This window comes from Trachypithecus francoisi, unplaced genomic scaffold, assembly GCF_009764315.1.
Source record: "Trachypithecus francoisi isolate TF-2019V2 unplaced genomic scaffold, Tfra_2.0 Lachesis_group8, whole genome shotgun sequence".
NCBI lineage: Eukaryota > Metazoa > Chordata > Mammalia > Primates > Cercopithecidae > Trachypithecus > Trachypithecus francoisi.
The window spans coordinates 16,589,081-16,661,169 of NW_022681473.1; the positions used below are offsets into that span (position 1 = coordinate 16,589,081).

General features: G+C 38.8%; 6 protein-coding genes across 6 annotated transcripts; all 6 read left to right on the plus strand.

Annotated features, from left to right (window-relative positions):
- The first annotated feature begins 8,006 nt into the window (after positions 1 to 8,006).
- LOC117080658 (olfactory receptor 4A47) lies at positions 8,007 to 9,058 on the plus strand. The gene has a single exon (XM_033205868.1). It carries the CDS (start codon positions 8,077 to 8,079, stop codon positions 9,004 to 9,006), a length of 930 nt encoding a protein of 309 aa, XP_033061759.1. The 5' UTR covers positions 8,007 to 8,076; the 3' UTR covers positions 9,007 to 9,058.
- Positions 9,059 to 23,063: 14,005 nt separating this feature from the next.
- On the plus strand, positions 23,064 to 24,013 carry LOC117080925 (olfactory receptor 4A8). Its single transcript, XM_033206373.1, has one exon. The coding sequence runs from the start codon at positions 23,111 to 23,113 to the stop codon at positions 24,011 to 24,013; it is 903 nt and encodes a 300-aa protein (XP_033062264.1). The 5' UTR covers positions 23,064 to 23,110.
- An 11,967-nt stretch (positions 24,014 to 35,980) lies between these two features.
- Positions 35,981 to 37,254, plus strand: LOC117080926 (olfactory receptor 4A8-like). Its single transcript, XM_033206374.1, has one exon. The coding sequence runs from the start codon at positions 36,203 to 36,205 to the stop codon at positions 36,995 to 36,997; it is 795 nt and encodes a 264-aa protein (XP_033062265.1). The 5' UTR covers positions 35,981 to 36,202; the 3' UTR covers positions 36,998 to 37,254.
- A 4,863-nt stretch (positions 37,255 to 42,117) lies between these two features.
- LOC117080923 (olfactory receptor 4A16-like) lies at positions 42,118 to 43,868 on the plus strand. The gene has a single exon (XM_033206372.1). The coding sequence runs from the start codon at positions 42,268 to 42,270 to the stop codon at positions 43,252 to 43,254; it is 987 nt and encodes a 328-aa protein (XP_033062263.1). The 5' UTR covers positions 42,118 to 42,267; the 3' UTR covers positions 43,255 to 43,868.
- A 6,891-nt stretch (positions 43,869 to 50,759) lies between these two features.
- LOC117080734 (olfactory receptor 4C6-like) lies at positions 50,760 to 51,672 on the plus strand. Its single transcript, XM_033205964.1, is given in 3 exon segments — positions 50,760 to 50,973; positions 50,976 to 51,158; positions 51,161 to 51,672. Coding segments are annotated over 3 exon segments (909 nt in total).
- Positions 51,673 to 61,508: 9,836 nt separating this feature from the next.
- LOC117080800 (olfactory receptor 4C45-like) lies at positions 61,509 to 64,652 on the plus strand. The gene is given in 2 exon segments (XM_033206095.1): positions 61,509 to 61,601; positions 63,547 to 64,652. A coding segment is annotated over 1 exon segment (930 nt). The 5' UTR covers positions 61,509 to 61,601; positions 63,547 to 63,579; the 3' UTR covers positions 64,510 to 64,652.
- The last annotated feature ends 7,437 nt before the right edge of the window (positions 64,653 to 72,089 follow it).

The window sequence follows — 72,089 nt, forward strand, 5'->3', positions numbered from 1 at the left end:
TAGGCTCTAATAAAACCCCAGCAAGTTAGGATGTGGCTAACAATAGGTTCTTCTGAGGGCAGGCCTTGTTAAGAAGAACAGAATACTGTGGATATTTAAAAATGTTTTTTTCCATCTCCAGGAAGATGAATTTATCACTTATTTCCCTACTTTGCCGTAGCAATTATTTTCCTTTTATCTAATACTTGATTTTTTTCCCATTGGATAAATTTTTTTAAAATGTTATTTAACATATGGACAGGACTTTTTCTAACATTTTCTATGAGTATCAGGTAGAGATCATGAAGTTAAAACTCACGAAAGTGTGCGAGACCCCCCGCCCTGTCCCGCCCTGCCAGACCTGGACTAGTTCCCCTAGAGTTTTTATCTTTCAGGCTTCTCCACATTAAGAAATTCATCAGTTAAGTTCAAGGTTTTACTACCTACATCTACCCTCCTTGCCACTGGCTCCTGTGGGGTTTCTGCTTGTGGGTTTCTGCTCAGGGAGGGTGCAATTCTCTCTATCTGCCTGTCTTATCTCTGCAATTTTGAGGACAGCGGTTTGTGCTGTGAGCTCACTTCTATGATGGATTTAAGATGAATTGTTGATATTTTAGTCTGTTCAGCTTTTTACTTATTGTTAGGGTAGAGTGGTGACTTCTAAGCTCTTTACATGCTAGACTAGAAGTCCCCCTTCTTACTTTTATTTAAAAAGAACTTTAAATGAAATACAAATTCCTTACCAAGATCTATACTGCCCTGCAGGGCTTGGCTTTTGTCCGTCTCTTCAACCTCAGTTTGTTCTGTCTGTTCTCTTTTCCATTTCCTTTCAGGAACTAAGACCTTCCATTGACTTGCACTTGCTCAGCTCTTTAAATATTGGAGCTTTGCAGATGTAACAATACTTCCCATGGAGCAATGTTTCTTTGTTTTTTTTTTTTTTTTTTTTTTGAGACGGAGTCTCGCTCTGTCGCCCAGGCTGGAGTGCAGTGGCCGGATCTCAGCTCACTGCAAGCTCCGCCTCCCGGGTTTACGCCATTCTCTGGCCTCAGCCTCCCGAGTAGCTGGGACCACAGGCGCCCGCCATCTCGCCCGGCTAATTTTTTTTTGTATTTTTTTAGTAGAGACGGGGTTTCACCGTGTTAGCCAGGATGGTCTCGATCTCCTGACCTCGTGATCCGCCCATCTCGGCCTCCCAAAGTGCTGGGATTACAGGCTTGAGCCACCGCGCCCGGCCGCAATGTTTCATCCTTTGACCTCAGCTAAGTGTCACCATTTAAAAAGACCTCTGATTGCCTTCTTTACAGTAATATCCAACTCTTATTTTTCATCACAATACTCAGTATTTTAAATACTGATCATAGATTATAATTTATTAAATTGTTCTCCTGACTTTCTTAGAAGACATACAGTTAATGTAGGCAGGACTTTTATGCTGTTTTTTTTTTTTTTTTCTGTTTCATTAACTATTGTATCTTAAGCTTATGGTATAGAACTTGGCATGAAAAATATGCTCATAACAATTTTTTAGTATAATAAATACATGGATAAATCATTATTACAATAAATAAAATATTTTAAAAACATATCCAGACCTACACTTTGAGGCAGAAAAAATGGAGTATTAGATAAAAGTAAAAAAAATTGCTATTGCAAAGTAGGGAAAATGTGATAAATTTATCTTCTTAGGGACAAGTGACTGGGCTAATATTTTATTCTTGATTGGCAATCCTACTATAATGGTTGTGAAGCTATTTTTTTCTCCCTGGTTACATCTTTCTGACCCTAGTTATGTGATTGATCTAACAATATCTCTACATGCAAATGTTCTTTAAAAATATGTGGAAAGTCCCAGTGAACTTAATTAAGCAGGAATCAGTCTTGGACAGAATCCAGTTCCAGGACTCCAAGATTTATGTGCTTATAATGTATAAAATCTTCAATCATATTTGCCCCTGTCAGGTAGAAGATGCTATCCTTTTAAGGGCTAATTCTTTCAGAAGATGTTTTGTTAAGATGTTTTGTTTACATTGTGTTGTGGCTTCACAGCATTGGAGCTTCTAAATCCAACTGGGCTCTGGGTAGGTTTCCCAGCGGAAGTGATACTTTCGATGAGTTTAAAGGAGAAGGCTTACCACATGATATAAAAAAGGCACAAGAATTTCCTCTCCAAATTTCAAGCATGAATGCTTGGCCATAAGAAGACAAGAGAGTGAGATGAGCTAAACATTGAAATTACTAGAAAAGAAGTTATGAGAGAAAAATTTCCCTCTTAAAAAGGCTAGTTGCTGTCTTCTTATGTAGACACGGGATTTGTTTGTATTTTTAATAAATTATCCTAACACGAAAAGTTTTAATTTTTCTGTTTGCACCATGGAATTTCTTTAAGATAGTTCTACAATGCAAGTCATAATTTTCTGAAATACTTAGAAACTCTGAAGAAAATGGACAGACATGGCCATATGATATCAAATATATCCTGAAAGAATGATACAACTTTTTGCCTTCTCTGTGCATATTGAAGAGAGACTTCCAGCTTTTTAAGAGTGAGGTAAAATTGTTTTCAAATCATAAATAAGCTTCCCAAAAGTAAGATTTTAACAGGTGATAGTGAAACCAAGCTTTGCAGATGTGTGAATTTTTTTACTACATAGGAAATTATATCACTTGATTTTATAAGAATTGAAATGTTGAAAAACTTTCGCTGTTGCAAAGTTGCTGGTTAGGTTTTATATGATACTTGTCATGAGTATATTTAAAAAATAGAAAAGTTAAGTCAGCAACCGTGATATATCCTAAAAAGTTATGCCTCCACCTAGAGAGGTAGGAGACTCATGTTGAAAAGGTGATTTCTCAGATGGCATCAAGACTTCGGTCCTCTGATAACATGACCCCTGGCATAGATCCTGAGATGAATTGAGTTAGTGGATGCTCGGTGATGCCTGGGAGTCTATCTTATTTGATCGGTATGACACAATGTATGTGTTCAATTAACACTTGTTGGTTGAATGAATAAATGAAAGATTGAACTTATAATATACATTTCTATAATATTTACCACTAATTTAGAGGTAAACTGCTTATAATTACTGAGATGGGCATCTGCAAAAGAATAGATAGAACTAAAAAGATGCAAAAGCGTTTTGAATATTTGAGGAGTGGTAAAAAGCCTTGAGCAGGTAAACATAGAAAATTGTAGGAAATTAGCTGAATAAGTTTCCTGGAGCCCAGTCACCTAAGATCTTGTAGGCCAAGGTAGGGATATTGGATTTTACTGAGTATATAATATAAATATCCTGTGGGGGTTGTGATCAAAGGAGTAATAGGATCTGAATAATATAAGAACAAAAAAAGGATCATTTGGGCTGCTTCAGGAACACAGATTGTCGCATGCCAAAAGGAAAGTAGGTAGACCTGGCTATTGCAGTAGACCAGGAAAGAATGGGGTGTAGTGAGAATGATCAAGTTTGTAATATATTATAGAGGAAGAGTCAACAGGACTTATTAAGTATATAAATAAACAATGTGAGAAGAATAAGGGGTGAAGGACGCTGTTAAAATTTGGTCTGAACAATAACACAAAGGGAGTACCATTTCACTAGTTAGATAGAGAAAACCTAGGTATGAATAGATATATTCTGAAAAATTAAAAACTTGCTTTTATACATCCTAAATTGAGGTCTATTTGGAGGCATCAATTAGATAGCTGCAGATATGAGTTTAAAAATTAGGGGAGAAATGGAGTAAAGACATACAATTTTAGAGTGCTTCAGAATTTACAAGTTACGGAAAGGAGAAATATTCAAGTAAAGACACTAAGAAGAAGGTTTTGGTGGGTCTGTAAGATCTCTGGAACTGTGACAGTTATGGACCATAAATTGTGTTGTATGACAATTACTGTTTCATTGTGTTCCCCCAACAAATTCATATTTTGGGGCCCTAACTCTTAGTACTTCAGAATATAACCCTATTTGAGGTGGGTCTTTGCAGAGGTACACAAGTTAAAATAAGATGATTAAGGTGGACCCTAATCCAATATGATTGATGTCCTTAATAGAAGGGGAAATTTGAATACAGACTTGTATACAAGGAGTATGCTGTATGAACATATAGATGGTTATCTATAAACCAAGGACAGAGCCTGGAAAGATCTCCTTCCCTTATAGTCTTCTGTAGGAACCAACACTGTTAATATGTTAATTTTGAATTTCTAAGATCTAGAACTAGAAGACGATACATTTCTATTGTTTAAGGCACCCAGTTTGTACTACTTTGTTGCAGCTGTTCTAGCAAAATAATACAGCTTTTGGTACTGGGAGTGGGGTACTGCTGCAATAAATACCTCAAAATGTGGAAGTGGCTTTGCAACTGGTAATGGGTAGACACTTGCAGAGTTTGAGAGTGCATTATAGAAGGAGCCTGGATTGCCTTGAAGATACTATGGGTAGAAATATGGACATTGAAAAGTGATTCTGGTGAAGGCTCAAAAAGGAAAGAGGGAAACTGAGGAGAAAACATCTGTTGTCTTAGAGAATACATATTTCATCATGAGCTGAATGCTGCTAGAAATATGAATGTTAAGGTGCTTGTAGTTAAGGTCACAAATGGAAATTAGGAACATGTTATTGGAAAGCAGAGGAAAAGCATCATTATTATAAGGTAGTGGCCCTAGTAAATAATACAAAGAAATTTGGTCTATAGCCTTGCACACATAATGCATTCTACCCACTATGAATATATATATTACCTGAAGTGAGTCTTCAGTGTGATACTTCAGTGAGTTTATATATGGCATATCTTTTCATGGAATTCCCTTTTCCAGCCTCTTCTCTCACTTCTTTAAACTCCTCATAAGTATCACTTCTGCTGGGAAACCTACCCAGAGTCCAGTTGGATTTAGAAGTTCCAATGCTGTGAAGCCATAGCACAATGTAAATTATTTATAATCACACTTGCTAAATTGGTTTTTGTCTGACCCCTTTATTGTGCAATTCTGACAGTACATTGAAGATTAACAACCAAATTGGCAATAAATAAATCTAACAGCTATTTATATAATGAAATAATTTTCTATATGGACCTTTGTTTAAATGGCTTGTATACCAGAATCATCTTTGACATACAGTATTTACTTGGCCCTTAGTTTTAGATATTATATTCTTTTCTCTTCACCATTGAAAGGGTAAAATCATCTTATGTTTGTGTTATTTCTCTGTTGAAGTCATCTTTTGACCCAGAGGTTTCTCAAAGCACTTTCACCTCTGCATTTCTGAGGGTTAGACTAAAGGGTTTAACGTAGGAGTTATCATGGCATAAAACACAGCCACTGCTTTTTTGATTGGGGAAGGGTCACTGGGCACAGATACACAAGTATACAGACACAAAAGAATTAGATGACCACGGTGGTGTGAGAGACACAGGTAGAGAGAGCTTTGCATCTTTCCTCCAAGCTGTGAGATTTCAAAGTATATAGGATAGCACTTAAGAAATCATCAAGAGGATGATGTTCATCAGGCAGTTGAACCCACCATTGGCAGCAACAAAGAGACCAAGTATATCAGTAGTACCCATGCAGAGGAGTTTCAACGAAGTGTTTAAGTTACACATGAATGAGCTATTCACATTGTGAGGATGGGAGTATAGAAAGGAAGTCAGACTGGGGAGAGGATCTAAACTGTGCCTGGATAAAGCTTCCAGCGCATGCCATTCCAGCAAGATGGCCACACCTATACTGAGTCATGATTTTCGTGCATTGCAGATGGTCACATAGCAGCCATGGACCATCCCCATCAGTGAAATAATCTCAGCAGCACCAAAAGATGTTCAGCAAAGACTTCCAGATACTTTATCCATATTGATACAAGCACTGTACAACACATGCTCACATATTTTTTAACTCATTAGGTACTCAAAAAAACTCAGTAAATTTGTGATAATTTCATTTATAATTATGACACAGAGTAGTGATTAGCATTTGATATCTTACAGCAAGTGTTAGAAAAACATTATTTACTGGTTTAGATATTTCTCATAAAATGATTGTCTATCATCTATCTAATCATCATCAACATCATCTATCATTATCTAAATTATTTTCTAAAACCAGAGTGTTATAGACACTTTGAGAAAAAGGAAGCATTTTCTACATGCATATTAAACATATGGTTTATGTAAAAGCCCAGTAAATAAGGCTTTTAGTTTTCACAGCATATAAAATAAGGTTGTTGATCAGACACATTTATAAGTCAACTAGCTTAATGGAGATTTCCTCAGGGGAAATTCAATATCATTGAGAAGAAAATGTAGAAAGTTTTTGGCCAGTATTTATACAATACTTGTCACGAATAGATTAAAATAGAGTTATTATCTATCTTATCACCGCAGGAGGCATAATTCTGTTTGGAAAAATGGGTGACTGATGGTGAAAAGGTGATTCCTTGGTTCGGACTAGTATTTCTCCTCTGGTAATTACTCCTGGCCTAGACCCTAAACCTGAATGAGTTTGTGAACATTCTGTGATGGCTGGGAGTCTACTTTATTTGAAAGGCATAACACAATGTAGGTGTCATATAAACATTTTTCAGTTGAATAAAAGATTAAACTTACAATACATATTTCCACAATACTGACCGTTATTTTAGGAGTAAATGGCTTCTAATCTCTGAAATAGGTGTCTATAAAAAATAGATGAAATTAAGGATATGGAAAAGCACATTGTATATTTGATGAATATCAAAACTGTCTGGAGCAGGATAAAGGTAGACAATTGTAAGGGATGGATTTGGGGAGGTAGCCTGGATCCAGGTCATCTAGGGTCTTTTTTTTTTTTTTTTTTTTTTTTTGAGACGGAGTCTTGCTCTGTCGCCCAGGCTGGAGTGCAGTGGCTCGATCTGGGCTCACTGCAAGCTCCACCTCCTGGGTTCACGCCATTCTCCTGCCTCAGTCTCCCAAATAGCTGGGACTATAGGTGCCTGCCACCATGCCCGGCTAATTTGTTTGTTTGTTTGTTTTAGTAGAGACGGGTTTTCACCATGTTAGCCAGGATGGTCTCGATCTCCTGACCTCGTGATCCATCCACCTCGGCCTCCCAAAGTGCTGGGATTACAGGCATGAGCCACCGCACCCGGCCTTTAGGTCATCTAGGCTCTTGTAGGTCAAGGTAGAAATATTACATTTTATTGAGTGTGGAATTGAAATCCACCGTGGGGTTTTTGGGTAGAAGAGTGGTGTAATATTAACAAGATTTTCAAAATTTCATTTGGGCTACTTCACGAAGGAACATTATTAGGGTCAAAATATGAGTAGAGAGACTTTGCAGGAGGCTATTAGAGTAGGCCAGGGGGTAACAAGATGGTAGTGAGAAGGATCCAATTGGGATATTTTGAAGGTAGAGTTAAGAGGGTTTGAAAAAAATATATTGATAAATAATATGAAAGAAATAGAGAAGTGAAGTAGATTATCCAATTTTCAGTTTAAACAATAACGTAGGTAGTAACATTTAATGTAATGAAAATAAGAAATAGGTTAATCTGGAAAATTAAAAATGGATATCATTTGAACATGTCAGTTGGTTGTCACCTACAAAAGATCCATTCATAATTAGTTCTTCTCACTTTGAAAATGTAAGTTACCTAAAGTGGTTTCTCGAGTATTGTACATCTGTGCATTTATACAGGATGCATCGTTATGTGGAATTCCCTTCCCATCCTCTCTTGTAGTTAATTATCACCTTTCCTTTATAGCTCAGCTGAGACACTGCTTCCTCTGAAAAGTCTTTCCTGATCCTAGTTTGATTTAGTGTTTTAGCACTGTGAACCCTAAGAATAACATCAATATATTTATTATGACACCTATTTAATTGGTATTTAACTTATTCCCTTTGGTATTTGATTTACCAAATCACTGAGAGTACAAAACTGTGTCTTTTTCAACTTGGCAATTCCAAAGTCTATGACAGATTTGACATAGATACTGCATACATATTTTTAATAGAATGAGTAAATAAAATATTAAAATCATAATGCATTTAAAGTTTTACCCCCTTGTTTTATAGGTAAACTGCTTCTATGATCTGAAGTCAGCAGCTATAAACCATAGATGGAGCCAAGGAACAATGTGACTTACTTTGTCCTCTTGGGCTTCACACAGAATCCAAAGGAGCAGAAAGTACTTTTTGTTCTGTTCTTGTTCTTCTACATTTTGACCATGGTGGGCAACCTGCTCATTGTAGTGACTGTCACTGTCAGTGAGACCCTGGGCTCACCAATGTATTTCTTTCTTGCTGGCTTGTCATTTATAGATATCATTTATTCTTCATCCATTTCCCCCAGATTGATTTCAGACTTGTTCTTTGGGAATAATTCCATATCCTTCCAATCTTGCATGGCCCAGCTCTTTACAGAGCACCTTTTTGGTGGATCAGAGGTCTTTCTCCTGTTGGTGATGGCCTATGACCGCTATGTGGCCATCTGTAAGCCCTTGCATTATTTGGTTATCATGAGACAATGGGTGTGTGTTGTGCTGCTGGTAGTGTCCTGGGTTGGAGGATTTCTGCACTCAGTATTTCAACTTAGCATTATTTATGGGCTCCCATTCTGTGGCCCCAATGTCATTGATCATTTTTTCTGTGATATGCACCCTTTATTGAAACTGGTCTGTACTGACACCCATGTTATTGGCCTTTTAGTGGTGGCCAATGGAGGACTGGCTTGCACTATTGTGTTTCTACTCTTACTCATCTCTTATGGTGTCATCTTGCACTCTCTCAAGAACCTTAGTCAGAAAGGGAGGCGAAAAGCCCTCTCAACCTGCAGTTCCCACATCACTGTGGTTGTCTTCTTCTTTGTTCCCTGTATTTTTATGTATGCTAGACCTGCTAGGACCTTCCCCATTGACAAATCAGTGAGTGTGTTCTATACAGTCATAACTCCAATGCTGAACCCCTTAATCTACACTCTGAGAAATTCTGAGATGACAAGTGCTATGAAGAAGCTCTGGAGAAGAGACCCCATATCAAGTAGTACATAAGTGAGTTACCCACCATGAACAGAGTCATTTGACTTTACAGCCTGTTTCTTTGGGACCCAGGAGTGTTCTTATATCTGATGCATCTTCCCTTTCTTCAAAGCATTTACAATTATGATTAAAGAAAGAACTATATGATTGTGTTATTAATAACAGTTTATCTCCCTGCTAGCATGTAAGATCTATAATGTCTTGTTTTCCATTTTATCTGTAAGGACGTAATGCATAAAGCAAGGAGTCAATGATATGTAGTGAATTAGTTAAGAAATTTTAGAGTTACATTGATTTGTAATCAAGTTATGCATGTATCTTTTTGCCTTTATTTCTGAGACTTAATTTCATTTTTAGTTAGATTCTTGTCATTTAAGTTCATTCTTATTATACTATTTAAAATAGTTAATGGTATATTTCATACTAATGCAATCCTTTTCATCCAATTTAACTTGTACTATATGCATATTTTTAGTGTAATACTTCTGCCTTTTAAAATAAAAATTGAATACAAAATAAATAATCATAAATAGTAAAAATGGAAACCATACAAAATAATATAAAATGAGAAATAAATCTCTTGTCCATCTCTGAGTGCAATCTCCTAGTTCTCTTTGTCAGAGGAAGTCACTATTATCTGTTTCTTAAGATGTTTCAAGTAATAATCTTTGAAAATGTAAATATATTTAAATATATATGTGTGTTTTTCTCTATGTATAGAAGTTTGCTACTACACATAGAAGGGAGCTAGGGCCTAGGATGTGGGCCGCATAATTCTTCCCAGTCCCCTATCCTATTGTGGCCGGTTAGTATCCAGGATGCAAGACAAAGTCCTCTTGACTCTTCACGATTCACTCTCCTCTCCTCAAGCAGAAGGAAGGAGTCACTTTTGTTGCTGCAAGCTGCGCTGCCTGGGGTCCGGGGATGGGTGGCACAAGCACTCCCTTGGCAGCCCTGGCTGGTGTCTCCCTAGGTCGTGTGCCACCCTATTGCACTGGCTCTAAGTCTAAAATTTGTTAATTACTTGTATCCTTGAATTCTTAATCTATTGGAGTCAGAATTTTTACTGATACATTCTGATAAACTTTTTCTGTATCAAAGATGCATATATGTTCATACCATTCCTTGACATTTGCTATAAATATATACCTTACTATGTTATTGATGCTACAATTATGGATGTTTTTATACAAATGTTTTATCTTAACTTTTTTACTTCTTAATTTTTTTTGTCATATCACTCCTCAGTAAATTCCATTTCCCTCTAGTGACTTTATACATTTTAGCACCTTATTTTATTTACTTATTTTTCTTTTTAGCTTTTGTTTTAGAATCAGGAGGCACACGTGCAGGTTTGTTACAAAGGTATATTGCATGATGCTGAGGTTTGGAGTATGATCGCATCCCCACCCAGATAGCGAGCGTGATACCCAGTAGGTAGTTTTTGAGCCCTTGCTCGCCTCTCCCTCTCCTGCCTCTAGTCGTCCCCATTAAAAAAATAACTTTACGGCCGGGCGCGGTGGCTCAAGCCTGTAATCCCAGCACTTTGGGAGGCCGAGACGGGCGAATCATGAGGTCAGGAGATCGAGACCATCCTGGCTAACACAGTGAAACCCCGTCTCTACTAAAAATACAAAAACTAGCCGGGCGAGGTGGCGGGCGCCTGTAGTCCCAGCTACTCGGGAGGCTGAGGCAGGAGAATGGCGTAAACCCGGGAGGCGGAGCTTGCAGTGAGCTGAGATCCGGCCACTGCACTCCAGTCCGGGCAACAGAGTGAGACTCCGCCTCAAAAAAAAAAAAAATAACTTTACAAAAACATTTGTTTTCGAGCCAATGGAAAATTTATTTTTCTTTTTCATAATAAAATATTGAAGTCTAGTTTTCCTAAACAGGTAAAATAATCTGCCAATGTAATCCATTAATTATTTTCAATAGTAATTTGGAACTTCTCCTTTTAGTATGTCAAATTCTTTACATCTACAAGGTTCAATCTTGGGACATTTCTTTTTATTTCTTTTCTTTTTTTTTTTTTTTTTTTTACCAACACACTATCCCAGTGGTCAAGGATTTTAAATATTTATTTATACTTAATAGAGACAGTCTCCCCTAATTACTAATCTTTTTCAGCTTTCTTGCAATTTCTAAATATTTATTTTTCCTAATAAACCTTAGGGCTGTTTTGTAAAGCTTTTCATAAAATTATATTTAGGGTTTCATGACCCTACTTGTTTATTTTGAGGAAAATGTATATTATAACATCTTGTTTTCCTACCTAGAATAAGACACCTATTGTGAAGTCTTGATTGATAAATCTCAATCAGAAAGTGGGCAAAGGACATGCACAGACACTTTTCAAAACACGACATACATGCTGTCAACAAGCATATGAAAAAAGGTCAATATTAGTGATCATTAGAGAAATGCAAATCAAAACCACAGTGAGATACCATCTCATACCAGTCAGAATGGCTATTATTAAAAAGTAAAAAAATTACAGGTGCTGGAGAGGTTGCAGAGAAAAAGGGAATGCTTACACAATGTTGATTGGGGTGTAAATTAGTTCACCCATTGTGGAAAACCATGTGGTGATTCCTCAAAGACCTAAAAATAGAGCTACTATTTGACCCAGCAACCTCATTACTGGTTATATACCCAAAATAATAAAAATCATTCTAACATAAAGACACATGCATGCACATGCCCATTGCAGCACTATTAATTGCAAAGACATGGAATTAACATAATGGCCCATCATTGGTAGATTGGATAAAGAAAATGTGGTACATACACAGCATGGAATACTATTCAGCCATAAAAAAGAACAAGACCATGTCCTTTGCAGAAACATGGATGGAGCCAGAGGTCATTATCCTTAGCAAACTGACACAGGAATGGAAAACCAAACACCACATGTTCTCTTCTAAGTGGGAGCTAAATGATGAGAACACAAGAACACATAGAGAGGAACAACAGACACGATGGAGGGTGGGAGTGTGAGAGGATCACAGAAATACTGATGGGTACTAGGCTTAATACCTGGGTTGAGGAAATAATCCATACAACAAACCTCTGTGTCAGACTTCTAAAATGACAAACCTCCATGACACCCCCATAACAAACCTTCACATGTACCACTGAACTTAAAGGTTAAAAAAGGTGTAAATGTCTTCATAGTCTATATACACCTTACTTTTTGATTTGTTCATTTAAAAAGGGAATCCTCTTATTTATATTTGATTAATATTTTCAACGAGCTGACAAAAGAGGACTCGGTATCTTTTCCTGGCATTTCCTGGCACAATCTTTAAAGCCACGGGCATGGGTCTGTATTCAGACACACATAGGCTTGTATCTGACCATATATGGGTTTGAATGTCATAGTATAGGAGTCTGTATTTGTGTAATTGGATCTGTATCCCGCAGCACGTATGACCATATATAGGTGTGTATCCAATGACACTTGGGTCTGTATCTAACTGAACACAATGTCTGTGTATGAACACACAGGTCTGTATGTGAAAACACAAAAATCAGTATTTGCTTACTTTTATGATTGTATTTATGTAAGTTTTGCATATGATATCACCCTGTCCTGTGTCTGTCTACACATGGGGCTATATCTTGTCATATACTGAGCTGTACTGGACCACACGTGTGTTTATATCTGCCCATATATTTAGGGTTTTGGGAATATATTTCGGGCCATTAACAGGTCTTTATCTAAGACATATGGGTTGTAGTATTATAGATATATGCTTGTTAGGAGGTAGTGTAAAGACTAATTGTATAACTGTCAAAAAGTTTTAAAACACAATTGTAAAATTATATACTTCCACAAGGGGCATATGAGAGTTCCAGTTATTCTGCATCCTCAGTAACATTTGGATTGGTTTTAGTTTGCATTTCCTGGATGACTAAAGATGTTGAGCATATAATTCTTGGCTGGTCTGCTGAACATTAAAAAAAATCATGTGGCTTGTCTTGACTTGTAAAACTTCTTTATACATTCTAGATACAAGTTCTTACTCAGACATATGTATTGCAAGCACACCCACAGTGTATGGCTCACTTTTTCATATCATTAACAGTTTTTATGAGCCAAAGTTTTTATTTTGATGAAGTTCTACTTAACAATTGTTTTTAGCCAAGGTCTTTCAGATGGAATATCAACAAAGAAAGTTCAGACTTAATCTGCACTAAAGACCAACTGGATATAGTAAGTATTAATAAGTATTTACAGAACATTTCATCCAGTGGCTGCCGGATACATTGTCTTTTCCTCAGCACAGAAATCATTCTCAAGGATATACTGTATGTTAGGTTACAAAACAAGTCCAAAAACATTTTTAAAATTTGCAATAATATCAAGTATCTTCTCTGACCACAATGAAATAAAACTAGAAATTAATAATGAGAAATTTTGGAAACTATACTAGTACATGGAAATTAAACAAAATGCTCCTGAATGATCAGTAGGGTCCCTAAAGAAATTAAGAAGAAAATTGATAAATTTCTTGAAAAAAAAAAACAACGGAAACAAATATACCAAAATCTATCAAATACTGAGAAAGCATTACTGAGATGGAAGTTTATAAGTGCTTACACCAAAAAAACCCTTCAAATAAGCAAACAAAGCATCTTTTTTTTTTTTGAGACGGAGTCTCGCAGCATCGCCCGGGCTGGAGTGCAGTGGCGGGATCTCAGCTCACTGCAAGCTCCGCCTCCCGGGTTTACGCCATTCTCCTGCCTCAGCCTCCCGAGTAGCTGGGACTACAGGCGCCCGCCACCTCGCCCGGCTAGTTTTTTGTATTTTTTAGTAGAGACGGGGTTTCACCATGTTAGCCAGGATGGTCTCGATCTCCTGACCTCGTGATCCGCCCGTCTCGGCCTCCCAAAGTGCTGGGATTACAGGCTTGAGCCACCGCGCCCGGCCCAAACAAAGCATCTTAAAGGAGTAGAAAAGCAAGAGGAAATAAAACCAAAAATTAGAGGAAAAGAAATGATAAGGATCAGAGCAGAAATAAATAAATAAAAATACAAAATATTAATGAAACGAAAGATTGGTTTTTTGAAAAGTTAAACAAAATTGATAGAACTTTAGCCAGAGTGACTAAGGAAAAAGATCCAAATGAATAAAATCAGAAATGAAAAAGGAGACATTAAAATTGATACTGCAAAAATTCAAAGGATCACTAGTGGCTACTACGAACAATTATATGCAATAAATTGGAAAATCTATAAGAAGTGGACAAATTCCTAGATGCAAATAACCTACCAAGATTGAATGAGGAAGAAATCCAAAACCTGAGCTGATTGAAGTCATAAAAAGTCTCCAAGTAAAGAAAAGCCCAGAAGCGGATAACGTCACATCTGAATTCTACCAAACATTTAAAGAAGAATTAATACCAATCCTACTCAAACTATTCTGAAGAATAGAGGAGTAAGGAATATTTTTGAACTCATTCTGAGGCCATTGTTACCCTGATATCAAAACCAGACAAGGATATAACAACAACAAAAAACGAAACCACAGGCCACTATCTCTGATGCATATTGAAGCAAAAACCCTCAACAAAATACTAGCAAACTGAATTCAACAATACATTTAAAAGATCATTCATCATGACCAAGTGGGATTTATCCCTGGGATTTCAACATATGTAAATCAGTCAGTGTGATACATCGTATCAACAGAGTAAAGGGTGGTAAAAACCATATGATCATTTCAACTGACGCTGAAAAAGTATTTGATAAAATTCAACATCCCTTCCTATAAAGCCCTGAAAAAGCTGGGGGTAGAAGGAACTTACCTCAACATAATAAAAGCTATATATGGGAGATCCACAGCTAGTCTCACAGTGAACGGTGAAATATGGAAAACCTTTCCTCTAAGATCTGGAACACGAGGATGCCCACTGTCCCCATTGTTATTCAACATAGTACTTGAAGTCCTAGCTAGAGCAATTAGACAAAAGAAAGTTATAAAGGGCATACAAATTGGAAAGGAAGAAGTCAAATTAGCTTTGCTGATGATATGATCTTATATTTGGAATAACCACAACAAAACTATTAGAAATAATAAATTCCATAAAGTTTCAGGACACCAGATCAACATACAAAAGTCAGTAGAATTTCTATATGCCAACAGTGAACAATGTGAAAAAGAACAAATAATCCCATTTTAAAAAGTAACACATTATATTAAATATCTAGGAATTAATTTATCCAAAGAAGTGGAAGATCTCTATAATGAAAACTATAAACACTGATTAAGGAAACTGAAGAGGACACACACAAAAAGGGAAAATATTTGATGTTCATGGGTTGGAAGAAACAATTTTGTTAAAATCTCTGTACTACCCAAAGCAATCTACAGATTAAATATAATCCCTATCAAAATACCATTGACATTCTTCACAAAAATAGAAAAAAATTATCCTAAAATTTATATGGATTCACTAAAGATGCAGACTAGCCAAAGTTATCCTGAGCAAAAGAACCAAATTGGAGGAAACACATCACCTGACTTCATATTATGCTCCAGAGCTATAGAAACAAACAAGATGGCACTGGCATAAAAACAGACACGTAGACCAAAGGAACAGAATCGAGAACCCAGAAACAAATCCACACACCTACAGTGAACTAATTTCCAACAAAGGTGCCAAGAACATATGCTGGGAAAAGACAGTTTCTTCAACAAATAATGCTGGGAAAACTGGATGTCCACATGTAGGAGAATGAAACTAGATCTCTGTTTTTCTCCAAATACAAAAATCTAATTAAAATGGATCAAAGATCTCAAACTATGAAACTACTACAAGATAACATTGGGGAAACTCTTGGACATTGGTCTGTGCAAAGATTTCTTGAGCAATATTTCCCTAGCACAGAAAGGCATAAGTAAAAATGGACAAATGGGATCACATCAAGTTAAGAAGCTTCCAGACAGCAAAGGATACAACCAACAAAGTGAAGAGACAACTTGTAGAATGGATGAAGATATTTGCAAACTGCGCATCTGACACAGAATTAATAATGACAATGTAGAAGTAGCGCAAACAATTCTATAGGAAAACATCTGGCTGGGCATGGTGGCTCATGCCTGTAATCTCAACACGTTGGCAGGCTGAGGCAGGAGGATCACCTGAGGTCGGGAGTTCAAGACCAGCCTGGCCAATATGGTGAAACCCCATCTCTACTAAAAATACAAAAATTAGCCAGGCATGGTGGTGCATGTCTATAATCCCAGCTACTCGGGAGGCTGAGGTAGGAGAATCGCTTGAACCCAGGGGGCGGAGGTTGTGGTGGGCTGAAATGGTGCCATTGCACCCTAGCCTGGGCAACAAGAGCGAAACTCCATCTCAAAAAAGAAAGAAAACACCTAATAATCCAATGAAAAAATGAGCAAAATATTAAGGAATCCTAATACACTGTTGATGGGAATGTATATTAGTACAACTACTATAGAGAACAGTTTGAAGGTTTTTCAGAAAACTAAAAGTTGAATAACTATATGATCCAGCAATCCCTTTGCTCAATGCATACCTAAAAGAGAGGCAATTAGTATATCAAAGAGATATTGGCCTTCCCATGTTTGTTTCAGCACTGCTCACAATAGCCAAAATTTGGAAGCAACCTATATGTCCATTGACAGATAAATAAATAAAGAAAATGTGGTACCTATATACAATGGAGTACTATTCAGCCATTGAAAAGAATGAGATTCACTCATTTGCAACAACATGGATGAGACCAGAGGTCATTATATTATGTGAAGTAAGCCAGGCAAAGAAAGACAAACATCATGATTTCTAACTTATTTGTGGGATCTAAAATTCAAAACAATTGAACTTACGGATGTGGAGAATAGAAGGATGGTTACCAGAAGCTAGGAAGGGTAGCAGGGAGGTGAGAGGGTGGGAGATAAGGATGATTAATGGGTACAAAATAATCAGAAAGAGTGTATAAGACTTACGACTTGATAGCACAAAAGGGTGACTATGGTCAATAATATGTTAATTGTACATTTAAAAATAACTAAAAGAATATAAGTGGATTGTTTGTAATGCAAAGGGTAAATGCTTGAGGGGATGGATACCCCATTTTTTATGATATGATTGTTATGCATTGCATGCCTGTATCCAAACATGTAATGTACCACATAAATATATATAACTACTACGTACCCACAAAAATTTTTAAAAAGAATGTATATTCTGCAGCTTTTCAGTGCATTGTTCTCTTATGTAAATTGGTCAAATTTGTTAATGGTGTTGATTAAACCTCCCCTCCCACTTCCTTCTGCCTCCCTTTCTTCTTCCCCCTTCCCGGAACCTCCCTTTCTCCTTCCCCCTTCCTCCTTCCCTTCCCCCTTCCCTCCCCTCCCCTCCCCTTCCCTTCTCTCCCCTTCCCGTCTCTCTTGCTATATCACCCAGGATAAACTCAAACTCTTAGGCTGAAGTGATACTACCACCTCAGCCTTCCAAGTAGCTAGGATGGAGAAACATACAACCATATCCTTCTTTGTTCCTTGTATGTTTTTTAAATGCTTTGAAGTACATTTTTTGCCTTGTTTCAGATGAGACTTTGGACTTGGAGTTTGGGCTAATGCTGGAATGAAGTAAGACTTTGAGGGACTGTTAGGAAGGCATAACTGTCTCTTTAAAATATGAAAGAGACATGAGATTTGGGAGGAGCCCAGGGTAGAATAATATGATTAGGCTTTGTGTCTCCACCCAAATCTCATCTTCAATTGTAATCCCTGTACCCCACGTGTCAAGGGAGAGAAAAGGTGGAGGTAATTGAATCATAGGGGCAGTTTCCCCCATGCTGTTCTCATGATAGTGAGTTCTCATGAAATCTGATGGTTTTATAAAGGGGGCTCTTTTCTCTTTGTTCAGCACTTATACTAAAGTGCCTTGCTTCCCCTTTGCCTTAGGCCATAATTGTAAGTTTCCTGAGGCCTCCCAAGACATGCTGAATTGTGAGTCAATTAAACCTCTTTCCTTTATAAATGACCCAGTCTCAGGCAGTTCTTTATAGCAGTGTAAAAATGGACTGATACATTAGAGGATTGAATTAATGGACTAACGATCATTATGGTTGCATATGACACAGATTCAGGCTTTGATTAAAAACCTCTACTCCAACCTAAAACTGTATAACTATGATTACCTGTCTTTCTAAATGTTAGAATCTCAACTTCGGTTCTAAGGCTCTCTGCCTGTAAGTCTCAGGCTTCTTAAGCACAGACTTTCTATCAACAAGGTTAGGTCCTCCTCTCTGAGGATGTGATTAGGTAAGAGAATCTGGGGCTGGTTTCCTCTTCATTCTGGCTCAAATATTACTTGCTTTACCTCGGTATTTCATAATGTAAAACATGATTTATTGTTCAATTTACTTTAGAATTTTTTTTCATATTACAAGATTTTCACATTACTCGGCATTCAGTTACTCTTTCTTGACAAAAGCCAAGTCCTTTCCTTGGCAGGAACCAAGTCTTTTCCCCCAGGCATTGTTCTCCAGAAGAAAAGCGTTCATTTGAATTTGTTCCAAATATTCTAATTAATCTATAAAAACCTTATGTCTTTTTAATTAAAAATATTGCTGATGTAAAAGTCATAGACTATGTCTACATATATAAATGGAAGACTTCTTTTCCTGACAGAATAACTTAAGAGATAGATAGGTTAAACATAAAAATTTCTGCCCAAGCTACAGTATGTCTTCAACTGATATCTAGTCCTCTAGATGGGTTGTTTTATTTCATCCACGTTTGCTTGTAAAAATTTGTGGAGGATCTCAATTTTCCTGGAATGAGATTTGGGAGATACAGAGACATGCCTTTAATCAGAAAAGAAGTGATCTTAGGGATGTGCTATTTGAATGACTGAAAGACTGAAGAGATCTGCTTCTGACTGTGAGAAAGCTTTGTCATTGACTTTTTCACAAAGTTAAATCCCAGCAGTTCCTTGTTAGCTATAGAGCTAAATAGCTGGGCACATGAATGTTATAAATCCTTGATCACAGTAAAATATTCATGGTTGCTTCACCATAATTGACAGAGAAGATACAAATTCAAGAAACAAATTTTGGTGTGGACAGATTTTTTGTTTGCTTACCTGGGTCACCAGATAATGGGTGTGTCCAGGTTAATTTCCACTAATTAGGTCAATATTTATATAGTCATGCAAAGAAATTATCTCTGTTTTTCTATGAAGAACTTTTCCAGGGGATGTAAAATTTTAACTACCTTTGTACAGTAGATCCTGACATTATGTTTAAGTGTCTTTATATTTTGGACATCTGCTCTGGATACCTTTATACTTTTCTGAAAATTGAGATAATAGAAAGCCTGTGTGGAAATATGGAAATTGTCACACTAGGGGATATTTCTAAATCCATGAACCAGCCATACATTTTTCACGTGTTTTTAAGAACACAAATAGATGCATGAGGTATCTTTAGTAACCCTCAGTGAAAGAGGCATTGCTTCTCTGGACCAAGGACAAGACCCAAGATGTGAGTTTTTGAAGCAATTGACAAGGGCTACTCACTGAAACTTCCTGTAATGTTTTGAAATATAGCTAAAGTCTTAAATATCACATGTTTTCATTGGCGGAATCTTAATTGGGAAAATTAAGCAAGCGCAACACAGACATTAATCAGAGTATACAAGTATATTTGGTTTCTGTATATAGCCTTATAAGTGTTTATTTTCCAATTTGCCAAATAACAAGAGAAACATGTTCCATGTTACACATAAAATAAGTAAACCAATAGATTTATAATCTAGTATGTAGAATATTTTATTATGTGATACATTAACATAGGTATAGAATCATTTTTAGATATATTTGATTAGAAAATTTAAAATTGCAGACTATGTCAGTGTGTTAGAGTATAAAGAAATCAATGCCTAATATGTTCTGGAAGCATGGTATGGTCTTTTATGTGTTAATCTAAAAATTATCTCAGCATATACAAGTTCAGGAAAGTATTGAGTCTACTATTCTTTAGAGAGATTTACAAAACCGTATTGTTTAAGGGATTTTGTTACTATGGGATTTTATCCTTCGAAAAAGTCACATTCTTAGGAAGCTGTGTTAAGTTGTTTTTGTCTAAAAAAGTGTTAACTTAGTTATTTATGTTGAGTGCCTAGTAATATTATCTTTCAGTTTTTAAAGTATTGAATCTTTGATGACTTAAGCTAAAGAGGATAGTTTACATATCCTGGTTTTTACAAGTAAACATCTAAACTGCCCAAGAGAAGATTTATCCTGGTGAAATTTATCATTGATGATTAAAGAGAGAAAAGGAACTAAATCTTGCAGCAAGTAAGATGTGAAAGAAAGAGAATGAGCTATAGGTTTTATTATACCCTTGTGTTCTTCAACAGATGTGCCTTTGTTAGTCTATAACTTCAACAATGACAGAACTCTAGAATCAGCTGGAAGTGGTAATGTGAATGAGACATGTGGAACATTTATCACAACTGGGTTCTAGGGAAGCTCAAACTCTCTCTGCATATATCCTCCTCCACTGTCAGATCTATGTAAACGGAATCATCTTGTCCACATTTGAGGTTTAGTAATTCTGTAGTTTTCCTCAGCAGTGAATATCACAAAGTTTGTGTTTGTATCTTGACTTGTCCCATTGTTCTCTTTTCTTTAAGTTTTCCTTAACTGTCAGATCTGGAGACACTAGGAGATCAATGTTGTTTTTATTTTTCTTTTTGAATTTTCTTTTCTTTTTTCTTTTTACTAGGATCTGGTCTGTGTCTATTTGTTATGGCTATTCCCAAAGCCTTCTGAGTCACCCAGGGACCCAAAGGAGGTTGTGCTTCCAGTATTTCCTCATTAAAATAAATTTTTCTGAAGAAGATTTTTAGCAGAAAACTAGCCTCACTTTTTTTTTATTTTTTTTGAGATAGTCTCACTTGGTCACCCAAGCTGGAGGACAGCAGCATGATCCTGGCTCACTGCAACCTCTGCCTCCATGGTTCAAGTGATTCTCACACCTCAGCCTCTTGAGTAGTTGGGATAATAGGTGTGTATCACCATGCCCAGCTAATTTGCCTTACTTAATTATGAAATTAATCTTATTTCCTGTGAATATTAATGTATTTACTATAATTTCTCTTTTTTTCTGATTTGACCCCTTTTTCTTTCATTGTCTATCATTTAGCTCTCCAGCTGATGATTGGTTCAACTTTTTTTTTACTAGAATTCTGCTTGCTTCTCATTACGGTATATTTCATTATGGTAAAATCACTACTCATACATAATTAAATATGTAATTCCTAAGACATACAATTGTATTGTGTGCCCCAAAAGGTTTCCCTGAATTATAAGTGTTTTATTCTTTTTAACCTAGACTATGTCTGTAAATCTTTCCAAGTTGACAAAGATTCACATGATTTGTTCTATCTTCAAAGTGAAGCATTCAGTAACACTGATAATAACTATAATTGATTGAGTCCTTACTAGATGCCAGCCAGTGTTCTAGGCACTTAACTTTCTTTTATAAATCAAGTTAGTTCATTGAGTTCAAAATTAATTGCTGAAAATTAAGCAATTAAGAGGTAAGGACTATTGGGATCCCCATTCTACAAATGATGAAAGTAAGGGTCAGAGAGCTTTAGTAAATGGCCCAAAGTCTCATAAAAAATGGTGAACATGAGGTTGTAGCTGAAGAAACGTGGCTCCAGTGTCCAAATTATTCACAACATGCTACACTTTCTCTTTGAGGATGTCTTGGATCTTATATAGGTGCATACTCAGTGAGAAGCTTATAGTCAGTACTCACTGTAATAATAAAACCCATTGTCCCACAGACTACCCTTTTTCATGTTCCAGTCACGAGCTTGGAAATTTTTATTTAATTATGTATTTATAAAAAAAGAAAAATATTGTCAGCAGAATACCATAAAGGAGAGGTGCACTAATAGTTCTGTAGATAGTTGACTAGAAAGGATTCTGAATTTCTCAAATTTAATCCCATTGTTTTCCAGTGAGTAAACTGAGGCAAACTTGTAAATGCATTCAAATGGCTCAAATCCGTGCCTTCTTACATGGAATTTGGAATTTCTCTTAGAATATGCTTCTTTTTGGAATCTGGTAACTAAGATTCTATTTTTGAGTACTCTTGGTGTCTAAATAGTGTTATGAATAAAACCATGTCTGTTCTGTACCTCTTTCTACAGCGTCTATTTTCTCCTCTCTCACTACCCAGCTCATCTCAAGAATTCATTAAAAAAAACACACACACAGCATATTTGTTAGTTGGTGATAGTCATGAGTTAGTTCACTTGAGTTCAAATTAATTAAAATTAAGATATTGTATGTAAGTGGTGAAAAAATTGGGGTATAGGCAAGGATAAAATGGAGAGAATCACAGCTCCTTATAAGTTGGACGAGGAGTCAGACCAAGTAATCACTACAGGGAACAATGTGATGAATAATATCATAGCTATTTATATATTTCAGAGTCATGTCTTCTGACATTTAATGAAAGACTAATAAAGACTGAACATACTTCAAGGCATGAAGGAATGAAGGTCTAATAGTAGAAGGCCAGAGTACTGGGTGATGTATTTCAGAAGATGTTATTCTTGCACAGATCATATTATAAAGATACCACACATACAAACACAAAGGACTAAATCTACGTCAATTTATTTATTTAGAGTTTATTACCACAAGCAGAGAGTAGGTTATTTGAGACCAAGAACCTGTTGCCTATTCATCATAGCTGAATTCTGTGACAAGAAAAATGTTTTAAATAAGTTATAAAATGTATGAATGGCTTTTGGGACTTTAGTACTTCTTCTGTAAAGAATATTCACTAAAACTTAGAGGTAGAAGCCTTTACCTGTCGCAGAAACTAAAATCTTTGTGGAGAAATAGAATCATCAAGGGAAGATGGACTCTTTGGATGAGAAACACAAGAGAGACTTACTGCATGTGTATTGTGTGTAAATCACTATTGACGATACAACAATGAAGATGTGCTCTGTGACACAATGGATGAAATCATATTCCTGTTCACTATTTCATTACAGGTTCTGTTCTCCTGAGCTCTCACCTCTGATACAAGCCTGAAAGAAGAGTAAATGAGACAGAATAACAATATTACAGAATTTGTCCTCCTGGGCTTCTCTCAGGATCCTGGTGTGCAAAAAGCATTATTCGTCATGTTTTTACTCACATATATTGTGACCGTGGTGGGGAACCTGCTCATTGTGGTGACTATTATTGCCAGCCCTTCCTTGGGCTCCCCAATGTACTTCTTCCTTGCCTGCCTGTCATTTGTAGATGCTGTGTATTCCACTACCATTTCTCCTGTATTGATTGTAGACTTACTCTGTGATAAAAAGACTATTTCCTTCCCAGCTTGCATGGGCCAACTGTTTATAGACCACTTGTTTGGTGGTACTGACGTCTTCCTTCTGGTGGTGATGGCCTATGATCGCTGTGTGGCCATCTGTAAGCCACTGCACTATTTGACCATCATGAATCGACAGGTTTGTATCCTTCTCTTGGTGGTGACTGTGACTGGAGGTTTTCTGCATTCTGTGTTTCAAATTTTAGTTGTGTACAGTCTGCCTTTCTGTGGCCCCAATGTCATTGACCACTTTATCTGTGACATGTACCCATTATTGGAACTGGTGTGCACTGACACCTACTTTATAGGCCTTATGGTGGTTTTCAGTGGTGGAGCAATCTGTATGGTCATCTTCATCCTTCTGCTAATCTCCTATGGGGTCATCCTAAACTCCCTTAAAACTTACAGTCAGGAAGGGAGGCGTAAAGCCCTGTCTACCTGCAGCTCCCACATTACCATGGTTGTCCTGTTTTTTGTTCCCTGTATTTTCATATATGTGAGACCTGTTTCAAACTTTCCTATTGATAAATTCCTGACTGTGTTTTATTCTGTTATCACACCCATGTTGAATCCTTTTATATACACATTGAGAAATTCAGAGATGAGAAATTCTATAGAAAAACTCTTGTGATCCCGAAGTGGGAAAACAGGATTTAGATGCTCCAAGCTCAATTAAGAAGTCATCCCATCATGGCATCTGTTTGAAGTTCAAGATCTCAACCTCTATATCCAGAACTGAGAGTGGGGCTGCTTGGGTGCAGGTCCTATTGTGTACATTTTAAATTATGTATTTTCTCTATGACACATCTATTGAGACAGGACATTTCTCCTGTATTCCCAGCACAGAGTGGAGAAAGGGAGGAATAGGTAATTAAAATAGATGCTCCTGTTCAAAAAGGAAGGCTATGGTACTTCCTTCTGTGTAATTTATTTAAAGACCTTGTGGAATATACAAGCACCATATTCACAAATATCTTTGAAACTAGCCCTTCTCAGACTTGAGCTGAAACTCTATGTGCAGTCAGATAATACTCTTAAGAATCTAGAATGATGTTTGTCTAGTTTAAGGTACTTATGATACACACCATTAAAATTTTGTGAAGTCTATTCATGGTGTCTTTACATCCACAATTTCGAAACGACTTTTATTTGGATGACCTCTCTTACTGTCAGAGTACTTAGCTCTTTGTAGAGACTGGAAAGGGAAACCATTTTCATTTTTGAAACCAGCAAGTTCTGACTGCTTTATGTTTCTTGTAAATTCTGTCTGAAAATATAACAGTTAATCTTTTAAGTAGTATTAATTTAAAAATCTGACTTATTATAAGATACAATGCTATAATAAACAGCTGTAACTTTCAATATTCTATTTGGAAATTTTAGTCAAATTCACCTATTCGTTAAAGTACATTTTTAAAATTTTCTACCTTACTATAGGTAACAGAATTACTAAATGTTTTCATCACTAGATAGCAACTCACTTTTTTTACAGCCTCCAAAACAGTTATGTCTGTATTTTCAGCCTTTACATACAATATCCCGGGGGTCCTTAGTTTTATATACTAAAGCCAGTTCCATACACTTTAAATTGTTGTAATGGAAGCACCACACCTTGAGGTACCACTTTTTTTTCTCGTCCTGTCTTCAATGGTGCAGGGCTCCACGGCTTTTGTGATTTCAAACAACCATCATTTTATTTTATCTCAAAATTTTGTGAGTCAGGAATTCAGGCAGTCGTTGGCTGGGTATTTCTTCTGTTTTGTGTTGCAAGGACTGAAGTCACTGTCTTATTCAGCTGATAACTGAGTTTTATGAAACGGAGGATAACTTAATTCACATTTAAAGTGTATTGGAAGGGATGACAGTAAGAGATGCAACACAGGTTCCTCTTACTATCCCTTTAGATGAAGGAACACATCAAAAAGAGCATATTGTAGTTTTATTCATTTTAAGTTGGATCCATAAATCATCTTGAATTAACATCTCAGCAACACTGGGTTTTCTAATTCCTAAATACAGTATATCCGTGAGGTATTTCAAATGTTTATTTTTGAAGAGGTTTGCACTTTTTATTCATTCCCATGTGAATGGGAGTTCATTCATGATTTGGCTCCCTGTATTGGTGTATAAGAATGCTTGTGATTTTTGCACATTGATTTTGTATCCTGAGACTTTGCTGAAGTTGCTTATCAGTTTAAGGAGATTTTGGGCTGAGACAATGGGGTTTTCTAAATATACAATCATGTCATCTGCAAACAGGGACAATTTGACTTCTTCTTTTCCTTACTGAATATGCTTGATTTCTTTCTCTTGCCTGATTGCCCTAGCCAGAACTTCCAATACTATGTTGAATAGGAGTGGTGAGAGAGGGCATCCCTGTCTTGTGCCGGTTTTCAAAGGGAATTTTTCCAGTTTTTGCCCATTCAGTATGATATTAGCTGTGGGTTTGTCATAAATAGCTCTTATTATTTTGAGATAAGTTCCATCAATATCAAATTTATTGACAGTTTTTAGCATGAAGGGCAGTTGAATTTTGTCAAAAGCCTTTTCTGCATCTATTGAGAAAAGCATGTGGTTTTTGTCTTTGGTTCTGTTTATATGCTGGATTACGTTTATTGATTTGCGTGTGTTGAACCAGCCTTGCATCCCAGGGATGAAGCCCACTTGATCATAATGGATAAGCTTTTTGATGTGCTGCTGGATTCGGTTTGCCAGTATTTTATTGAGGATTTTTGCATCGATGTTCATCAGGGATATTGGTCTGAACTTTTCTTTTTTTGTTGTGTCTCTGTCAGGCTTTGGTATCAGGATGATGTTGGCCTCATAAAATGAGTTAGGGAGGATTCCCTCTTTTTCTGTTGATTGGAATAGTTTCAGAAGGAATGGTACCAGCTCCTCCTTGTACCTCTGGTAGAATTTGGCTGTGAATCCGTCTGGTCCTGGACTTTTTTTGGTTAGTAGGCTATTAATTATTGCCTCAATTTCAGAGCCTGCTATTGGTCTATTCAGGGATTCAACTTCTTCCTGGTTTAGTCTTGGGAGAGTATAAGTGTCCAGGAAATTATCCATTTCTTCTAGGTTTTCTAGTTTATTTGCGTAGAGGTCTTTATAGTATTCTCTGATGTATTTCTGTGGGGTCGATGGTGATATCCTCTTTATCATTTTTTATTGTGTCTATTTGATTCTTCTCTCTTTTCTTCTTTATTAGTCTTGCTAGTGGTCTATCAATTTTGTTGATCTTTTCAAAAAACCAGCCCCTGGATTCATTGATTTTTTTGGAGGGTTTTTTGTGTCTCTATCTCCTTCAGTTCTGCTCTGATCTTAGTTATTTCTTGCCTTCTGCTAGCTTTTGAATGTGTTTTGCTCTTGCTTCTCTGGTTCTTTTAATTGTGTTGTCAGGGTGTCAATTTTAGATCTTTCCTGCTTTCTCTTGTGGGCATTTAGTGCTATAAATGCCGCTACACACTGCTTTAAATGTGTCCCAGAGATTTTGGTATGTTGTATCTTTGTTCTCATTGGTTTCAGAGAACATCTTTATTTCTGCTTTCATTTGGTTATGTACCCAGTAGTCATTCAGGAGTGGGTTGTTTAGTTTCCATGTAGTTGAGTGGTTTTGATTTTCTTAGTCCTGAGTTCTAGTTTAATTGTACTGTGGTCTGAGAGACAGTTTGTTATAATTTCTGTTCTTGTACATTTGCTGAGGAGTGCTTTACTTCCAACTATGTGGTCAGTTTTGGAGTAAGTGTGATGTGGTGCTGAGGAGAGTGTATATTCTGTTGATTTGGGGTGGAGAGTTCTTTAGATGTCTATTAGGTCCACTTGGTGCAGAGTTGAGTTCAATTCCTGGATATCCTTGTTAACTTTCTGTCTCGTTGATCTGTCTAATGTTGACAGTGGGGTGTTAAAGTCTCCCATTATTATTGTATGGGAGTCTAAGTCTCTTTGTAAGTCTCTAAGGACTTGCTTTATGAATCTGGGTGCTCCTGTATTTGGGTGCATAGATATTTAGGATAGTTAGCTCTTCCTGTTGAATTGGTCCCTTTACCATTATGTAATGGCCTTCTTTGTCTCTTTTGATCTTTGATGGTTTAAAGTCTGTTTTATCGGAGACTAGGATTGCAACCCCTGCTATTTTTTGTTTTCCATTTGCTTGGTAGATCTTCCTCCATCCCTTTATTTTGAGCCTATGTGTGTCTCTGCATGTAAGATGGGTCTCCTGAATACAGCAAACTGATGGGTCTTGATTCTTTATCCAATTTGCCAGTCTGTGTCTTTTAATTGGACCATTTAATCCATTTACATTTAAGGTTAATATTGTTATGTGTGAACTTGATCCTGTCACTATGATATTAGCTGGATATTTTGCTCATTAGTTGATGCAGTTTCTTCCTAGCATCGATGGTCTTTACATTTTGGCATGTTTTTGCAATGGCTGGTACCAGTTGTTCCTTTCCATGTTTAGGGCTTCCTTTAGGGTCTCTTGTAAGGCAGGCCTGGTAGTGGCAAAATCTCTAAGCATTCGCTTATCTGTAAAGGATTTTATTTCTCCTTCACTTATGAAAGTTAGTTTGGCTGGATATGAAATTCTGGGTTTAAAATTCTTTTCTTTAAGAATGTTAAATATTGGCCCCCACTCTCTTCTGGCTTGTAGAGTTTCTGCTGAGAGATCTGCTGTTAGTCTGATGGGCTTCCCTTTGTGGGTAACCCGACCTTTCTCTCTGGCTGCCCTTAAGATTCTTTCCTTCATTTCAACTTTGGTGAATCTGGCAATTATGTGTCTTGGAGTTGCTCTTCTGGAGGAGTATCTTTGTGGCGTTCTCTGTATTTCCTGAGTTTGAATGTTGGCCTGCCCTACTAGATTGGGGAAGTTCTCCTGGATGATATCCTGAAGAGTGTTTTCCAAGTTGGTTCCATTTTCCCCCTCACTTTCAGGCACCCCAATCAGACGTAGATTTGGTCTTTTTACATAATCCCATACTTCTTGCAGACTTTGTTCATTTCTTTTTCTTCTTTTTTCTTTTGGTTTCTCTTCTCGCTTCATTTCATTCATTTGATCCTCAATCGCTGATACTCTTTCTTCCAGTTGATCGAGTCAGTTACTGAAGCTTGTGCATTTGTCACGTATTTCTCGTGTCATGGTTTTCATCTCTGTCATTTCGTTTATGACCTTCTCTGCATTAATTAGTCTAGCTGTCAATTCTTCCACTCTTTTTTCAAGATTTTTAGTTTCTTTGCGCTGGGTACGTAATTCCTCCTTTAGCTCTGAGAAGTTTGATGGACTGAAGCCTTCTTCTCTCATCTCGTCAAAGTCATTCTCCATCCAGCTTTGATCCGTTGCTGGCGATGGGCTGCGTTCCTCTGCAGGGGGAGATGCGCTCTTATTTTTTGAATTTCCAGCTTTTCTGCCCTGCTTTTTCCCCATCTTTGTGGTTTTATCTGCCTCTGGTCTTTGGTGATGGTGACGTACTGATGGGGTTTTGGTATAGGTGTCCTTCCTGTTTTTTGATAGTTTTCCTTCTAACAGTCAGGACCCTCAGCTGTAGGTCTGTTGGAGATTGCTTGAGGTCCACTCCAGACCCTGTTTGCGTGGGTATCAGCAGCAGAGGTTGCAGAAGGTAGAATATTGCTCAACAGCGAGTGTACCTGTCTGATTCTTCCTTTGGAAGCTTCCTCTCAGGGGTGTACTCCACCCTGTGAGGTGTGGGGTGTCAGACTGCCCCTAGTGGGGGATGTCTCCCAGTTAGGCTACACAGGGGTCAGGGACCCACTTGAGCAGGCAGTCTGTCCCTTCTCAGATCTCAACCTCCGTGTTGGGAGATCCACTGCTCTCTTCAAAGCTGTCAGACAGAGTCGTTTTGCGTCTGCAGAGGTTCCTGCTGCTTTTGTTGTTGTTGTTGTTAACTGTGCCCTGTCCCCAGAGGTGGAGTCTACAGAGACAGGCAGGTTTCCTTGAGCTGCCGTGAGCTCCACCCAGTTTGAGCTTCCCAGCGGCTTTGTTTACCTACTTAAGCCTCAGCAATGGCGGGCTCCCCTCCCCCAGCCTCACTGCTGCCTTGCGGTTAGATTGCAGACTGCTGTGTTAGCAATGAGGGAGGCTCCGTGGGCGTGGGACCCTCCCAACCAGGTGTGGGATATATTCTCCTGGTGTGCCCGTTTGCTTAAAGTGCAGTATTGGGGTGGGAGTCACCCGATTTTCCAGGTGTTGTGTGTCTCAGTTCCCCTGGCTAGGAAAATGGATTCCCTTCCCCCTTGCGCTTCCCAGGTGAGGCGATGCCTCGCCCTGCTTCACCTCTCGCTGGTCGGGCTGCAGCAGCTGACCAGCACCGATTGTCCGGCACTCCCTAGTGAGATGACCCCAGTACCTCAGTTGAAAATGCAGAAATCACCAGTCTTCTGTGTCGCTCGCGCTGGGAGTTGGAGACTGGAGCTGTTCCTATTCGGCCATCTTGCTCCGCCCTCCGAGTTCCGATGCTTTTATAAGTGTCTGGCATTTCCCCTGCTGGCACTCATTCTCTCTCCTGCTACCCTGTGAAGAGGCGTGATTGGAAATTCCTTGAGGTCTCCCCAGCCATGCAGAACTGTAATTCAATTAAACCTCTTTTCTTTATAAATTACCCCGTCTTGAGTATTTCCTTATAGCAATGTGAGAATGGACTAATGTATATGCATTTCTCCTTTAAAAAAGAAATATGCATTGTATCTATATTTAACTTTCTAATTTGGTAATAGGTATGGATTGCAGAGAATTACTATTGACTATGGGATATTTTTGGCAATTTCTATGTTAGTTGATATTTTTGATGTGTTTTTTATTATTGGAGCTAATTAATTCAGATTCCGGACTGTTGTAGGCATTATCTGATCTAACAAACATTTTTGTGTCATTTAGAAAAGTGGAAAGCACTAGTAGTTATTTGAATTCAGCTAGAAGGGACATAGAGAATTATGGCTTATTTTTATATTATTTCTCTGTCTTGGAGTCATAATTTAATCCACAGTATCTTTGATCATATCTGATAGTTCTTCAGAATTAAAGATATGTTTGCATTTTTTACCGCTTACCAGTAAGAGAGCATTGTGATTATAGACATGCTCTTCTAATTTTTGAAGTGACAGATATTACATTTGTGGTGAATTAGTTTAATCAATTTATTAGGTAAGTTGAAAATGACAACTTTTAGTGGAGCCTGTTACATGATAAAGACCTTAGCTGGTTCATGTAAGTATTTATGGGACTCCTTATCTAAGGCTCTTATGACCCAGAAGATCTGATATTTAACTAAACGTATGCTGAGATGAAGGTGTTCAGTGAAGCCAATGGTAAACCAAGCAATGAAAATAGCAGTGGAAACTCTTAAGCACTGCTCCCTTATTGCCAAAAACAATTCTTTATTGTAGAAACAGTTACTGAATTGATATTAGAATAAAATTAAAGGATTGAATTAATGGGCTACAGATCATTATGATTATATCTGACATAGATTCAGGCCTTGATCAAAAGCCTGTATGTTAACCTAAAACTGCAGAACTATGATTATCTACCTTTCAAAGAATTGGAATGTCACATTTTGTTCTTGGTCTCTGTGCCTCTGAGGCTCAGGGCTTCTTGGGTTGGGCTTTCTAACAGGAAGGATAAGACCCTCCTTGCTGGGAAAATGCTTAGGGAAGAGAACTTGGGGCTGCTTCCCCCTTTATTCTGGCTGAAGTACTCCTTGCCTTACCTCAGTATTTCATAATGTGACACTCATAATTTATTATTCAATTTACTTTAGAATTTTTCTTTTCACATTAAAGGCTTTTCACATTACTTGGCATTTAGCTACTCTTCCTTGATGAGACACAAGCCTTTTTCCTCTAGGGATTTTCTAAGGGGAATAAAAGTTTTCAGAGAGATTACTTCATTTGAATTTATTCCAAAGATTCAAATTAACTAATCTATAACAACCTTACTATCTCTTTTATTTAAAATACTGATGATGTAAAAGTCACAGATTGTGTCTACACATAATTATTTTCCTGATGGAATAATGCAAGAGATATCTGAAGAGTTACATTTCTGCCCAAGGCAGAGTATGTCTTCCGTTGGTATCAGGTCCTCTAGGTGTAATGTTTTCTTGTCATGTCCTCCATTTCTTATAAAAATTTGTGAAAGTTCTCAATTTACTGGGATGAGGTAGGGGAGATATAGGGACATTTTTAATTAGAAAAGATGTGGACTTAAGGGTATGCTATTTGAATGATATTTGAATGACTGGAAAGACTGAAGAGTTTGGATTCTGCCTCTAAGAAAGCTCTATCATTGGTTAGCATTGTCCTTGTTAGGTACAAAACGTAATAGCTGGGCAGATGAATGTTATCATGTATCCTCAATTACAGTAAAGTGCTTATGGCCACTTTACCATAATTGAGGTAACTTTCATGGCACATATTTTAGTGTTGGTACATTTTTGTTTTACTTGTGTCACAAATTAGGAGCTTGTCCAGGTTAATTTCCACTAATTAAGTCAATTTTTACATAGTTATGCAAAGATAGTGTCTTTGCTTTTCTATAAGAATTTTTCCAGCAGATGAGAATATTTAACTACTTTTCTTTTTTTTTCTTTTTTTTTTTTTTTGAGACAGAGTCTGGCTCTGTCGCCCAGGCTGGAGTGCGGTGGCCGGATCTCAGCTCACTGCAAGCTCCGCCTCCCAGGTTCACGCCATTCTCCTGCCTCAGCCTCCCAAGTAGCTGGGACTACAGGCGCCCGCCTCGTCGCCCGGCTAGTTTTTTGTATTCTTTATTAGAGGCGGGGTTTCACCGTATTAGCCAGGATGGTCTGGATCTCCTGACCTTGTGATCCGCCCGTCTCGGCCTCCCAAAGTGCTGGGATTACAGGCTTGAGCCACCGCACCAGGCCATTTAACTACTTTTCTACATTGTTTCAGCAACTTCATATTTTGGTCATCTGCTTTGGATGGTGCCAAACTTCTCTAATGACTAAGATAATGAGAAGCTTGTGTGTAACTGTGGAAACGGTAGCCTCTAGGCAATATTTCTGTATCCATGGATCAGACATCCATATCCATGTGTTTTAGTATCACATATACATGCCTGAGGTAGCCATATTAACGTTTAGTGAAAGAAGCATTACTTTTCTGGACCACGATGTGAGTATTTGAAACCATTGACAAGAGATATTCATTGAAAATTCGTGTGATATGTTGAAATGTGGCTAATGTCTTAAATACCATATGATTTTGTTGAAGGAATTATAATTGGGAAAGTTAAGCTAGCAAACATGAAAATGTTTTGGAATATGCAATTTATAGTTGGTTTTAATGTATAGCCTATTTTTTTTTCCTTTTTGCCAAATAGGAAGAAATACATGTTCCATATTATGTGTACAATAAACCAATTGATTTATAATGTTCATTTATGGGATGTTATATTTTAAAAGATTTATTAATGAATGTATACAATCACTTTCAGATATATTTCATTAGAGAGTTTAAAATTGCAGGTCGGGCGTGGTGGCTCAAGCCTGTAATCCCAGCACTTTGGGAGGCCGAGACGGGCGGATCACAAGGTCAGGAGATCGAGACCATCCTGGCGAACACAGTGAAACCCCGTCTCTACTAAAAATACAAAAAACTAGCCGGGCGAGGTGGCGGGCGCCTGTAGTCCCAGCTACTTGGGAGGCTGAGGCAGGAGAATGGCCTGAACCCAGGAGGTGGAGCTTGCAGTGAGCTGAGATCCGGCCACTGTACTCCAGCCTGGGCGACAGAGCGAGACTCCGTCTCAAAAAAAAAAAAAAAAAAATTGCAGATCATGTCAAATGTGTTAGTGTGAAGGAACCAATGCCTGTTATGTTGTGGAAGCATAATATGGGTTTTTACTTATGAATCTAAAAATAATCCCAGCAGACATACTCGTAAGTATATATGCTCAGGAAGGTACCTAGTCCATTGTTGTTTAAATAGATTCATAAAACTGTGACTGTGAAATATATTATTATTGAGTTCTTTTTTGTTTTTATGGCATTTTATCTTTTGAAAATGCTGTGTTCTTAGGAAACTATGTTAAATCTTTTTTTTTCTAGAAAAATGTTAACTTGGCAGTTTACATTGAAAGCCTAGTAATGCTATCTTTCAGTTTCTAAAGTATTCCATTCTTAATTACTTATACTCTAGAGGATAGTTTACGTACCCTATTTTTTACAAGTAAACATTTAAATTGTCAATTATCCTGTTGAAATCTAGTTCTGATGATGAAACGGGGAAAAGCCACAAAACCTCGCAGCAAGTAAGGTGTGAAAAAATACCAGAATTGGCTATGGACTACATTATTCACTTGTGTTTTCAGCAGATTTGTTTCTATCACTCTATAGCTTCAAAAATGCTAGAAGTCAGAAATCTAGAATTAGCTGGAAGTGGTAATATGAATGGGTCATGTGGAGTGTTCATCACAGCTGTTTTCTAGAGACAGCTCAAACTCTCTCTGCACACGTCCTCTTCCACTGCAAGATTTCTGTAAATGGAATCATGCTGTCGACATTTGAGGTTTAGTAATTCTGCAGTTTTCCACAGCAGTGAGTAATAAGAAAGTTTGGGTTTTTATCTCTACTTGTCCCATTATTCTCTGTATTTTAAGTTTGTCAGACCTAGAGACTTTGAGGAATAAATTTTTTTTTTGAAGTTTTTCTTTTTTTAACTAGGATCCTGTCTGTGTTTGTTATGTCTTTCCCAAAAAACTTCCTGAGTCACCCCAGGAACCCACGGGAGGTAACACTTTCAGTATTTCCTCACTAAAAGGATCTTTCTGAAGTAGATTTTTAAAAATACTGGCCTCACTTAATTATCTCATTAATTTTCTTATAGCGTGTGAATACTCATTTATTAAATACAGTTTCTCTGTTTTCTGAGTTTAGCCTTCTTTTCAATACCTGAGCTCTCTCTAATGGTGCTTCCAACTTTTTCACTATTCTTCTGGATGTTTCTCATCAAGATAAATTCTATCACAGGTAAAATTCCTACTCATATAATTAAATCATTATTTTCTAAGGCATACAATTTTATTGTGTGCCCCCCAAAGCTTTTCCTGAATTTTAGGTATCTTATCCTTTTTTTTCCCTGGACTATGTCTATAAATCTTTTCAAGTTGACAAAGATCCGCATGATTTGTTCTGATCCTGTGTTCATGGTGAGTCATTCAGGATCACTAATAATAGGTATCATTTATTGAGCCCTTCCCAGGTGCCAGCCAATATTCTAGGCACTTTGTTTTAATAAAACAACAACTCTACAAGGTAAGGACTGGGATCCCCATTCTAAAACTGATGAAAGTAAGGGACAGAGAGCTTTAGTAAATGGCCAAAAATTGTTAAATGGCCAAAAATCTGGTAATAAATAGCGAAGCTGAAGTTGTAGCTGAAGTAGTATGGCTCCAGTGTCCACATTTTTCACCACATGCTACACTTTCTCTCTAAGGATGTCTTGGATCTTACCTAGATAGGTACATACTCTGTAAGAAACTTATAGTCACTACTCACTGTGGTCATGAAACCTCATGTTCCACTGACTACTATTTTTCATGTAAGAGTCATGAGCTTGGAAATTTTTCTTTAATTATCAATTTATAAAAAATGAAAACATGGTCAGCAGAATACCATAAAGGGGAGGTACAGAAATATTTCTGTAGATAGTTGACTAGAAAGGATTCTGCATTTCTCAAATTTAATTCCATTGTTTTCCAGTGAGCAAACTGAGACAGACTTGTAAATGTATTCAGAAAATGCCTCAAATCCATGCCTTCTTACACTGAAGCTGGAATTTGTCCTAGAGTAGGCTTCATTTTGAAATCTGCTAACTAAGGTTCTTTTATTGAGTACTCTCAGTATCTAAATAGTGCTATGAATAAAACCATGTCCCACTGTTCTGGACCTCTTTCTACAGTATCTATTTTCTCTTGTCTCACTATGCCCAACCCAAGAATTCAGAAAAAATACTCATGGCGTATTTGGTTTTTGGTGATAGTCATCAGTTAGCTCACTTGAGTTCAAATTAATTGCTGAAAATTAGAATATTGTATGTAAGAGTTGAAAAACTGGGGTATAGGCAAGGATAAAATGGAGAGAATCCTAGCTCCTTATAAGATAGAGAGTTAGACCAAGTAATTGCTAGAGGGAGCAATGTAATTAATAATATCACAGCAATTTATACAGTTCAGAATCCTGTCTGATGAAAGACGAATGAAGACTGAACATCCTCCAAGGCAGGAAGAAATGAAGTCTAACAGTAGAAGGCCAGCGTACTGAGTGAGATATTTCAGAAGATGTCATTCTTGGTGTTACACAGATCATATCATAAAGATATCACAAATACAAACACAAAGGACTAAATCTATGTCAAATTATTTATTTAGAGTTTATTAACACCACCAGAAAGTGAGTTTCCTGAGACCAAGAACCTGTCGCCTATTCATCATAGCTGACTTCTGTGCCAAGAAAAAATGTTTTAAATAAGAAGTTATAAAATGTATGGATGGCTATTGGGACTTCAACACTTCTGTAGGGAATATTCACTAAAACTTAGAGGTAGAAGCCTTTACCTGTGGCTGAAACTAAAATCTTAAGGAGAAATAGAATTGTCAAGGGAAGGTGGGCTTTTTGGGTGAGGAACTCAGTAGAGATTTACTAAATGTTTATTGTGTGTAAATCACTGTTCAGGATTCAACAATGAAGATGTGCAATGGATGTGATCATATTCCTGTTCACGATTTCATTACAGATCCTGTTCTCCTGAGCTCTCACCTCTGTCTGGTACAAGCCTGAAAGAAGAGTAAATGAGACAGAATAACAATATTACAGAATTTGTCCTCCTTGGCTTTTCACAGGATCCTGATGTGCAAAACACATTATTTGTCATGTTTTTACTCACATACATTGTGACAGTGGTGGGGAACCTACTCGTTGCAGTGACTATTATTGTCAGCCCTTCCTTGGGCTCCCCAATATATTTCTTCCTCGCCTGCCTGTCATTAATAGATGCTCTGTATTCCACCACCATTTCTCCCATATTGGTTGTAGACTTACCCTGTGACAAAAAGACTATTTCCTTCCCAGCTTGCATGGGCCAGCTATTTATAGACCACTTGTTTGGTGGTACTGAGATCTTCCTTCTGGTGGGCATGGCCTATGATCGCTGTGTGGCCATCTGTAAGCCACTGCACTATTTGACCATCATGAATAGACAAGTTTGCATCCTTCTGTTGGTGGTAGCCATGACTGGAGGTTTTCTGCATTCTGTATTTCAAATTCTTGTTGTGTACAGTCTCCCTTTCTGTGGCCCAAATGTCATTGACCACTTTTTCTGTGACATGTACCCATTATTGGAACTGGCGTGCACTGACACCTACTTTATAGGCCTTGCTGTGGTTTTCAATGGTGGAGCAACCTGTATGGTCATCTTCACCCTTCTACTAATCTCCTACGGGATCATCCTAAACTCCCTTAAAACCTATAGTCAGGAAGGGAGGCGTAAAGCCCTGTCTACCTGCAGCTCACACGTCACCGTGGTTGTCTTCTTTTTTGTTCCCTGTGTTTTCGTGTATGTTAGGCCTGTCTCAAACTGGACTTAGGGGTATGCTGTTTGAATGACATTTGAATGACCAAAAGACTAAAGAGTCTGGCTTCTGACTGTGAGAAAGCTCTGTCACCGATTTTTCCATGAAGTTACATTTCAGCATTTTCCTTGTTAGGTACAAAGTGTAAAAGCTGGGCACATGAATGTTACCATAAGTCCTCAGTCACAGTAAAGTACTTGTGGTAGCTTTGCCATAATTGAGGAAACTTTCACGTAACAAATTTTAGTGTTGGTACATGTTTGTTTAGTTGTGCCACATAATAAGAGGCTTGTCCAGGTTAATTTCCACTAATTAGGTCAAGTTTTACATAGTCAGGGAAAGATAATAACTTTGTTTTTCTATGAAGAAATTTTCCAGCAGGTGAGAGTATTCAACCACATTTATACATTATGTTTAAGCATCTTTACATTTTCATCTTTTGCTTTGGATAGTGCCGTACTGCTCTAATGACTGAGATAATGAGAAGCCTGTGTGGAACTGTGGAAACTGTAGCAACTAGGAACTAATTCTATATCCGTGGATCAGCCATTCATATTCATGTGTTTTATGATCACACATAGATGCATGAGGTATCGACAACAACATTCACTGAAAGAAGCATTGCTTTTCTGGACCAAAATGTGAGTATTTGAAATCACTGGCAAGAGATATTCATTGAAAATTCCTGTGATATGTTGAAATGTAGCTAACGTCTCAAATACCATATGATTTTGTTGAAGGAATTCTAATTGGGAAAGTAAAGCTAGAAAACATGAAAATTTTTCAGAATGTGCAATGTATATTTGGTTTTATAATATATAGCCTAATTTGTTTTCCTTTTCTGTTTTTTTGTTTTTTGTTTTTTGTTTTTGAGACGGAGTCTTGCTCTGTCGCCCAGGCTGGAGTGCAGCGGCGCTATCTCGGCTCACTGCAAGCTCCGCCTTCCGGGGCCACGCCATTCTCCTGCCTCAGCCTCCCGAGTAGCTGGGACCACAGGCGCCTGCCACCGCGCCCGGCTAATTTTTTGTATTTTTAGTAGAGACGGGGTTTCACTGTGTTAGCCAGGATGGTCTCAATCTCCTGACCTTGTGATCCGCCCGCCTCAGCCTCCCAAAGTGCTGGGATTACAGGCGTGAGCCACCGCGCCCGGCCTGTTTTCCTTTTCTGTTTGCCAAATAAGAAAAGCATGTTTTATATTGCATGTATAATAAACCAATAGATTTGTAATCATAATCTTAGTTTATGGGATGTTATAATTTATATACATTAATAAAAGTATACATTAATCAAATATATTGATTAGAGAGTTTAAAATTGCAGATCATGTCAAGTGTGTTAGAATGTGAAGGAACCAATGCCTGTTATGTTCTGGAAGCATAATATGAGTTTTTACTTATGAATCTAAAAATTATCCCAGCAGACATACTAGTAGATAAATATGCTCAGGAAAGTATCTAGTCTACTGTCATTTAAATAGATTTATAAAACTGTGACTGTGAAATCTAATATTATAGAGTTTTTTGTTATTATGGACTTTTATCTTTTGGAAATGTCTTGTTTTTAGAAATCTATGATAAATTATTGTTTTTTAGAAAAATGTTAACTTAGCAGTTTACATTTAGTATTTAACAGTTTACATTGAAAGTCTAGTAATGGTATCTTTCAGTTTCTAAAGTATTCCATTTTTCATTACTTAAACTATACAGGATAGTTTACATACCCTACTTTTATAAGTAATCATTTAAATTGCCGAAATAATTATTCTGTTGAAATCTAGTCTTGATGATGAAAGGGGGAAAAGGCAATGAACCTTGCAGCAAGTAAGGTGTGAAAAAATAACAGAATTGGCTATGGACTACATTATTCCCTTGTATTCTTCAGCAGGTCTATCTCTATCAGTCTATAGCTTCAACAGTCACAGAACTCTGTTATCACCTGGAAGTGGTAATGTGAATGAGACATGTGGAATGTGCATCACAGCTGGCTTCTAGAGACAGCTCAAACTCTGTCTGCACATGTCCTCTTACACTGCCAGATCTATGTAAATGAAATAATCCTGTCTACATTTGAGGTTTAGTAATTCTGCAGTTTTCCTCAGCAGTGAATAATCAGAAAGTCTGGAAATTTATCTCTACTTGTCCCATTGTTTTCTGTAATTGGTTGGTTCTTAACCATCAGATCTAGGGACTTTGAGAAACAATGTGTTTTGTGTTCTTTTGACTTTTCTTTTCTTTCTTTTCTTCTTTCGTTCTTTCCTTTCTTATCTCTTTTCTCTTCCTTCCTTTCTTCTTTCGTTCTTTCCTTTCTTATCTCTTTTCTCTTCCTTTCTTCTTTCGTTCTTTCCTTTCTTATCTCTTTTCTCTTCCTTCCTTTCTTTCTCTCTCTCTCTTTCTTTCTTTCTTTCTCTCTCTCTCTTTCTTTCTTTCTCTCTCTCTCTCTCTCTCTCTCTCTTTCTTTCTTATTTCTTTTTTTTTTTTTTAACATCTGGTCTGTTTTTGTTATCTCTAGCCCAAGAAGCTTCCTGAGTCACCCCAGGGACCCACAGGAGGTTGCACTTCCAGTATTTCCACACTAAAATAATCTTTTTGAAGAATATTTTTAAAAATACCAGCCTCACTTAATTATGCCATTAATCTTCTTGGTGCTTGTGGATTCTCATTTGTTAACTACAATTTCTCTGTTTTCTGATTTTAGCCTTCTTTTCATTTCCTGAGCTCTCCCAAATGGTGGGTCCAATTTTTTTTACTGTAATTCTGCTTGTTTCTCATCAAACTACATTCCATCACAGGTAAAATTACTACTCACATAATTAAATCATTATTTTGTAAGACATACAATTTTATTGTGTGCCCCCAAAAGGCTTTCCTGAAATACAGATATTCTATCCTTTCTTCCTGGATTATGTCTGTAAATCTTTTCAAGTTGACAAAGATCTGCATGATTTGTTCTGATTCTATGTTCATAGTGAATCATTGAAGAACATGAATAATAGCTATCATTTACTAAGCCCTAACCAGGTGCCAGTCAGTGTTCTTGGCACTTTGCTTTGTTGTAATAAAACAATAACTCTAAGAGGTAAGGACTATTGTTATCCCCATTCTAAAAATCATAAAACTAAGGCACAGAGAGTTTTAGTAAGTGCCCCAAAGTCACATGGTAAGTGGCAGTGGTGAAGCTGGGATTGCAGCAGAGGCAGTGTGGCTCCAGGGTCCACAGTATTAACCACAGTGCTTATTTAAGAACCAAGACTTCTTTGGAGAGAGGGTGCAGGACCCACTGAGTAGAAAATTCATAGTCATTATTTGCTCACTGTATTTTTGCAATCCCATGTACCACAGGCTAACATTTTTCAAGTAAGTGTAATATGCTTGGTAACTGCCTAATTATAAAAATATGAAAAATAAAATAATTGTCAGCAGAATAGCATAAGGTAGGGCTGCACTAATAAGTAGAGACTTAATTATATATATTATACTTAATAAGTATAAGGTAGGACTGCGCTATCATAGGTAGCTTGACTGGAAAGGATTCTGAGGTCATCTACTTCAATCCCGTTGTTTTCCAGTGAGCAAATTGAGACAGATGTGTAATTACATTTAGAAAATGATTCAAGCCCTTTGGGAGGTGGAGGCAGGTGGATCATGAAGTCAGGAGATTGAGACAATTCTGGCCAACATGGTGAAACCCCATCTCTACTAAAGATACAAAAATTAGCTAAGTGTGGTGGCTCACACCTGTAGTCTCAGCTACTCGGGAGGCGAAGACAGGAGAATCACTTGAATCCAGGAGGCGGAGGTTGTAGTGAGTCGAGTTCATACCACTGCATTCCAGCCTGGGTGAGACAGCGAGACTCCCTCTCAAAAAAAAAGAAAAAAAAAAGAAAAAGTAAAAGAAAATGACTCAAACCCATGCCTTCTTACAATGAGCTTGGAATTTCTCCTTCAGTATTATTATTTTTTTAATCTGGACACTGAGGTTGTATTTTTGAGCACTCTTAGTACCTGAACAGCATTATAAATAGAACCATGTTTCACCATTCTTTACCTCTCTTTTCACTGTACATTTTCTCCTCTCTCCATATTTAGCTCACCCCATGAGTTCTGCCAAAAAAGCAAACAAAAAACCCCGTTAGCTGCTGATGTAGGAGCTGGTGACAGGGATGAGTTAGTTTAGTTCAGTTTAAAACTATGCTAATAATTAGAATAGTAAATGTGCTAGGAATTGTGGTATAGGCAAGGATGTAATGGAGAGAATTACAGCTCCCTAGAAATCGAACAGTCAGATTTTGTGGTTGTTTGTACTGGTGAAAGTCCAGTCTCTTGAAATTTAATGAGAGATTGAAGAAAATTGACTATTCTTTGAGACACAGAGATCTGAATGTTTAACAGTGGAATGTCATAGTACCGTGTGATGGATTTCAGAAGCAGTTAATTTTGTTGCCACACAGGTTATGTTGTAAAGATATTACAACTACTACAAACATGAAGGACTGAGTCTGTGTTAATTTAGTTATTTCAAGTTTATAACTTATAACAAGTTTATAAGAGTAAGTTTCTTGAGAGCGGGAAACCATTCCCTGTCCATCAAAGCTGTTTGGTGTGCAAAAAAGTAACTGATTGATTGATTGATTGATTGATTGATTGTTTTGAGACAGAGTCTCGCTCTGTCGTCCAGGCTGGAGTGCAGTGGCCGGATCTCAGCTCACTGCAAGCTCCACCTCCCGGGTTTACACCATTCTCCTGCCTCAGCCTCCCGAGTAGCTGGGACTACAGGCGCCTGCCACCTCGCCCAGCTAGTTTTTTGTATTTTTTTAGTAGAGACGGGGTTTCACCGTGTTAGCCAGGATGGTCTCGATCTCCTGACCTCGTGATCCGCCCGCCTCATCCTCCCAAAGTGCTGGGATTACAAGCTTGAGCCACCGGGCCCGGCCAAAAGTAACATATTTTAAATAAGAAGTTATTAAAGTATGAATGATAGTTGCATGTTTAACTACTTTTCTGTTCAGAATACCCACTAAGACTTACAGATAAATGATTTACCTGTTGGCTGAAAGCAAAATCTTCTGAGGAATATACAATTTTCAAGGAAGTTCTATTGGACTGTTTGGATGAGGAACTCAGTAGAGACTTAGTAAATGTTTATTTAGTATAAATGACTGTGGAAGATATAACGATGTAGATGTGCTCTGTGGCATAATGGACGTATTTATATTTCCGTTCACTGTTTCCTTACAGGTCCTGTTCTCCTGACCTCTCAATTCTGATGTAAGCTTGAAAGAAGAGTAAATGAGACCGAGTAACAATGTTACAGAATTTGTTCTCCTAGGCCTCACCGAGGATCCTGATGTACAAAAAACATTATTTGTCATGATTTTACTCATATACATTGTGACCATGGTGGGGAACCTCCTCATTGTGGTGACTACTATTGGCAGCCCCTCCTTGGGCTCCCCAATTTACTTCTTCCTTGCCTCCTTGTCACTTATGGATGCCATATATTCCACTGCCATGTCACCCAAATTGATGACAGACTTACTCTGTGATAAAAACACTATTTCCTTGTCAGCTTGCATGGGCCAGCTCTTCATAGAACACTTACTTGGTGGTGCTGAGGTCTTCCTTCTGTTGGTGATGGCCTATGATCGCTATGTGGCCATCTCTAAGCCACTGCACTATTTGACCATCATGAATCGACAGGTTTGCATCCTTCTGTTGGTATTGGCCATGTTTGGAGGTTTTCTGCATTCTGTGGTTCAAATTGTCTTTGTGTACAATCTACCATTCTGTGGCCCCAATGTCATTGACCACTATGTCTGTGACATGTACCCATTATTAGAACTGGCGTGCACTGACACCTACTTTCTAGGCCTCACCGTGGTTGCCAATGGTGGAGCAATTTGTATGGTCGTCTTCACCTTTCTGCTAATCTCCTATGGGGTCATCCTAAACTCCCTTAAAACTTATAGTCAGGAAGGAAGGTGTAAAGCCCTGTCTACCTGTATCTCCCACATCATCGTGGTTGTCCTCTTTTTTGTTCCCTGTATTTTCATGTATCTTAGACCTGTTTCCAACTTTCCCTTTGATAAATTCTTAACTGTGTTTTATACAATTATTACACCCATGTTGAATCCATTAATATATACATTGAGAAATTCAGAGATGAAAAATGCTATGAAAAAACTCTGGTGTAAAAATTTAAGTGTAGTTAGAATAAGATTATCTCCCACACTGAACGTGTTTGTTACTAGTTCTAAGGCAACAGATAGGCAGTAAATTCTATCTGGATAATGCAGTCAATTCAACAGATTCTGTAGGGATGCTTCTGTCTATCTACATAAAGCCATCAGAAAAGTAGAATAAATTATCCACGGAGACTAGAATCAATCTAAAAGAAAAATTCTGGAGAATGAATAGGTCACAGGTATTTGTCTTGGTATAAGTAAAAATAAAACCAGGCTCACCTTGTCACTTTATTTTTCTCAGTTTATACTGAAATAGGACTTAGAAGAAGTGATACATTCTTTTCAAAAAGAGAAAACACAAGCCACCTCTGTAGATGTACTTTTACCCAAATTCATGAGAAAGCAATTTGGTTAACACTTAGAACAAATTTCTGGGGCCAGGAGGGTGGTTTTTAAATCTTATTGTTTATTATTCTATCTATCAGTAAAGCAGCTTTCTGTATTATTAATTTTGTTTTAAGGTTATTCCGTTCCTCATGTCATGTCTATGCATTTCCAGTTCAGGGTATTTGGATGATAGCTGATATTGTCTTTAATTACACTATTGGTTGGGTCATTTTTATGTCTTGTTTAGAGAAATGCTTACTCAGATCTGATATGGTTTGGCTTTGTCCCTACTCAAATCTCATCTTGAATTCCCACGTGTTGGAGCGACCTAGTGGGAGGTAATTGAGTCATGTGGGCAAGTCTTTCTCCTGCTGTTCTCATGATAGTGAGTAAGTCTCATGAGATACGATGGTTTTATAAAGAGAAATTTCCTTGCACAAGCTCTCAGAAAGCTTGTCTGGTGTGCTGCCACTTATGTAGGACATGACTTGTTCCTCCTTGCCTTCCACCATGATTGTGAGGCCTCCACAGCTATATGGAACTGTAAGTCCATTAAACCTCTTTCTTTTGTAAATTACCCAGTCTTGGGTATGTTTTTATCTGCAGCGTAAAAACAGGCTAATAGAGTACATTGGTACCAGGAATAGGGCCCTGCTGAATAGATACCCAAAAATGTGGAAGTGACTTTGGAACTGGGTAACTGGCAGAGGTGGAACAGTTTGGAGGGCCAGGGATAGGGATAGGAAAAGTGTTGAGAAAATGTTATTTCTATTCTAACTCAAAAAGAAAGGTTTGAGGATGGAAACTAAGGTCAATGATTGTGTCTTAGGAGCTACACCAAGTGCTCAGTGGTGGGGTGAGAAGATTAGTGAGACACAAATTATAACTTGTTCACAACAAACTTGGAAGGTGTAAAACCAAAAGAAGAAATGTAAGTAAACCTGGCATTCTCAGTGGATGAAGTCCTGCCGGTTTATAAAGAATTTTAAAGAGTGTTAAGATATCCCTTTGCACCCATCATCAAGAGTCTCTCATGAGGACCAACTTCAATCTGATTATTTCTGGTGCTTAAAAATAAAATGATCTAAAAGTAAGTATATACATTTCCCCCTATAAATTAAACAGAAAAATAATATTTGGATCTGATGTATAAGGATGCTATGGTTTAATCTAAATATTTAATTCAGTAAAATGCTAGGCATTATTTAGGTAAGGGGAGTGAGTTTATTATTGTTAAGGCCAACTATGAAGCATACGTATTGTTAGGTTTTTTACATACTTTGCCTTCTGCCATGATTGAAAGCTTCCTGAGACCACCCCGCTCCCCACCACCACAGGCAGAAGCTGCTATGCTTCCTGTACAGCCTACAGAACCGTGAGCCAAGTACGTCTCTTTTCTTTATAAATTACCCAGTCTCAGGTATTTCTTTATAGTGGTGTGAGAATGGACTAATACAGATAAAATACATAAATTGGTGGATAGTATATCTGTGGTGTTAAATTTCAGAGGCAGGGTCATTAGGAGAACAAAACATCTAAAAAGCCTCCTCAGAAGGAAAATAAGGAAGAAAAAAAAAGCTGAAGATCATTACTTTCATCCACGTCTACATGGTTAGGTAAGAACACAGGGTACCTTTGGTGCACGGAAAAGAAAATTCAAGTGGAGAGGTTGGCCCATCACCTGTGAGCTCAGATCCAGTTAAATTGAGGGACTCTCCCTTCGTAGGATACCTCTAGGGTATTCAGTCAAATATGTTAGTGAACCGGTTGTAACCTGTGAAATATATTGCAAATGTAGAATAATAATTGTATTACTATTGAAGGTAGAAAAAGAATGAAGGCTATAGGCCAGACAGGGTGGGGCTTACACCTGTAATTCCACACTTTGGGAGGCCAAGGTAGGGAGATCACTTGAACCTAAGAGTTTGAGACCAGCCTGGGAAACACGGCAAAACCCTGTCTCTACTAAAAACAAAAATTAGCCAGGCATGGTGGTGCCTGCCTGTAGTCCCAGCATCTTGGAAGCCTGAGGCAGGAGGATCGCTTGAGCTTCAGGAGGTTGAGGCTGTAGTGAGCCATGATCCTGCCACTAGACTTCAGCCTGGGTACAGAGTGGGATGCTGCCTCAGAAAACAAAAAAAGAATGAAGGCTATAACTCCAAATATTTTGGAAATTAAAGCCATATTATTTAAGAATACTAACTGTTATGGAGTGAGAAGGAATTTAGTCCATATTGTTTTTCTGGCTGAGGTTCATTTTTAAATTCTTAAGAATGGCAGCTATCCTTTAGTTAGATGTGACACAATTTCAAGAATAGTCTGAAAACATGAAGAGAGTATCAGACGAGGTATTAAAAAATTATGTCCTGATACTTGCTAGGTGGCCCAGAGAAGTAGTCCTCGCGTTTCTTCATTTAAGCTGTCAGGCAGGATAATTGTGTGGCCATTCTGTTACTGAAGGACAGAGGGTAGCTGAGGAGAAAATCATTGAATGGGGAATATCATGATCTAGTTTTGTGCTTGTGAAGCATCAGCTTGGCTTGGCTCCAGAGAAGCTCTGCCCATTGGAAAAACCCAGTCACTGCAGGGGTGAGGTACTGTGATTAGCTTCTCGGTCAACAGAGACACAGCCTCAAAGGGAGGCGATTGGAATGAGGCAAGTCTGCACATTGTGGAATTCCATGCTATTTCAAAGTGGCACTCTGCCCTCTTGTAGCCCAGGCCTAGGACCGAAAGATGGTCATCTTATTAATGATATTTCTTCTGCAATGTGGATTGGAAGCTCTTTACAAATTGAGCTCAAAGTGCAGCGAAATGGCAAGTGTAGTCCCATGAATGATTTTGTAGACAGCTTAGCTGGCTACCTTTGTTGGTAACTTTTCCTATTTAGATAAAATTTAAGCTTCTCCGCCAACCAGCACAAAAGTTGTTTTTCGTTTAAGTTCTTGGACACTTAGAACAAGTATTTTAAATGTTTCTTTAAAATCCCCAGAAACTCTAGCCCTGTCAACTTTCCATTAAATGGTGAGATGATTTATTTTTTGGCCAGGTCCTGACTTACTTTGACACTCTAGTGCGTCATGGGTCCTAGCTCTTCTGTACAAGAAAGTTCATGTGAGTATGTCCTGGATGGGACCAAACTTTCTGTCCCTTTGACATGATATTAAGAAAGTTTTCTTGCATAATCTCTGCCTTCTACTTAGCGGGATCATCAGGTAACTGGCTTTTGGGAATCATAGAGATGACACCAGACACCAAATGAACCTTGGTGATGGCCTTAAATTTTTATTTGAGCATTAACCATATTCCTACTAATTTGAGCTACTATTTTGAAACTGTTAAAATAATTGAATCACCTAATTAGATTCACTATTATATTATGCTTAAGATGTCTACTAATTTGCTTGTTTTATTTGTATATGCAAATTCAGATCTCAGAATGGAGAGACTTTGTCAACAATTTGTAGCTTGCTTTGCTTTAATCTTTTTGGCAAGCTATGGAAATTAACCTCTGACGACAGCACTTTTGCTCTTGGAGGCAGAGACTGGCACTGCCATTGCCTGTGCCCCACGGTTCAGTACGGTTTTCCTTGGATGAAATCAGTTGCATAGATGTCATTAATTAAGTGTTAAGTATGTACACAGCACAGCATTAGAAATGTGGTGGGAGGCCGGGCGCGGTGGCTCAAGCCTGTAATCCCAGCACTTTGGGAGGCCGAGATGGGCGGATCACGAGGTCAGGAGATCAAGACCATCCTGGCTAACACGGTGAAACCCCGTCTCTACTAAAAATACAAAAACTAGCCGGGCGAGGTGGCGGGCGCCTGTAGTCCCAGCTACTCGGGAGGCTGAGGCAGGAGAATGGCGTAAACCCGGGAGGCGGAGCTTGCAGTGAGCTGAGATCTGGCCACTGCACTCCAGTCCGGGCGACAGAGCGAGACTCTGCCTCAAAAAAAAAAAAAAAAAAAAAAAAAAAAAAAAGAAATGTGGTGGGAAGAGAACAGACACCCTTAAGCACGCCCAGAAGAAGATCAAGTCAACATGACATGAAACACATTAACAAAAAAGACAGTTTAATTACTGTCAATATGCAACCTCTACAGGTGCATGTAACAAATATCCAGGATGATGGGGGACATTGGGGAGGAAGTGAGGCATTTAAGGAGAAGGGGTAATAGAGGGCCCTCTGTTAACAGAGGGCAGAGGCAGGAGGAGGTCGTGAGCTTATACGAATGGAAAATAATAATGATGACTATCTGAAAAGTGCTCTCCAAACATTCTTATACTTGTAACTTCCTGTAATTCTTGTGAAAGTGCTATGAGGCAGACACAAAATTCTTGGATAGATCGTAGAGCACAGAGGTTAGTGACCTGTGCTGTGAACTTGATGACATACCCACAGGCTTAATCAGTTTCACTAGTTACCCAAAACTATCCACTGCAGCAGAAAGTAAGGATAGCAATAGTGTCTATCTCATATGGCTTTTGTGATATTAAAAGAAAAACTCATGAAAATCTTCACACAGTACCCTGAAATAGTGAGTGCTTTGTACAGTGACTTTAGTTATTTTTGCATTGTTTTATTTTCACAAGGTTTGAAGTTTTTGTTGTCAGTAAGTGGCAGATTGGGCCAGACAGCTAAGTCCGATCCCTCTGGATCTACGAACTTTTCCACTGTGCAAGACAGGCTGAGGCTCTGGCAGTAAGAGTTGGGTTTGACTGCAGTGGAGGAAGACCACAAAAAGAGAGGTTGATTACTATGGGAAACAGGTTTGGATGTCAGGCTGAGAAATGGAGATATATATTAGTAGTGAAATAAAATGATAGATTCATAGATTTTAAGGCAAAAGGACATTATTATTATTGTATAGTGTACACCATTTTAAAATATTTTAGGTCTTGAGATTGTTCAAAGAAAATCTTACTTGAAAGTGTAAATGCTTAATACAGATAAGAGGTAAGCTGCTGAGTTTGGAAAGGACAAAGTCCCTGAGACAGCTTCTTTGAATCCCTAGCATTCCACTCATCTACTACACCCACCCCACACTGCAGATGAGGAAATAAATTGAGACCCAGAGAAGTGAGGAACGTAACAACATGTTCTGGGAGTTAGGCGGACAACAAAAGAATGAAATCCAGTTGCAATGATTTCCAGGACTGTGTTCTCTCCACTTCTTTAGAACTATTCAAGAACTTTAGAAGTGCTTGGGCTGCAGGTAGGAGAGGCTGGGGTTAGCACCTATTACTGATCTACAAATATTATTGATCTACAAAAAAACCTTTGGTAGCTGTCTAGTAAAGTGCAGAATACTAAGAATAGGCCTCTAGGTATTTAGAAAAGTCTTAGGGAACAGAGTTTACATCTCCATTTAAAGCAATGGTCTCTAATATATTCTAACCAAGTGGCACACAGCCTCTATTTAAGTGTCTTGAACAAAGATCAATTTGCTACTTACTGAATCAGTTCCCTTACCATGTCATTCGGCTGTGCTAGCAATTGCATTTAGCCAGCTGAGGCTGCTGTTCACTTCTTCAGAGACACAGCAGAAAGATTGAGAACTTATGCTTCAAGACGAGATTACCTAAATTCATAATTCCCACTCAGATGAGATGTTTAACATCTCCAAGCCTCAGTTTCCTCATCCTGAAGATGAGATCTTTTATAGTACACATCTTGTATGATACAAAAAATAAATGCAATTATGCATGTAATAGATGTAGTTCATTGACAATACATAGTACAAAATAAAAGTTTTGAATTGATATTTTTATTATTCTTTAGAATCCTTTATCTGGTAGCAGCCTTTCATAAGGAAAACTGAAAGTGAGTAATGAAGGAGGAGTGATACGGATTTACATTATCCACAGAATGATTTAGACTGATTTAGAGTCATGTGCAGGGATGGTGTCAGTTAAGTTGTAGATCTGAATCTTCTTGGAGCACAGAAAGAGGCTTAAGATTAAATTTTCTTTAATAAGCACATCTGGACAATGATTAGAATACTTGAAAACTTAGTTAATCACCGTACCTTCTACTTTCAGGATTGGAACATACATATTCCAATATACATACATATCATGAGAATATGCTCTTAATTATGGGATCATCATTGGATTTTATTACAGAAGTGTTGAATAAAATAATCCCAGGAAGCATAAATCTATCTTACTGGATTGTTATGAAAATGAAATTATATTATGAAGGACACTATCTCATCCCATTTTCAGCATTCAATATTATAAAATAAGCAATACAGATTGTTGTTAGTATGAATTTTAGAGTAAGGAAAAGCTGGATTTGAGGTTTACTTCAGTGTTTACTAGTTGTGGGAAATTGCATCACTTTTTTTCACCTCTCTAAGCCTCAGTATCGAATATCTAAGAGTATCTCATAGGATATTCCACTGACTGAGACATAGTAGGGACTAACTGAATATCAGAAATATGTAATAATAATTCAAATTTGGAAAAAAAGACATGTACATAAAAAAGTATAGTTGTTAATAAGTGAATAATCTTTGGCATGTGAACTGTGCTGTGAATTTGATGACACAGTATCAATGTCATCAAGAGCCTACAAGACTCTTAACCAGCGCTCAGCTAGCATGTTCTAGGTGCTCAATAAATGTACAGAATAAATAAGTGAAAATTTATATGACATTTTCTTGGGTGTGTTAATGAAATGAATGTCAGCATCCTAGCTTGGAATTACCCAAAAGCAAAGGCTAAGAGAACATCTTGCATATATGTAGTTTATTTCAGAAAACAGAACGAAGGTATTGGGGTGAGTGAACAGGGAAGGAAAGAAAGTTAACCCAAGATGGTGTTAAGGTGATTACCATTTATCAACTGGCTCCTCGTTACTGATGGTCAAAGGTGTTATTCCCTTAATATTTTCAGATGTGTACACCAGAATGATGAGGCAGTGTCTCCTACGTGTCACAGCAGCAAGCAGCACAACAGAATGCAAGAGAGTTGCACCAGTGAAAGGAGGCATCATCGTCGGGATCAGTAGGATGAAGCTGCTGCAAGGTTTTAATTCCTAGCAGCTGTTTTCTGTAGCAACAACTAAAGAAAAAAGGTAGGTTAAGAGGGTGTGAGACAGAGTACCAAAAATGCCCAACATACCTGTTGATTAGTAATTAAAAGTAATGCAGATTTTGAAGATTTTTCAGCTCAGAACAATATGCTTTCATCAGCCCGTCTTAAATGGGGACTTCAAATAATGAGACTGAATTCATTCTTTTGGGCATTACAAAAAATCCAGAACTAAGGAAAATATTCTCTGCTTTGTTTCTCGCCATGTGTGTGACCACAGTGTTGGGAAATCTATTCATTGTGGTGACTCTGGCTGCAAGTTGGAGTCTGAGGTCATCTGTGTACTTTTTCCTTACTTCCTTGTCTCTCATGGATGCCACCTACTCTTTGTCATTGCTCCTAAGATGACTGTGGACTCTTTATCTGAGAACACTACCATTTCCCTCAAAGTCTGCATGACCCAGCTCTTTGCAGAGTATTTCTTTGGTGGTGTAGGGATCATCCTTCTCACTGGGATGGTCTATGACTGTAAGCCCCTGCACTACACAACCGTCATGAGTCCACGGGTGTGCTGCTGTTGGTGGTAGAAGCTTGGATGGGGGGATTCATGCATGCCACAATAGAGCTTTTTATCATAGATCAAATACCCTTCTGTGGTCCGAATATAATTGACCATTTTATATGTGATTTGTTTCCATTGTTGAAACTTGCCTGCATGGACACCCACATCCAGGGTCTCTTAGTTCTCCTCAACAGTGGGGTGATGAGTATGGCCATCTTCCTTATCCTAATTGCATCCTACATGGTCATCCTGTGCTCCTTGAAGTCTTGCAGTGCTATAGGTCAATGCAAAGCCCTCTCCACCTGTGGCTCCGACCTTACAGTGGTCATCTTGTTCTTTGTGGCGTGTATTTTCTTGTACATAAGGCCTGTGGTCACTTACCCCATAGACAAGGAAATGGCTATTTCCTTTACTGTTGTTGCACCCATGTTAAGTCTGCTGATCTACACCCTGAGGAACATCAAGGTAAAAAATGTCGTAAGAAAACTGTGGATGAAACAGGGGACCCTAGGTGGTCACTAGCTTACATGCTAAGAGTAAATTTTTAATGTAAGACCAGTAAGGTTTTACCCTCCTCAATCCCTCTAATCCACTGGATACACAGGAGCCAGAGGCATTTTTAAAAATTTTTTCATTTGGAGACAGGGTCTCATTTTGTCTCCAGGCTGGAGTGCAGTGGCACAATCAGGTCTCACTTCAGCCTCAGCATCCCGAGCTCGAGCAATCCTCCTGTGTCAGCCCCCAAGTAGCTGAGACTACACCTGGCTAATATTTTGTATTTTTAGTAGCAATGGGGTTTCACTATGTTGCCCAGGCTGGTCTCAACCTCCTGGACTGAAGTGATCTGGAATTACAGGCATGAGTCACCACGCCCAGCCCAGAGGCATTTTTAAGCACACACTACAGGCCAAGAAAACACAGTGTCCTGCCTAATCAGGGTATTGCCTACACCTCCAGCCCACTACACCAGCACATTTTGTATTTCATCCCCTTTTTCACAAAGCTCTAGAGACAATTAAAACAAACAAACAAACAACAACAACAAAACAACCAACCACGGTATTTTGAATAATCTGAGCCTTTCTCAGTTCAGGGATTTTGGTTTTCTTCTCTCTACTGCAGTGATCTTTCCCAGAGCCTTTGGTTGGCTGGCTCCCTGTCATTGTTTTTATCTTCAGATGGACTGCTCCCTCCTCAGGACTCTTTCCTGGTGATGTTCTGTGGTCATTCCCTTCAGTTATTTTCTAATTCCACATACTAGTTATATCCTTATTATTGATGATCACAAATTATACTTTAAAAAATTTGTTTTGGCTTTTATCTTCTGTTTTCTCTATAAGATTGTAATGCTTGTCAAGGCACAAATTATGTTTATTCACAGGTGCTGTAAACCCAATAATTAGAACACTCCCATTCAACTAGTATGTGCTTACTAAATATTACTGAATGACTATAAGTCTAAAAGAGACTTTGAGTTAAAAAAAAAATTGCAAATAAATATAAAGAAAGAAGTGGGGAGGGCAAATACATATATGCACTGTAGGAGTTAGAATCCCCTATTTGCCTGATGCCAAGTTGTTTCTTTGGAAGCAAAGACAGTCTCAGCTTATTAGTGTAAAATTTAATAAGGGAGCCACCACTTTACCAAAGTTCTCTACTACCTCTTCTCACTCATGGGAGAAGCAGAATAAGGTTCACTGTGTTTGATTCAAGATACCTTGGAATCTAAGGTTCTGTCTTAGAGCCCAGGCTTGGAGGCATGCACCTGTGGTCCCAGCTACTCCAGAGGTTGAGGTCGGGGCAGAAGGATGGTTTGAGCTCAGGAGTTCAAGACCACGCTGGGCAACAGAGCAAGACCCCGTATCTAAAAAATAGTTTTTAAAAAAGTGTCTATGTCTTGGAATTATATGTTCTTTATGGTATGTATCTATTTTATTAACTGTGAGAGAATGGTTTTGCTGAGATTTGAGATTTAAATTTCCAAATCCAAAGGATGTTTATTTTCTCCCAGATCCTCCTGTGAAAAAGCTTTCACTAGAAAGACACTAATACTGTTTTAAATTGCCCCCCTTGATGAAGTAGATGGGACGCCTAAGGTCATAGCAAGATTTAGCATTCTCTTTTCTTATTAAAACAATATATAGGCCGGAAGTCATGGCTCATGCCTGTAATCTCAACACTGGTCATAGCAAGATTTAGCATTCTCTTTTCTTATTAAAACAAATATATAGGCCGGAAGTCATGGCTCATGCCTGTAATCTCAACACTTTGGGATGCCAAGGTGGGCAGATCATGAGGTCTGGAGATCAAGACCAGCCTGGCCAATATGGTGAAACCCCATCTCTACTAAAAACACAAAAATTGGCCGGGCGCGGTGGCTCAAGCCTGTAATCCCAGCACTTTGGGAGGCCGAGACGGGCGGATCACGAGGTCAGGAGATCGAGACCATCCTGGCTAACACGGTGAAACCCCGCCTCTACTAAAAAATACAAAAAACTAGCCGGGCGAGGTGGCGGGCGCCTGTAGTCCCAGCTACTCCGGAGGCTGAGGCAGGAGAATGGCGTAAACCCGGGAGGTGGAGCTTGCAGTGAGCTGAGATCCGGCCACTGCACTCCAGTCCGGGCGACAGAGGGAGACTCCGCCTCAAAAAAAAAAAAAAAAAAAAAAACACAAAAATTATCCAGCATGGTGGCAGTTGCCTGTAATCCCAACTACTCTGGAGGCTGAGGCAGGAGAATCACTTGAACCCAGGGGGCAGAAGTTGTAATGAAATGAGACTGCACCATTGCACTCCAGCCTGGGCAACAGAGCTAGACTCCATCTAAAAAAAAAAAAAAGTGCCAGTCTCTTTGATAAAACATAGCAAAAATGACCTTTACGCTCCAAGAAGTTCCTTATCTCCATCTGAGACCACCTCAGCCTGGACTTCACTGTCCATATCACTATAAGCATTTTGGTCACAACTATTCAGCAAGTCTTTAGGAAGTTCCAAACTTTCCCTCATCTTCCTGTCTTTTTCCAAGCCCTCAAAACTGTTCCAATCTCTGCCCATTACCCAGTTTTAAAGTTTCAGGTATCTTTATAGAAATACCCTACTCCTAAGTACCAATTTTCTGTATTAGTCTGTTCTCACATTGCTATAAAGAACTACCTGAGGCTGGGTCATTTGTGAAGTAAAGAGGTTTAATTGACTCACAGTTCCACAGGCTGTACAAGAATCATGGCTGGGAGGCCTCAGGAAACTTTTAATCATGGTGGAAGGCAAAGGGGAAGCAGGCACAACCTTCACTACTTCACATCAAGAGAGTGAAGAGGGGAAGTGCTACACATTTTTAAACAACCAGATCTTGGGAAAACTCACTATTATGAGAAGAGCAATGCGGAAATCCACCCCCATGAGCCAATCACCTCCTGTCAGGTCCCTCTCCCAACACTGAGAATTACAATCTAAGACAATGAGATTTGGGTGGGGACACAGAACCAAACCACAGCAGTGTCCATCAACAGATGACTGGATAAAGAAAATATGCTGTGTGCATATGTGTGTATATCAATATACCATGGAATACTAAAAAAAAAACCTATTGTTACAATGTTCACAATTTGAACAGTGGGTACAATAAAAGCTCAGACTCCACCACCTCATAATATATACATGTAAGAAAACTGCACTGTACCCCTAAAATCTATAACAATAAAAACAAAAGGCAAATAAATAAATAAAAACCCTACCCATCATGGTCTTATAGATGACTTCAGAAACTGCGCATCAAAATTCTTTGCATATGGCTTCCATTTAACTTTTGCTATTTCAAGAGTACAACATAGTTTTTGTGGTCTGCTTAACAATATTTTAGAATTAGTCACTCAGCTCAGTGACTCATGCCTGTAATCCTAGCACTTTGGGAGGCAAAGGTAGGAGGATGGCTTGAATGAGTCCAGGAGTTCAAGACCAGCCTGGGCAACATAGTGAGACCCCCGTCTCTACAAAAAATACAAAAAAAAAAAAAATAGATGGATGTGGTGGTGTATGCCTGTAGTCCCAGCTACTTGGGAGGTTGAGACCAGAGGATTTCTTGAGCCCAGGAGTCTGAGGCTGTAGTAAGCTGTGATTGTGCCACTGGACTCCACCCAGCCTTGGTGACAGAGCAAGACACTGTCTCAAAAGAGAAATTAAAAATTAGAAAAGCCATAATATTTTAGGATTAAATACCTGGGTTCATTTTACATGTCTTCAGCCTGCCTTATGTCAGAAAACAAGAAAATGCCTTGATAGTATGATATCTTGAGTCTATGTAAGAACTTTATGATGGCCACATTCTTAGTTCAATTATAAAATTAAAGAAGTGAAAGGATCATAATGAGATCCCTAACTTCAAATATTTGTAATCTGCTTGATAATTTTTATAGTTTCAGAAGTAGGTCTAGAATCTATGTCTTCTACTTAATAGATAAGAGCTCTTCTGATCATTCATGCTGAAATCGTTACTGGTCAGTTATATTAAAAATATTTCTTTTCTATATTCTATACATCCCCCAAATTAATTCACATTAAGTAGTTTTACTAATAAAACACATTACTTAGCAGCTCAAAGCCTGACTTTTTGTTTTAAAACCCTCTTGACTTCTGGAATAAATCTTGGTCTTCATTTTTTTTATAAGTGCTTACTGTTATTAATAGTTTATTAATCATGAATATCTACGTATTTGAATTTGAAAATTTAATTCTATTCATGATATAAAGGCATAGCAAACTAGGAATAGAAGGTACTTTAAAATAAAGGAGATACTCCTTAAAAACTACTGCAAATTCATTGAACCATAAGGTGAGCTTCCTTCCCATTTTACTGGGAAAATGTAAGTGATAAGAAGAGAACTTCCAGACTGTTAAAAATACATAAGCTGTACCAATCTGCCAACATCCATTCACTTATATGCTGTTTCCCTACCTGCTACTACACATAAATTATCTGTTCCCCAATTCAAAGCCAATAAAACCACTTTGTTGTGTGCTGGACTGAGGTCATGCTCTTGTTGCTTACACAAGGGCATTGGTCTAACAATCTCTTCTGTTTCTTCTTTCATTGACATTTCCTTCTCTATTAGATCATTACATCAGAAAAGAAGCAATTTTAAAATCTCTCTTATCTTTAAAAACAATTCTTCCATTGAGCCTACTTCTTTCATCAATTGTTATCCCATTCCATTCTTTCTCCTTTGTAGCAAAACTCAAGAGATATCTATGCTTGTCTCCCACTTCTCTCTTTTCATTCTTTGATAGTACCTTTTAGTCATACTCAATATCTAATACGTTCTGAAAATGCTTTTCTCAAGGACACCAATGACCCCTGTATCATGACATTTAATGGTCACTTCTCATTTCTAATTTTATTAAATCAATTAGCAACATTTAAATCAGTTTTCCTTACCAGACTCTCTAAACATAACCAAGATTCCCCAATTAGTAAATATGTCCATCTCAGACTTCTGTCTTGAAGTTAAGACTTGGAAACCCAATCTCTTTCATGTCATTTCCATCTGAATGGCTAATAGATTCCTGGAACTGAACAGGTCTAGAGATGTACTTCTGATTCTTCCCCCATTCTCAACCCTACTCTAGTCACATTTTCTATCTCAGTGGATGGTACATTTGGTCTATCTCATACCCCAAATCCAGTCTATCAGGAAATCCCATAGACTCAATCTTCAACATGTATTCCAAATTCAAACATTTCTAATCACTTTTAGAGCTCTCACCCAGTTCCAAGCCACATTATCTTTTACCTGGATTATTGCAATTGCCTCTTACCTACTCCTGCTTTTATTTCAATTTCCCCCAGTCCAATATTTGATTCTCAACACCACACTCAGAGGTGTCTTTTAAATTCACAAGTCAGTCACATCATTTCACACCTCTACTCAAAACTTTGCAATAGCTCTCTATGTCACTCAGGGTAAAATCTAAAACTACTATAATTGTTAACTATCTGACAGCTATACTCTGGCTGCCCTATTTCTCTGAACACCTCTCTTACAACAAACAGCCTTTCTGTTCCTCTTACTGGCCAGGTATACTCTTGCTATAAAACCTTTACATAGGCTATTTTCTCAGCCTGGAAAACAATAAAGACGGGGAGAAACCAGTGCAGAAAGGCTGAAAATTCCAAAAACCAGAATGCCTCTTCTCCTCCAAAGGAACACCACTCCTAGTCAGCAAGGAAACAAAACTGGATGAATGAGTTTGGCAAATTGACAGAAGTAGGCTTCAGAACGTAGGTAATAACAAACTTCTCCAAGCTAAAGGAGCATGGTCTAACCCAATGCAAGGAAGCTAAGAACCTTGAAAAAAGGTTAGAGAAATTGCTAACTAGAATAACCACTGTAGAGAAGAGTTTAAATGACCTGATGGAGCTGAAAAATACAGCACGAGAACTTCATGAAGCATACACAAGTTTCAATACCCAAATCAATAAAGCAGAAAAAAGGGTAGCAGTGATTGAAGATCAATTAAATAAAGTGAGAAGACAAGATTAGAGAAAAAAAGAGTGAAAAGAAATGAACAAAGCCTCCAAGAAACATGGGACGATGTGAAAATACCAAATCTATGTTTGATTGGTGTACCTGAAAGTGATGGAGAGAATGGAAACAAGTTGGAAAACACTCTTCAGGAGGGGAAATGTGGAGTGGGAGCCCCCACACAGAGTCCTCACTGAAGCACTGCCTACTAGAACTGTGAGAAAAGGGCCACCATCCTCCAGACCCCAGAATGATAGATCGACCCACAGCTTGCCCCATGCGCCTGGAAAAGCTGCAGGCACTTGACATTAGCCCACGAAAGCAGTCACAGGGACTGCACCCTGCAGAGCTACAGGGGTGGAGCTGCCCAAGGCCTTGAGAGTCCAACTTCTTTTGCATGAGTGTGCCTGGATGTGAGACATGTAGTCTAAGGAGATTATTTTGGAGCTTTAGGGTTTAATGACTACACTGCTGGGTTTGGACTTACATGGAGCTTATAGTATCTTTGTTTTGGTCAATTTCTCCCTTTTGGAATGGGGACATTTGCTTGCCCAATGCTTATACCCCCATTGTATCTTGGAAGTAACTAACTTGTTTTTGGTTTTATAGGCACACAGGAGGAAGGGACTTGCCTTGTCTCAGATTAGACTTTGGACTCGGACTTTTAAGTTAATGCTAGAATTAGTTAGGATCTGGGGGGACTGTTGGAAGGCATGATTGTGTTTTGAAATGTGATAAGGATGTTAAATTTGGGAGGGGCTGGGGCAGAATTACATGGTTTGGTTCTATGTCCCCACACAAATCTCATGTTGAATTGTAATTTTCAATGTTATGGGAGGGAACTGTGGGGGGTGATTGGATTATGGGGGCAGATTTCCCCCTTGCTGTTCTCATGATAGTTAAGTTCTCATGAGATCGGGTTGTTTAAACATATGTAAAACTTTCTCCTTCACTCTGTGTCTCCTGTTCCACCATAGCAAGATGTGCTTGCTTCACCTTCACTTTCCATGATTGTAAGCTTCCTGAGGCCCCCCAGCCATGCTTCCTGTACAGCCAGCAGAACTATGAGTCAATTAAATCTCTTTTCTTCATAAATTTCCTGGTCTCAGATAGTTCCTTATAGCAGTATGAGAACTAATACATCGATATTCCACAAATTTTCCTTTAATCTCAGAACATTACACCTCCTACTTGTCAGGAAAATAGGAACCAAAACAGAATCTCTCAACCTTGAGCTTCTTTATCAATGGTATGAAAATTCTCACCAGACAACTCTTGTCCCTCCACAGAAGCATCAATTTGAACTATCTACATTCAAAAATACCTTCACAAGAGCTAAGGAAACCAGCTGAGATATTATAGTACCTGGGTGTAGCACAGAAATAAGAAAAGATGCATTGAAGAGCATAGAAAGGATGATTTTACATTACCTGTGTCATCACCTGTGTTCCCCACAATCCCAGGCAGCATGGCATGGAGAGAAATAGCCTCTGCATGAAGGAAGGAGAGGGAAGTGAGCACTGGACTTTGCCTCAGACTCTAATATCAGAATAGCCCCAGTAAAATTCAGCACTAGCCAGTACCCCATGGCCCCAGGTTCCAGGACTCCCTTGCTGACTTGGTCTCTGCACCCACAACACTGCTAGGCCAAATCCAATGGCTCCAGGTTTCAGGCCTACCCCAGTGTGAGGCAGGCCCCATAGCCCTAGTCATAAGGTCCATATCCACAGATCCAAACTCCAAGCTGACCCTCCAGGTCCAGGCTCCTGGCCTGCCTAGTACCAGGCCAGCCCCTGTGACCCCAGTTTCCAGCTCTGCACCATGTTCCAGACCAGCTCAGAGCAAGGTTGGCCTACACAGCCCCAGGCTTCAGGCCTACTCCAGCATCAGGTCAGCACCCCGGCCTCAGGTACCAGGCTAGCACTCACAGACACAGGCTCCAAGCTTATGCAGTATGAGACTGGTACCTGTGGCCCCACCCACCAGGCTGACCCCAGCATTCCTACACTTTAGCAGACCTAGGACTCAGAGCTTCTTGAATACCCAGGGTCCAGGCCCATCCCAATAAACCCCAGCACTGGGCCACCTCTGCTGGACCCAGGCTCTAGGACTGCTACTGTGGACTTAGGTTTCAGGCCAGCACATGAGGCCCCAGGACCCATCCATCCATCATGAACTCAACCCCTAGAATAGCACTTACACAGCCAGTCTCCAGTCTGGTCCCTAAAGACCCAACTTTTAAGCAGATCCCCACAGCTCCATATTCCAGAACCCCCTGATTCCAGGCACCATGCCAGCCCCCGCAATCTCTGACTCCACACTGGTCTTTGTAGACCCAGGGTCCATTCCTGCCCCAGCACCAGGCTAGCTCCAGGCTCCAGGACAGTCCATAAGGCCCCATTCTATTGAGAATAGAGGAAAGTTTTGCTTTTGTTTTCTGGTCCTGGACTTTGGGAGTGTGTCAGTTTGTTTTGAAACCAAAAGTTGAGAGCAGAAAAGGTGATTCCATGCAAAGTTGCAGTCAGTTCATCATCGCCTCAGAAGCTGAAGGAGAGAAGATAGTAGCAGAGCCTTCTTCTAGAGTGTCTCTATTCTCCACCTCTGGATGTCATCATACATGAGTGCTTGGCTGAGTGTCATTGATTCTCAATGGCAATGTGGGAAAGCATGGTACCTACTCCAAGTCACACCATTCTGCCTTGGGGTAGAAAGAAAAAATACATACTCTTGAATTCATCATGAGAACATGTCTTCTAGGTAATCATCCTACAGGAAGTCAGTATCTCTGTCACTTTAAATTGCCCAATCTTTGGTAGTTGGAAATCCTGCCATGTAAGTCCCCTGGGTCAGTCATTAATAAAAATCTCACAATCTCCGAGACTAATCAGACACATGACCTTGAATACCGGCATTCCCCATTCTTCAGAGCAACCATACCATTTAGACCAGACATGGGTTCAGAAAAAAATATATTCTCTAAACTCTGACCTTTGCCTAAAACCACCTCATATCTTAGGCTAGGCTCAACAATGCCACAATTAGCAAAACAGCCCTATAATGAAGGTTTCCAAATCTTATCCTCAACAATAGCCACAAACATATCTTTAACCCAAAACCAGCCACTAATGACGTTTGTGGGTGCCAAGTGAGAGTAAATGAAGGACCCGACTATTGCTTTGCCAAACATTCCAACAAGGCCAATTACTAATCCTCTGGGTACTTGAAAGGTCAATGCATTGCCAAATCCTGAAGTCTGTGGTAGTCTATTTAAATATTTCTCTAGAGTCAATGAAGAAAGAATTACAAAAAGACCTGTGTGCAAATGATAGCAGCAGAGACAGGAACCAAAAAGATGAAGATGTGTTTGGGAGACACCACTCCTGAGCTTAGTGGGTTTCCAAGAAAACTGAATTGAAAGAAGAACTTGAATCCGAATAAAAGGAATTATCTCACCACATTTTTCAGGGACTCAAGAAAGCAAAGTTTCATCAGAATAGATTTGAGAAAACAATATCCAATCAGGTGGATTTGATTCACTTATTCGTTTTATAGTTGCATTTTCCAAATTTGAAGAATTTTGCATTATTCCTAGGTTTTAATTTGGACTGAATATCGTCGTAAGAGATCTGAAAAATAGCTATATTTTCAAGATTGGCTTATACATTCATAGGAAACCCAGGAAGTGAGTAGACACTAAATCCTAGAGATAATGAAGTTTTCTAACGGAAACAGCTTATTTTCTTAGTAAATTCAGACTGACAATGGAAAGCAAAATAAACTGAAATGTCAGAATTGAGAGAGCCGTCTAGAGAATTCCAGCGTCCCACTTGTCAGCTGGTGGAGTCTATTTGTGGCCGTGTTCCATGCCTGCAGGAGAAGAAAGCAGTGACCGCACTCAATCTAAAATGGAGGGATCCACAATCAGCTAGATCCAGGTCAGTGAAACCTAAATCTTTTCTCCCAAAATTTTAAGCAGATTAACTTGTTTTAGCCAATTTGTTTTCAGTGAAGTAGTCTTTGTCATTACATACCCGACTTGAAGTTTCGTGTTTTTCTCTGAAAATGAATTTGGACACACTGACATAAAAATATCAATAGAAAAGTCTGTATAATGTTGCCTATGTAAACCAGGCCGGGCGCGGTGGCTTACGCCTGTAATCCCAGCACTTTGGGAGGCTGAGGCGGGCGGATCATGAGGTCAGGAACTCGAGACCATCCTGGCTAACACGGTGAAACCCCGTCTCTACTAAAAATACAAAAAATCTGGCCGGGCGAGGTGGTGGGCGCCTGTAGTCCCAGCTACTCGGGAGGCTGAGGCAGGAGAATGACGTAAACCCAGGAGGCAGAGTTTGCAGTTAGCCGAGATCGCGCCACGGCACTCCAGCCCGGGCGACAGAGCGAGACTCCGTCTCAAAAATAAAAGTTGCCAGACCAGATGCTGCTAAGAACTACTGAAGTCACTTTTAAAACATCATAGTTAACATTTATGTCTCGCTGAATACACTGATTCTGTAGATTTCTTTTTGTCATGCTTGAAATGTTTCTCCCCTGTTCGTGACTTCCATATTGCTACATTGAAGTTAGAATTGGTGAATTAAATCCATTAAGAATGATTAACCATATAGTCACCATCTACAGAAGCCATGAATAAAGAGGAAGCAACTTAGCAACTGAGTTTTCCTGAAAACCAAAGATATTTTTACTCACCTTTAATGAAGCTCAGAGGTCATGATGCTGACTGATTTCTGTTTCTAGAAATTTTTGAGGAAAACTATGTGGTTACATTTTTGCCAGGGGTTAGGGAAGGAAGGAGAAAAGGGGGAGGAGAAGAAATAAAATATCTTACGCTCTTTTGTAACAACATGTACTTACTGTTGAAGCTCTTGGGATTATTCAAAAATATCTACATTCTTAAATATATTCAATGTTTTCAGGTAGCAATACAAATTTCCAGTTGTTTACCAGTTAGCAATGAAAACTACAAGTTCATCTTAATTGACCGAACTTATGCCAAAAGAGAAAATTGCATTATCTCGGGTGACCCTAACATTTCTGTCTTGCCAATGGAAAACATCATGACTCATTTAATTCCATTTGTAAGATGTGAGTGGGGAAATATATCTAATCCAGTGCGTAATTCTATATGTGATAAAAGTCCAACTGAGAGGAAAATGTATTTATGAAATATCATTACATTTTGTAACTTTGCACCATTTACATAGACACAATTAAAAGATGCAGAAAGAGTGAGCATGAAAAAAGGGTCATTTAAGAGATAGATGCAACATTCAGGGATGTTGAATGAATTATCCTCAATGAGTTGTTATTGCGATAGTTACCCAGCATTCCAAAAGAAAAATATCTCCATTTGCAGCTCTGCCTCTATCTGTGTACATGTGCATTTATATGATAGAAAAGGACAATAGACCACAGAACACAGCGGCTAAGATTTAGTAAGGCTTTGCACTTTAGTATCTAATATGCATATTAGTATCTAATATACATACTGGATTCATATACCTATAAATAACCATAACAAAAGAAAGTATAATTTCAACACATTGTTATTGATAAGATTTGTCCTCTCTAAAAATGAAAGCAAGCCATATGTGAAATTTTAGAGCCAGAAAGGAAGTTTGGAAGTCAACATTTACAACAAGATCTTGTTTTATTGTGGTACTTGTAAGATATTATCACTATTTCATTAATACATGAATTAGGAGAAATCTAATCTTCTGTTCCTCTTTACAGCTCCGCAAAACAGCAGAGGTGAGTGGCAATGTAGCTCCATCACCCCCAAAAACCAGGACTAAAGAGGTGATGAAATATTTTAGTATTGAATTTAAAATATCATTCAGAAATACTGTTGTTTTTTTTCAGATCGGCCATCTACACACAACCTGAGCTAAATCTATGAAAAACATGAACAATGTAACAGAATTCATCCTGCTGGGCCTCACTCACAATCCAGAACTGCAGAAATTCTTGTTTGTTATGTTTTTAATCACCTACTTGATTACACTGGCAGGTAACCTGCTCATCTCAGTCATCATCTTCATCAGCCCAGCCCTGGATTCCCCCATGTACTTTTTTCTGTCCTATTTGTCCATGATAGATGTTTTCTACTCTTCTTCCATAGCCCCTAAAATGATCTTTGACTTGATCTCTGAAAAGAACACCATATCCTTCAACGGCTGCATGACTCAGCTTTTCACAGAACATTTCTTTGCGGCAGCTGAGATCATCTTATTAAGCGTCATGGCCTACGACCGCTATGTGGCCATCTGTAAGCCCTTGCATTATGCAACCATCATGAGTCGGCCTATATGAGGATTCCTGATGGGGGTGGCTGGGATTCTGGGATTTGTGCATGGAGGGATCCAGACTTTGTTCATAGCCCAGTTACCATTCTGTGGCCCCAATGTCATCGACCACTTTATGTGTGATTTAGTACCTCTTCTAGAGCTGGCCTGCACAGACACTCACACCTTGGGGCCTCTGATAGCTGCCAACAGTGGATCACTGTGTTTCCTCATTTTTTCCATGCTGGTTGCTTCCTATGTCATCATCCTGTGCTCCCTAAGGACTCATATCTCTGAAGGGCGTCACAAAGCTCTGTCTAGTTGTACCTCTCGTATCTTTGTTGTCATCTTATTCTTTGTCCCTTGTTCATACCTGTATCTAAGACCTCTAACCTCCTTCCCCACTGACAAAGCTGTGACTGTGTTTTGCACCCTATTTACACCTATGTTGAACCCTTTAATCTACGCCCTCAAAACTAAGGAAGTAAAAAATGTCATTAAGAAGCTCTGGAAGCAAATAATGAAAACTGATCATCAGTAAGTCTGATGACACAAACATTTAGGCAAGAATATCTGGTGATATTTTACAGAGATTTATTCTATTTCTTGATCGATGAAACTTGGGACAGTCAATTATCTTATCCTGTCTCCATCAATTTTTATTAGGAGGACATATAGTAGACTGTGCTGACATATTCATTAAGGCCCAGTAGTAGTGCCAACAGACCCATGATACTTTTAGGAGCCCTTGAAATGCTTAATTTCTTTAAAAGAAGAAGAAGAAAATGAATATAATCTAAGTACAACTGGATTATATTTATCTTTATGCCAATACACTCATAAAGTACAACTTTTAATAGTTTTTATGGAGGAAAGAACTTACGAGAGCAAAAGTTTCAAGGGCTCACAAAATTTATATTGTCCTGCTTGTGGATATGAAACAGATTGACAGCAACATTCTTGACACCTTTCATACCCAGCACTACAGCTAGAATGAAGTTTTCTTTTACAAGAGGACAAACAACTATATATGAAAGGGCTAAAAAGAGCGTTTTCATGAAAACTTACTCTTAAAAAATTATATCTCCATTCTCTGTAGTATACAATTAACTACAAAAAGAATTGAAAGTTTTTTGTTTTTTGTTTTTTGTTTTTTGTTTTTTTAGGCAGAGTCTCACTCTGTCACCCAGGCTAGAGTACAGTGGCATGATCTTAGCTCACTGCAGCCTCCACCTCCTGGGTTCAAGCGATTCTCGTGCCTCAGCCTCCAAAGTAAATGGTATTACAGGTGCACACCACCATGCTCAGCTAATTTTTGTATTTTGAGTAGAGACAGGGTTTCACCATGTTGGCCTGGCTGGTCTCAAACTCCTGAAGTCAGGTGATCAACTCACCTTGGCCTCCCAAAGTGCTGGGATTACAGGCATGCACCACCGCACCCAGCAAGAATTGAAAGTATTATAGGCTGGAGCAAAAGAAATAGAATTGATAAATATAACTGACAAAAATAACAATAAAGTCAAGGCAAAAAATATCTGCACATTAAAATCAGGTTTAGATGCCAGCAAAGGAAAAGAAAGCTCTGAAAACTAAACAGCTGTCATAGGAAATTGCCAGAGACATAGAAATAAGTTTGTGTCATGAAACAGGATGACAGTGATCAGAAATCTAAATTATAGAAAAGAATCCATACCATGAATGCAATGAAATGCTAAAAGATTCAGATATAGTCAGATGCTTTGAAGTTAGGGATTAAGAGCCTTGGATCAAATAGACTTGATTTCTCAACTGGTCTCTGCATTAATTAGCCTTATAAATGTAAGCAAATCGTTTAACCTCTCTACATGTTCCTTCATCAGTAAAAGGAAAATAACATTACATTTTTTTCAATTATGATAATTAAATGATTTAAATTGAAACCATGAGACAGCGGAAAAGTCATAAAAATTGCTCCAACACTGAATACCCTTCAGGGATGTCACCAGAGTCTAAGGTGTGCAGCGAACTGCAGTTCCTGACAAACGATAACAAGAACATCACTACCCTTCTTCAGTCCCCACAGGCACAGCGGGATTCAGTGTGTGTCTCGGACCACTGCATTTCAAAATGTAACGTTAATGTCATCCATTTACACATACAGACAGCACAACGGTAGGTTGTTTTCTTACCTAGGACACTTACTGGAGCCAGCAACCAGGTCTTTGGAAATTAACGTCTATCCCATCACTTACTTTCTCTTCTGAGATGAAAATACTCTTCAGTGTCTCTGCAGTTACAAATGAGAGGGCTGGTGGGAGCCACTGTGAGATGCCTGAGCAGAACTAAGTTGAAAAGCTCTGATGAATGAAAGATCCCATCCTGTTCTGGTCCTCTGAAAGAAGGAGAAAGAAGAGTCAGTGCCAGGGACCAAAAGATCTGTCTCTGTACTGAGCTCGTGGTTCCTGTGGGAGAGCCCAGAAACATGTTTTCTAACCCATGGAGTTGCACATCACCAGATACGGACATTTTCTGTGTTCTCAGGACTTTATATCAGGTCACATCTTGCATACAATGCCTTTTTAAAAATAAATGCATTGTCATAATTTCCTATCAGTGCCTATTTTGTAAATACATGCAAACAACAGTATGTTTTTTAAAATTAAATGTATCCTTTAAAAATGTAGTTGTATACCATTTGACCCAGCAATCCCATTACTGGGCATATAACCAAAGGATTATAAATCATGCTACTATAAAGACACATGCACACATATGTTTATTGCAGCACTATTCACAACAACAAAGACTTGGAACCAACCCAAATGCCCATCAATGATAGACTGGATAAAGAAAATGTGGCACATATACACCATGGAATACTATGCAGCCATAAAAAAGGAGTTGAACAATGAGAACACGTGGACACAGGGAGAAGAACATCACACACTGGGACCTGTTGGCGGGTGAGGAGCTAGGGGAGGGATAGCATTAGGAGAAATACCTAATGTAGATGACGGGTTGATGAGTGCAGCAAACCACCATGGCACATGTATACGTATGTAACAGACCTGCACATTCTGCACATGTATCCCAGAACTTAAAGTATAATTTTTTAAAAATGTAGTTGTAGTTCCCAAGAAAAACAGAATGAGAAATAGGATAATATAAAAATAAGAATAATGACAATTGTGATAATGATTATAACTAATTTTTATCAAGCACTTTCTGTGAATAAAGTCCTGAGCTAAGCACTCACTTTATGTTTTATATGTATTGGAAGCAGTGAATTTCTTTTTTTAGCATTTTATCTGACAGATAAAATTACATATATTTATCATGTACAACATGATGTTTTAAAATATGTATACATTCTGGAATTGAGGTGGATCAGCAGGACTTGCTTTCCAAGCACCAGTCACAACCCTGCTGGTCAAAGCAGGATGCAGTAAAGAAACTGACTGATACCAGCTAAAACCAAGATGGCAATGAAAGTGACTTCTAGTCGCTCTCATTGCTCATTATACTCTAACTATAATGCACTGGCATGTTAAAAGACACTCCCAACAGTGCCCTGACAGTTTATAAATGCCATGGCAATGCCCAGAAGTTACCTTATATGGTTTAAAATAGGAGGAACCCTAGGTTCTGGAAACTCTTCACCTCTTTTCCAGAAAATTTGTGAATAACCACCTACTACTTATGATAGTTAAGGAGTAGCTATAAATATAGCTAGCCAGCAAGCAACGAGCACTACTCTGCCTATGAAAAACCTTGCTCTGTCTATGGAACAGCCATTTTCTTGCCCTTTGTTGCTCTAATAAATTTATTTTCAGTTTGTTCTGAATTCTTTCTGGCACAAAGCCAAGACACTTCCCAGGCTGAGCCACAGTTTCGGGGTTCATCTGCATCATCTTTCCTGGTGACTACAAAGGGACCACTAACATGAAGGGACTAACAAGCTGAAGGGATCTGAGGGAGACATTTACCTGAACCCCAAATTAAGACCAATTGGCACCATTTGGCCTTCATGGATGGGAGAGTGTCCCCTTCGTTCACCCTCCTATTTGGACGATTGTTTCTATTTAGGCCTTTTTGTTTCTTTTGTTATTTTGAGAGGTCCCCCATTGCACTCTGGATGTTTTTATTCCCTCTAGGATTGTGGGTTAGAGTCCCACCCTACGGGCAGTCTTGGTCTTTGTCATACCATCATTTTCAGCGACCTCCTCTAGTCTCTCTTTTTCCTGAACCAAAATGATTTCTTCCCTTTTTGTGGAATTGAGACTATGAGAATCCTGTCACCCTATTTTTTGGGGGTGGGGGTTAAAAAAACCAAGAATTTTATTGGCACAAATTACTGGTTTCTATCCCATATTTTCTCAACTATCATTTTTTATTTTTTATTTTTTACTTCAAGTTCTGGGATACATGTATAGAACGTGCAGGTTTGTTACATAGGTATACATGTGCCATGGTGGTTTGCTGCACCTGTCAACCCATCATCTAGGTTTAAAGCCCCACATGCATTACGTATTTTTCCTAATGCTCTCCCTCCCCTTTCCCCCCACCCCCCAACAGGCCCCGGTGTGTGATGTTCCCCTACCTGTGTCTCTGTGTTCTCATCGTTCAACTCCCACTTATGAGTGAGAACATGAGGTGTTTGGTTGTCCATTCCTGTGTTAGTTCGCTGAGAATGATGGTTTCCAGCTTCATTCATGCAAAGGAGATGAACTCATTCTTTTTTGCTGTCACCCTATTTTCACCTGTCCTTCTATACTTTGCTTATTACAACACATCTTTTCTTCTATTCCATTTGCCAGTGGACGCAGTCATCACTCTACTGCCCACTCATATCTCATAATTCACTTTCATCACACCCTGCTAACTGTACTTACACCCTCTTTGCAGGAACTGGTGACAACTTCCCCACTGACCTTTCTTGAGACAAAAAGGTGAGAATTTAAAAGGGAAAATAACTGGGCTCTCACTAGACTTAGAAAAATTTTGTAGAGATCCTCATTAGACACAGGGACGATGGTGAGCATCCCGAAAAACTCACCACTAGGGTGCCTTTTAGGCAACTGGAACAAATGCATATTAGACAGTTTCAAGAGAAAGAAATTCATTTCCTACTGCAATACCATTTGGGTCCAATACATATTGGAAGACCAAGAAATATGGCCTAAAAATGGTTCTTTACATTATAATACTATTTTACAGTTGGACTTATTCTGTGAAAAGGAAAGAAAATGGACAGAGGCCCCTTATGTACAGGTGTTTACGGCCCTTAAACAGAACACTCACTTAAGAGAGAGCTGTAGGATGTGTCTGGCTCATGTTACTTCCAGATACCAAGAAGCTGCTCTTCCTAGATGATACCCTCCTAGATGCTCTCCCTAGGAGGCCCACATGCCCCCTGGAGCCTCCTCAGTTCCCTGATTCTGAGGGGAGTCCCACTAGTTCTCCAGTGCAGGATTTCACCTAAGGTCATCAGACATCCCTCCTCCTTAGCCAATTAGGCCCAACCTATATCCCCTGCTGCTTGAGGAAATAAGCCCAACCAGTACCGCCAGGAGTGAGGCCCCATATCAGCCCCTAAAATCGAACCTGTGTCCATTGCAAGAGGTAGCTGACAGATATAGGGGAACAATCAGAGTACATGTGTCTCTTTTTGTGTCTGATTGGACTTTATGCAAGGAGAAATTTGGCCCATTTTTGGAGGATCCAGGGAAGTTTATAGAGGAGTTTGTTAAGTTGACCATATACTTTAACTTGACAAGACTTGCAAATGTTATTGTCCACCTGCTGTACCATAAGACAGAAACAAAGGATTCTGGGTACTGCCCATGAATATGCAGATGGAGTAACTGCTTGAAACAAAAGCCATGCCATTTATCATGTGGAGGGAGATGCAGTTCCAGACCTGGACCTCAGTGGGATTGCCAGAGGGGTTCCCAAGATTTCAAATGCAGAAATCACATGGTAACTTATTTAATAGAAGGTATGGAAAAGTGTATGGTTAAGCCAGTTATGACGAGGTTACAGAAGTAACTCGGGGGAAAGAAGAACATTCTGCTCTGTTTCAGGACAGTATGGCTGAGGCACTCAGGAAATATACTAACACAGACCAGACTCCTGGGAAGGGCAAGCTCTCCTAGGTATGCATTTTATTACTTGATCTGCCCTTGACTTAGGAGGAAACTACAAAAGGCAGAGATGGGACCTCAAACACCCAAGAGGCAACTCTTAAACACGGCCTTTGGCGTTGACAACAATAGGGACAAGGCAGAGGAGGTGAAGAAAATCCAAAGAAATAGCCAAAAAGCACAATTATTAGTGGCTGTCTTAAACTCTGTGCCACCTCAGGGTTACCCATTCTGAGAAAGTGTCATGAAATCAGCCTCTGGAATGTCCAGATGAGAGTCCCTGACTTGCCAGTGTGTTTTCTGTAAGCAAGAGGGCCATTGCGAAAGGGACTTCCTCAGGCTCTGGAAAAAGCCTCGGCCACCCACACTCATCAAGGCTGAGAGAACAGAGGATTGAAGGGGCCCGAAGTCCTCCATGGTTTCCACTAGACATCTTGCCATCTCCACAGAGGAGCCTTGGCTAACTCCTGATTTGGCAGGTAAGAAGACTGCGTTCTTATTGGGTAAGAGTTCTGACCCATTTCTCAGGGCCAGTGTCTTCTTGCTCTTATACCATAACAGAGATTAATATCCAAGAATTAGGAGATTCACCCACTGCCTTGGTTACAATGTGTGGGACCATAGGTTTTAAACCTGAGTGCCCTAGGTCTGTACTGGGAAGAGACTTACATTCCCAATTACAGGCCACAGTTCAATTTGAGGAGCTTTATGATAAGGCAATAGGCCACGAAGGGCTCTAAATGCATACCTTAATATAGACAGATAAATAAAAGACCTGCCTTCCACTGCATATTACTTCTCAAGTAGACTCCTCTGGGAAATAGAAGTTGCTGGTAGAGCTGTTAATGTACCCTCAGTCCAGGTTACCTTGAAGCCCAATGTTGGTTACCCATGGAAGAAACAATATCCATGAGACCTGAAGCACAATCGGTCATACAACCCCTGATAGCAAAATTTCTGAAGTATGGACTACTGCAACCCTGGCAGTCCCCATGTAACACCCCCATCCTGTCTGTAAAGAAAGAAAATGGGGAATACAGATTTAACACCCGAGGACAGATAATGAGGTAGTAGTCCCTGTCTACCCAATAGTTCCTAACCCTTACACAATATTGACCCAAGTCTCTGAAGATGCTAATTGGTTCACAGTGTTAGATTTAAATGTGCTTTCTTTTACATACCTTGACACCCAGACCTCCCAGTATATTTTTGCTTTTGAATGGACTGATCCCGACCTTCATGCTCTATCTCAGTTTACCTGGACTGTCTGTCCTCCAAGTTCTTAGGGACAGTCTCATCTCTTTGGGAAAGCATTGACAAAATAAGAGAATTATGGTTAAAGAATGGATCCATTTTACAATATGTAGATGACGTATTAATTTCCAGCCCTACTAGGGAATACTCTGATAAAAATACAATTCAGGTCCTTAATTTTGGGAGAAAACAAGGGTATTGTGTATCCCCCCGCCAAGCACAAGACCTAGATTTCTGTTCAAAATGTTAAACACTTGAGATACATGTTCCCTCCTGAGACAAGGACCCTAGCCCAGAAACAAAGAGTCCATCCTGGCACTTTAGCCCCTTCAGAGTAAGAAATAGTTAAGAACCTTTGTGGGAATAACTGGATTAGGCTGGATTTGGATTCCTGAGTTGGGGCTCATAGCAAAACCACTCTATGAAGGTCTAAAAGGGAATGATCATGAGCCTTTGAACTGGGATGGAACCTGCCAACAGGCATTTCTAACCTTAAAAGAAAAGATGGGAACAGCCCCTGCTTTGGGACTCTCAAACCCAGAAAAACCTTTCACCCTCTATATGGCTGAAAAACAAGGGACAACTTTGGGTGTTCTAACTCCAAGACTCAGGAATAATCCTAGACGAGTGGCTTCTCTAAACAGCTAGAACAGGTGGTAGCTGGATGGCCAGGATTCTTGCAAGCTATGGCCACCATCACTCTATTGGTAGAAACAGTCAGTAAATTTACCTTGGAGCACCATTT

Excerpts from the sequence above, each read along its gene's own strand:
- LOC117080925 (XM_033206373.1), top strand. The coding sequence starts at position 23,111 with ATGAGACAGAATAACAATATTACAGAATTTGTCCTCCTGGGCTTCTCT.
- LOC117080926 (XM_033206374.1), top strand. The coding sequence starts at position 36,203 with ATGAGACAGAATAACAATATTACAGAATTTGTCCTCCTTGGCTTTTCA.
- LOC117080923 (XM_033206372.1), top strand. The coding sequence starts at position 42,268 with ATGAGACCGAGTAACAATGTTACAGAATTTGTTCTCCTAGGCCTCACC.
- LOC117080658 (XM_033205868.1), top strand. The coding sequence starts at position 8,077 with ATGGAGCCAAGGAACAATGTGACTTACTTTGTCCTCTTGGGCTTCACA.